Raw genomic sequence first — 72,089 nt, 5'->3', positions numbered from 1 at the left:
AAAGTAATCCATGTGTACTTAGATTTCTCATCAATAAAAGTCACAAAATATTTGTTATTATCTCTAGAAAGGCATGGTGAAGTCCACACATCCGAGTGCACTAAATCAAAACAATGCTCATAAATAGTTTTAGACTTGGGAAAAATAGATTTGCAATGTTTACCAAGAATACAAGACTCACACATTGAACTATCAAAAGAAACACTTGGTAACATTAAAGCAAGGGCACGAGAATGAGGATGGCCTAATCTAGCATGCCACACACTATCCAAATTAATAACAAAACAAGATTTAGTAGATAAACTTGGCGAGGTTTTCTCTAGGACATAGAGATCTCCACTCCCTTGTCCCTCTCCAAGAACTTTTCCAGTCTCAATATCCTGAAAATGAACACTATTAGGACCAAAGATTGCATAACAATTCAAATCATTAGTGGTTCTCTTAACCGATAGAAGATTAGATGTGAAGGTAGGCATAAAGAAAGCTTTTGTGGTTTTATCAAATAGTTTCAAGTCCCCTATTCCTTTCACTGGTATTTGTTCTCCATTTGCAATTATAACATTTCCTAAAGCCGGTTTTATATTGTCAATTAGACTAGGATTACTAATCATGTGGTGAGAAGCACCCGAGTCTATGACAAGAGATTTACTAGGCTTAGAGGTAAAGAAAGAGATACCAGACTCCTTGAGTGAGGCAATGGAACGGATGAGCGCCTCAAGGTCTGATTTCCTAACCACTTCTCCATAGGCTGCGGTCATGGCTGCCTCATCTCCTTGCTTTGACGGCCCGGCTCCCTTGTCGCTAACCGCTTCCTTTGAGAGGTTTGCTTTGAACTTGGCCGGTTTGAGATGAGGGTGGAGGACCCAGCACTTGTCTTTCAGGTGACCCCGCCTCTTGCAGTGGTCGCATATCCACACCTTCCTCTCCTCTTGCTTGTACACTCCTTTATTAGCCGTAGCAAGCTCCCCCTTACCGCTAAACAAGTCAAGAGAACCTTGCTCTCTTTGGATTTGTGAACAAATGTCTTCAAAAGAGGGAAGTTTCTCTGCCCTGAGGATGTGCTTCAAGAGATCGTTGAAGGATGGGTTTAAAGTAAGAAGGAGACCAAAGATCTTGTCTTGCTCCTTTCTTTCAGTCAACACACTCGGATCGAGTGTACTCGGCCGCAACATGTCAAGCTCGGACCATAAAGCTCGAAACTTGCCAAGATGTTTAGTGAACTCCACATCATCTTGGTTAAGCTCATTTATGGCCTTCTTGACCTCAAAGACCCGAGTCAAGTTGGAGATATTGCCATAGACACCTTTAAGTGTCTCCCACAACTCCTTGGCCGTCTCGCAATATGAGTAGGCCTCAAGGATTGGTGTGTCAAGAGAGTTTTGGAGAACAGATAGGACAACTTGGTCTTCTTGGAACCACTTGGCCTTCCTCTCGCTCTCTTCTTCTACTTCCTCCTCGGAAGCGCCTTCATCTTCTCCTTTGAGGTTTTGTTTTGGAGCATAGTCACTCTCGACATGACTCCAAAGACCACGACCTCCAAGGGCAGTTCTTGTGGTTCTAGTCCACAGCAAGTAGTTTGTTCCTTTGAGAACAACCGGCATGACAATGGGTTTGGCGTTTTCCATGGTTTAACCGCTATGGACCGATGGACAAAGCTTTTACCCGGAGAATAAAGAGAAATAGGACTGAGAATCGAGTGAACAAGAATGAAGAATGGAAGAATAGAAGAGATAGGTTATCAAGAACGACAACCTGGCTCTGATACCATGTTGAAATAAGCGGAAGACTTAGAGAGATTTGAGAGGTTTAGAATGAAGAAGAAGAGTTGGTGGCGAATAGTATGAAAGAGAGTGATAATAGATTAGAATTAGGTAGAATGTCACAAATACAACACATGACAAAGGTTTAAATAGGGGGGCAGCTAGGGCGACCACATGACCTAAAATAGAAACAAAAGGAATTGACAATTAGGAGAGAGAGGGGGTAGGTGATCGGTGATAGCGACTTGTCCTAGTCTTCCACTCTTGTCCACTTGCGCTTTCTCCCTAACGGCTACACAAGGGATTCTCGATCCTTCTCATGGGCTGAAGGTAAGCAGGCCTCCTCACTATCCTCACACATAGATGACTCGGCCTTAGTGCTTCACTCGGCCTTATTGCTTGCACGTACGGACGGTACGGACTGTACGGACGCCATAGGCTTATTCTTGATCAATATTCTTGGTTTTAGCCTGTTTTGGGACAAAATGGGTATAAGTGGGTTTGAAACTCTCCACATCTATCTCAAACTATCTCAAACACTTATCATTAGTTCGTTGCATTGGATTAAGACACATTTTAACCCCATAAACACTAACATATCTGTTCACAGCTTCTAAGCAATGTTTTATTGGTTTTAGCCTGTTTTGGGACAAAATGGGAATAAGTGGCTTTTAAACTCTCCACATCTATCTCAAAGTCTTATAATTAGTTAGTTGCATTGGATTAAGACACATTTTAACCCCAGAAACACTAACATAGCTGTTTACAGCTTCTAAGCAATGTTTTCTTGGTTTTAGCCTGTTTTGGGACAAAATGGGTATAAGTGGCTTTTAAACTTTCCACATCTATCTCAAACTCTTATAATTAGTTAGTTGCATTGGATTAAGACACATTTTAACCACATAAACACTAACATAGCTGTTTACAGCTTCTAAGCACTGTTTTCTTGGTTTTAGCCTGTTTTGGGACAAAATGGGTATAAGTGGGTTTGAAACTCTCCACATCTATCTCAAACTATCTCAAACACTTATCATTAGTTAGTTGCATTGGATTAAGACACATTTTAACCCCATACACACTAACATAGCTGTTCACAGCTTCTAAGCAATGTTTTCTTGGTTTTAGCCTGTTTTGGGACAAAATGGGTATAAGTGGCTTTTAAACTCTCCACATCTATCTTAAACTCTTATAATTAGTTAGTTGCATTGGATTAAGACACATTTTAACCCCATAAACACTAACATAGCTGTTTACAGCTTCTAAGCAATGTTTTCTTGGTTTTAGCCTGTTTTGGGACAAAATGGGTATAAGTGGGTTTGAAACTCTCCACATCTATCTCAAGCTATCTCAAACACTTATCATTAGTTAGTTGCATTGGATTAAGACACATTTTAACCCCATAAACACTAACATAGCTGTTCACAGCTTCTAAGCAATGTTTTCTTGGTTTTAGCCTGTTTTGGGACAAAATGGGAATAAGTGGCTTTAAACTCTCCACATCTATCTTAAACTCTTATAATTAGTTAGTTGCATTGGATTAAGACACATTTTAACCCCAGAAACACTAACATAGCTGTTTACAGCTTCTAAGCAATGTTTTCTTGGTTTTAGCCTGTTTTAGGACAAAATGGGTATAAGTGGCTTTTAAACTCTCCCAATCTATCTCAAACTCTTATAATTAGTTAGTTGCATTGGATTAAGACACATTTTAACCCCAGAAACACTAACATAGCTGTTTACAGCTTCTAAGCAATGTTTTCTTGCTGTTAGCCTGTTTTGGGAAAAAAATGGGTATAAGTGGCTTTTAAACTCTCCACATCTATCTGAAACTCTTATAATTAGTTAGTTGCATTGGATTAAGACACATTTTAACCCCATAAACACTAACATAGCTGTTTACAGCTTCTAAGCAATGTTTTCTTGGTTTTAGCCTGTTTTGGGACAAAATGGGTGTACGTGGCTTTTAAACTCTCCACATCTATCTCAAACTCTTATAATTAGTTAGTTGCATTGGATTAAGACACATTTTAACCCCAGAAACACTAACATAGCTGTTTACAGCTTCTAAGCAATGTTTTCTTGGTTTTAGCCTTTTTTGGGACAAAATGGGTATAAGTGGCTTTTAAACTCTCCACATCTATCTCAAACTCTTATAATTAGTTAGTTGCATTGGATTAAGACACATTTTAACCCCATAAACACTAACATAGCTGTTTACAGCTTCTAAGCAATGTTTTATTGCTTTTAGCCTGTTTTGGGACAAAATGGGTATAAGTGGCTTTTAAACTCTCCACATCTATCTCAAACTCTTATACTTAGTTAGTTGCATTGGATTAAGACACATTTTAACCCCATAAACACTAACATATCTGTTTACAGCTACTAAGCAATGTTTTCTTGCTGTTAGTATTAGAATGTACCAAGGAGGAGAGAGGAGAGGCCGGTAAGGCCGAGCCTTGGAAGAAGAGAAGAAAGGCCGGAAAGGCCATGTAAAGGCCGGTAAGGCCATGTCCGTGTCCGTGAGCGACCATGTACCGTGTCCGGTACCATGTACCGTGTCCGTGAACGGACCCATGTCCGGTGAGCGGCCAGTTAGGCCGTGAACACGATGAAGAGAAGGCCCGTCCGTACAGGCCCGTCCGTACAGGCCCGTCCGTACAGGCCCGTCCGTACGATGAAGAGAAGGCCCGTCCGTACGATGAAGAGAAGGCCCGTCCGTACAGTCTCGGCCCTTAGGCCTGCGCTCGGTCCAGTAGATAGAGAGGCCGAGTTTGAGAGGAGGAAAGCGAGGCCCTACAAGAGAGAGAGGCTTATGGGAAGATCACATGTGCCCTTGGTTGGTGAAGGAAGGAAAGGTCACTCTCACCAACACCAAATCGAGAATGTCACTTTCATCACTCTCTTCTTCTCTCCAACGGTCATATGGCATTTGTATCTCTATATTAAGCTTTGTATACACTCTCATATGAAACAAATCACAACATTATTCAATAAGAGAATCCGATTTCCCCTCTTTTACCTTGTGTTCTTGTTCTAGCTTCAATGTAGATAGTTTAGGGAATCGGTTAGAGGCTGCCCTTAAGGCAGCCTATTCTCTTCCCAAATCTCACCTAAAGTCTTCTTATTTACTCTTTCATATAGCCTAGATTACTGATTCTTAATCCTCCTCTCCTAAGTACACAAACTCTTAGTGTTGTGTTACTAGAACAAGGATAAGTCTCAAACTAGTGCTTCTCCTTGATAGGATCCGCTTACTCTCTAGTATTTGGGTTCTATCTAGCCTAGTTTATGAGGAGTTCATCACAAGTTGATGTTCTCTTCTTCCCCTTGAGAATGAGTTAGTTTGTTGTGGGTAAAGGGGGATTCATTCACCAAGTGTTTGTCTACCCTCTCTTGTGAGCTTTGTCTCATAAATCCTAACATGGTATCAGAGCAGGCTCTGTTCTTGGTGACTCAAACTCGTTCTCAAGTTGGTTCTCTTAGGAGTTAGCTTAATTAAAGTTTTAATCCTAGCCTAGGTGTTAAATCGCTTAGCTTAGTTTCTTTAAAACTTTAATTTTGCTTTTGTTGTTAAATCGATTCTCTAGCAGCTCAATGTTGAGTAAGCTTGGTCTTGGGTCTTTGTAGAGTTCATAGACCAAGTGTGTGAAAGAAATTGATTTTAAAACCTCATCCTTAGGCTTCACCGATTGGGTAAAAGCTTGGGTTTAAATTGAGGTGGTGATGAACCAAGGAGCAAATTGTTCTTGTTCTTGGTAAGGATTCACGTGTTTTTAGGCTTGTATAGAGCCACGAAATCCTTAGGATTTTTCCTAGGATTCTCTTAAGATTTAGTTAATTTTCCTTTAAAGGTTTAATTTTGCTTTTGTTAAATTTCCTTTAAAGTTTAATTACTAAATCACTTCTTCTTCTTCTCAAGGTTGAGAAAGCTTTGTTTCTGGTCATATGGTGTGTCCAGGTTCGAGTTTGAGGAAGAGAGAGACTATTTTAGCATGTAGAGCCCGCTTGGTCAAATAGATTCAAGTTGGTCCAAGATGCATTCTTTTAACCGTTGGACAATAGGCTGTTCCAAAGGCTTTTGTTGTTTCTTCTTTGCTTGGGACCACGAAAAACATCTTCTATATGTTATCTTCGTGGATCTAAAGCCTTAATCTCTTGAAGAACACTTGTTTAAGTGATTCTACAAGGAGTTTTGTTGTTAAACCTTTGGAGAAACTAATTTTCCATAAGGTCCATTGTGTTTCAGCCATTAAAGCACCAAAAGAGATTGTCTTCTTGGATGTTCTTGGCTGTCAAAGCTTCTTTCAACTCAAGAAAACAGAGTTAAACTCTGTCCATAAGAACTCTTGAGCAGATTCTCTATTCTACTCTCCATTCATCTTATACTACCGCCAATACTCTCCCTTATACTCTCACTTTCTATTCTCCATATATACTCTTATTAATTCTCTAAATTCTCTATTTAATTTCAGTAATATTCTCTATACTCTAATCTCTAACAATCTCTTGTTTAGAATCTGTTCCATTGATTTTTGGTTTCAGTTTCAGCATTGAAGATTGTGTGGAGCTCGCTCACTATCTCAAGGAGAAGAAGTGGCGAGGTTGAAGGCTACAAGATAGCCATGTAAGAGCGCAGCACAATGCCTGGAGTTAGAACCAAGGGCCACCAAGTCTTTGTTAAGCTGGTGGAAGGTGATGAATCAGTCCAAGAGCATGTGTGTTAGTGCCAAGTTGTTGATCGGATGTGCACAATGGTCTTTAGGAAAGGTGATGCACAAGGTTTCAACTGTTGATCGGATGTGCACAAGAACGGTGATGCACAAGGTTTCAACTGAGGTGATGAGGTTTCAGCCCATCATCAAGTAAAGGTTACGGGGGAGATCAACTATCAAGTGACTTCAGACCGTACCTCACAGATTCTGCTCGGCCACAAGCAAAAGTTTTTACTTAAAGCTCAGCCGAAGCGTCTCAAAGATCGACTCGGACGAAACCCTTCCACTGCAATTCAGCTTCCGCGTTCTTCAACAAAGTTCGAGACCATGGAGTCATCTTGCCAGTGGAAGTGGAATCATACCAATCCGAGCAGCCGTTCAAAAGTTATGTCCGATTCAGTGGGCATATGTCAGTCTGACGATAAAACTGGCCGGGTTTAAAAACCATGGTTAGAGAAGCGGTCTCAAGGAGGAATTCCAAACCACATCAGTGATCAACTCTCTCCTTCCTATCCATCAAAACACCATAAAGGCTGTGCTCTAAACTCTACTCTATTTAAATTTCTTAAATTCATTACCTTAGCTTCATTACTAGTCTTTACTCTTTAATATGTTCTCTTAAATTGTCACACTTTTAGAAATTTTCTTTGATATTCCTCATAGCAAACACTTATTCTTTTCTTCTTTATCACTTGTTTAAGGGTAAAGGAGACTATGAGAGCCTCAAAGGAATTCTAAAGGAACAAGGATGGAGATCATAAGGAATGTGCTAAAGGCAAGGTGGGCTAAGGAGTAGGAGCAGTTCAAATTATGAAGAGAAGGAAGCAAGTTCTTTCCAAACCAAGGTCAAGGGACATCATGGATAGTGAAGTCTATACTCTTTTTCCCTTAACAAAGTTTTATCCCAAGAGGTTTTCTTTGTTGAGGTTTTTAATGAGGTAGATGACACTAGTCCACCCTTGATCTTTGGTCCTCATGGTGTCCCACCGATCAAGCGTGCGGGGGAGTATTAGAATGTACCAAGGAGGAGAGAGGAGAGGCCGGTAAGGCCGAGCCTTGGAAGAAGAGAAGAAAGGCCGGAAAAGGCCATGTAAAGGCCGGTAAGGCCATGTCCGTGTCCGTGAGCGACCATGTACCGTGTCCGGTACCATGTACCGTGTCCGTGAACGGACCCATGTCCGGTGAGCGGCCAGTTAGGCCGTGAACACGATGAAGAGAAGGCCCGTCCGTACAGGCCCGTCCGTACAGGCCCGTCCGTACAGGCCCGTCCGTACGATGAAGAGAAGGCCCGTCCGTACGATGAAGAGAAGGCCCGTCCGTACAGTCTCGGCCCTTAGGCCTGCGCTCGGTCCAGTAGATAGAGAGGCCGAGTTTGAGAGGAGGAAAGCGAGGCCCTACAAGAGAGAGAGGCTTATGGGAAGATCACATGTGCCCTTGGTTGGTGAAGGAAGGAAAGGTCACTCTCACCAACACCAAATCGAGAATGTCACTTTCATCACTCTCTTCTTCTCTCCAACGGTCATATGGCATTTGTATCTCTATATTAAGCTTTGTATACACTCTCATATGAAACAAATCACAACATTATTCAATAAGAGAATCCGATTTCCCCTCTTTTACCTTGTGTTCTTGTTCTAGCTTCAATGTAGATAGTTTAGGGAATCGGTTAGAGGCTGCCCTTAAGGCAGCCTATTCTCTTCCCAAATCTCACCTAAAGTCTTCTTATTTACTCTTTCATATAGCCTAGATTACTGATTCTTAATCCTCCTCTCCTAAGTACACAAACTCTTAGTGTTGTGTTACTAGAACAAGGATAAGTCTCAAACTAGTGCTTCTCCTTGATAGGATCCGCTTACTCTCTAGTATTTGGGTTCTATCTAGCCTAGTTTATGAGGAGTTCATCACAAGTTGATGTTCTCTTCTTCCCCTTGAGAATGAGTTAGTTTGTTGTGGGTAAAGGGGGATTCATTCACCAAGTGTTTGTCTACCCTCTCTTGTGAGCTTTGTCTCATAAATCCTAACAGTTAGCCTGTTTTGGGACAAAATGGGTATAAGTGGCTTTTAAACTCTCCACATCTATCTCAAACTCTTATAATTAGTTAGTTGCATTGGATTAAGACACATTTTTAACCCCAGAAACACTAACATAGCTGTTTACAGCTTCTAAGCAATGTTTTCTTGGTTTTAGCCTGTTTTGGGACAAAATGGGAATAAGTGGCTTTTAAACTCTCCACATCTATCTCAAACTCTTATAATTAGTTAGTTGCATTGGATTAAGACACATTTTAACCCCAGAAACACTAACATAGCTGTTTACAGCTTCTAAGCAATGTTTTTAAACTCTCCACATCTTATAATTAGTTAGTTGCATTGGATTAAGACACATTTTAACCCCAGAAACACTAACATAGCTGTTTACAGCTTCTAAGCAATGTTTTCTTGGTTTTAGCCTGTTTTGAGATAAAATGGGTATAAGTGGCTTTTAAACTTTCCACATCTATCTCAAACTCTTATAATTAGTTAGTTGCATTGGATTAAGACACATTTTAACCACATAAACACTAACATAGCTGTTTACAGCTTCTAAGCATTTTTTTCTTGGTTTTAGGCTGTTTTGGGACAAAATGGGTATAAGTGGGTTTGAAACTCTCCACATCTATCTCAAACTATCTCAAACACTTATCATTAGTTCGTTGCATTGGATTAAGACACATTTTAACCCCATAAACACTAACATAGCTATTCACAGCTTCTAAGCAATGTTTTCTTGGTTTTAGCCTGTTTTGGGACAAAATGGGAATAAGTGGCTTTTAAACTCTCCACATCTATCTCAAAGTCTTATAATTAATTAGTTGCATTGGATTAAGACACATTTTAACCCCAGAAACACTAACATAGCTGTTTACAGCTTCTAAGCAATGTTTTTAAACTCTCCACATCTTATAATTAGTTAGTTGCATTGGATTAAGACACATTTTAACCCCAGAAACACTAACATAGCTGTTTACAGCTTCTAAGCAATGTTTTCTTGGTTTTGGCCTGTTTTGGGACAAAATGGGTATAAGTGGCTTTTAAACTTTCCACATCTATCTCAAACTCTTATAATTAGTTAGTTGCATTGGATTAAGACACATTTTAACCACATAAACACTAACATAGCTGTTTACAGCTTCTAAGCACTGTTTTCTTGGTTTTAGCCTGTTTTGGGACAAAATGGCTATAAGTGGGTTTGAAACTCTCCACATCTATCTCAAACTATCTCAAACACTTATCATTAGTTAGTTGCATTGGATTAAGACACATTTTAACCCCATAAACACTAACATAGCTGTTCACAGCTTCTAAGCAATGTTTTCTTGGTTTTAGCCTGTTTTGGGACAAAATGGGTATAAGTGGCTTTTAAACTCTCCACATCTATCTTAAACTCTTATAATTAGTTAGTTGCATTGGATTAAGACACATTTTAACCCCAGAAACACTAACATAGCTGTTTACAGCTTCTAAGCAATGTTTTTAAACTCTCCACATCTTATAATTAGTTAGTTGCTTTGGATTAAGACACATTTTAACCCCAGAAACACTAACATAGCTGTTTACAGCTTCTAAGCAATGTTTTCTTGGTTTTAGCCTGTTTTGAGACAAAATGGGTATAAGTGGCTTTTAAACTTTCCACATCTATCTCAAACTCTTATAATTAGTTAGTTGCATTGGATTAAGACACATTTTAACCACATAAACACTAACATAGCTGTTTACAGCTTCTAAGCACTGTTTTCTTGGTTTTAGCTTGTTTTGGGACAAAATGGGTATAAGTGGGTTTGAAACTCTCCACATCTATCTCAAACTATCTCAAACACTTATCATTAGTTAGTTGCATTGGATTAAGACACATTTTAACCCCATAAACACTAACATAGCTGTTCACAGCTTCTAAGCAATGTTTTCTTGGTTTTAGCCTGTTTTGGGACAAAATGGGTATAAGTGGCTTTTAAACTCTCCACATCTATCTTAAACTCTTATAATTAGTTAGTTGCATTGGATTAAGACACATTTTAACCCCATAAACACTAACATAGCTGTTTACAGCTTCTAAGCAATGTTTTCTTGGTTTTAGCCTGTTTTGGGACAAAATAGGTATAAGTGGATTTGAAACTCTCCACATCTATCTCAAACTATCTCAAACACTTATCATTAGTTAGTTGCATTGGATTAAGACACATTTTAACCCCATAAACACTAACATAGCTGTTCACAGCTTCTAAGCAATGTTTTCTTGGTTTTAGCCTGTTTTGGGACAAAATGGGAATAAGTGGCTTTTAAACTCTCCACATCTATCTCAAAGTCTTATAATTAGTTAGTTGCATTGGATTAAGACACATTTTAACCCCAGAAACACTAACATAGCTGTTTACAGCTTCTAAGCAATGTTTTCTTGGTTTTAGCCTGTTTTGGGACAAAATGGGTATAAGTGGCTTTTAAACTTTCCACATCTATCTCAAACTCTTATAATTAGTTAGTTGCATTGGATTAAGACACATTTTAACCACATAAACACTAACATAGCTGTTTACAGCTTCTAAGCACTGTTTTCTTGGTTTTAGCCTGTTTTGGGACAAAATGGCTATAAGTGGGTTTGAAACTCTCCACATCTATCTCAAACTATCTCAAACACTTATCATTAGTTAGTTGCATTGGATTAAGACACATTTTAACCCCATAAACACTAACATAGCTGTTCACAGCTTCTAAGCAATGTTTTCTTGGTTTTAGCCTGTTTTGGGACAAAATGGGTATAAGTGGCTTTTAAACTCTCCACATCTATCTTAAACTCTTATAATTAGTTAGTTGCATTGGATTAAGACACATTTTAACCCCAGAAACACTAACATAGCTGTTTACAGCTTCTAAGCAATGTTTTTAAACTCTCCACATCTTATAATTAGTTAGTTGCTTTGGATTAAGACACATTTTAACCCCAGAAACACTAACATAGCTGTTTACAGCTTCTAAGCAATGTTTTCTTGGTTTTAGCCTGTTTTGAGACAAAATGGGTATAAGTGGCTTTTAAACTTTCCACATCTATCTCAAACTCTTATAATTAGTTAGTTGCATTGGATTAAGACACATTTTAACCACATAAACACTAACATAGCTGTTTACAGCTTCTAAGCACTGTTTTCTTGGTTTTAGCCTGTTTTGGGACAAAATGGGTATAAGTGGGTTTGAAACTCTCCACATCTATCTCAAACTATCTCAAACACTTATCATTAGTTAGTTGCATTGGATTAAGACACATTTTAACCCCATAAACACTAACATAGCTGTTCACAGCTTCTAAGCAATGTTTTCTTGGTTTTAGCCTGTTTTGGGACAAAATGGGTATAAGTGGCTTTTAAACTCTCCACATCTATCTTAAACTCTTATAATTAGTTAGTTGCATTGGATTAAGACACATTTTAACCCCATAAACACTAACATAGCTGTTTACAGCTTCTAAGCAATGTTTTCTTGGTTTTAGCCTGTTTTGGGACAAAATAGGTATAAGTGGATTTGAAACTCTCCACATCTATCTCAAACTATCTCAAACACTTATCATTAGTTAGTTGCATTGGATTAAGACACATTTTAACCCCATAAACACTAACATAGCTGTTCACAGCTTCTAAGCAATGTTTTCTTGGTTTTAGCCTGTTTTGGGACAAAATGGGAATAAGTGGCTTTTAAACTCTCCACATCTAACTTAAACTCTTATAATTAGTTAGTTGCATTGGATTAAGACACATTTTAACCCCAGAAACACTAACATAGCTGTTTACAGCTTCTAAGCAATGTTTTCTTGGTTTTAGCCTGTTTTAGGACAAAATGGGTATAAGTGGCTTTTAAACTCTCCACATCTATCTCAAACTCTTATAATTAGTTAGTTGCATTGGATTAAGACACATTTTAACCCCAGAAACACTAACATAGCTGTTTACAGCTTCTAAGCAATGTTTTCTTGGTTTAGCCTGTTTTGGGACAAAATGGGTATAAGTGGCTTTTAAACTCTCCACATCTATCTGAAACTCTTATAATTAGTTAGTTGCATTGGATTAAGACACATTTTAACCCCATAAACACTAACATAGCTGTTTACAGCTTCTAAGCAATGTTTTCTTGGTTTTAGCCTGTTTTGGGACAAAATGGGTGTAAGTTGCTTTTAAACTCTCCACATCTATCTCAAACTCTTATAATTAGTTAGTTGTATTGGATTAAGACACATTTTAACCCCAGAAACACTAACATAGCTGTTTACAGCTTCTAAGCAATGTTTTCTTGGTTTTAGCCTTTTTTGGGACAAAATGGGTATAAGTGGCTTTTAAACTCTCCACATCTATCTCAAACTCTTATAATTAGTTAGTTGCATTGGATTAAGACACATTTTAACCCCATAAACACTAACATAGCTGTTTACAGCTTCTAAGCAATGTTTTATTGCTTTTAGCCTGTTTTGGGACAAAATGGGTATAAGTGGCTTTTAAACTCTCCACATCTATCTCAAACTCTTATACATAGTTAGTTGCATTGGATTAAGACACATTTTAACCCCATAAACACTAACATATCTGTTTACAGCTACTAAGCAATGTTTTCTTGCTGTTAGCCTGTTTTGGGACAAAATGGGTATAAGTGGCTTTTAAACTCTCCACATCTATCTCAAACTCTTATAATTAGTTAGTTGCATTGGATTAAGACACATTTTTAACCCCAGAAACACTAACATAGCTGTTTACAGCTTCTAAGCAATGTTTTTAAACTCTCCACATCTTATAATTAGTTAGTTGCATTGGATTAAGACACATTTTAACCCCAGAAACACTAACATAGCTGTTTACAGCTTCTAAGCAATGTTTTCTTGGTTTTAGCCTGTTTTGAGACAAAATGGGTATAAGTGGCTTTTAAACTTTCCACATCTATCTCAAACTCTTATAATTAGTTAGTTGCATTGGATTAAGACACATTTTAACCAAATAAACACTAACATAGCTGTTTACAGCTTCTAAGCACTGTTTTTCTTGGTTTTAGCCTGTTTTGGGACAAAATGGGTATAAGTGGGTTTGAAACTCTCCACATCTATCTCAAACTATCTCAAACACTTATCATTAGTTCGTTGCATTGGATTAAGACACATTTTAACCCCATAAACACTAACATAGCTGTTCACAGCTTCTAAGCAATGTTTTCTTGGTTTTAGCCTGTTTTGGGACAAAATGGGAATAAGTGGCTTTTAAACTCTCCACATCTATCTCAAAGTCTTATAATTAGTTAGTTGCATTGGATTAAGACACATTTTAACCCCAGAAACACTAACATAGCTGTTTACAGCTTCTAAGCAATGTTTTTAAACTCTCCACATCTTATAATTAGTTAGTTGCATTGGATTAAGACACATTTTAACCCCAGAAACACTAACATAGCTGTTTACAGCTTCTAAGCAATGTTTTCTTGGTTTTAGCCTGTTTTGGGACAAAATGGGTATAAGTGGCTTTTAAACTTTCCACATCTATCTCAAACTCTTATAATTAGTTAGTTGCATTGGATTAAGACACATTTTAACCACATAAACACTAACATAGCTGTTTACAGCTTCTAAGCACTGTTTTCTTGGTTTTAGCCTGTTTTGGGACAAAATGGGTATAAGTGGGTTTGAAACTCTCCACATCTATCTCAAACTATCTCAAACACTTATCATTAGTTCGTTGCATTGGATTAAGACACATTTTAACCCCATAAACACTAACATAGCTGTTCACAGCTTCTAAGCAATGTTTTCTTGGTTTTAGCCTGTTTTGGGACAAAATGGGAATAAGTGGCTTTTAAACTCTCCACATCTATCTCAAAGTCTTATAATTAGTTAGTTGCATTGGATTAAGACACATTTTAACCCCAGAAACACTAACATAGCTGTTTACAGCTTCTAAGCCATGTTTTTAAACTCTCCACATCTTATAATTAGTTAGTTGCATTGGATTAAGACACATTTTAACCCCAGAAACACTAACATAGCTGTTTACAGCTTCTAAGCAATGTTTTCTTGGTTTTAGCCTGTTTTAGGACAAAATGGGTATAAGTGGCTTTTAAACTCTCCACATCTATCTCAAACTCTTATAATTAGTTAGTTGCATTGGATTAAGACACATTTTAACCCCAGAAACACTAACATAGCTGTTTACAGCTTCTAAGCAATGTTTTCTTGCTGTTAGCCTGTTTTGGGAAAAAATGGGTATAAGTGGCTTTTAAACTCTCCACATCTATCTCAAACTCTTATAATTAGTTAGTTGCATTGGATTAAGACACATTTTAACCCCAGAAACACTAACATAGCTGTTTACAGCTTCTAAGCAATGTTTTCTTGGTTTAGCCTGTTTTGGGACAAAATGGGTATAAGTGGCTTTTAAACTCTCCACATCTATCTGAAACTCTTATAATTAGTTAGTTGCATTGGATTAAGACACATTTTAACCCCATAAACACTAACATAGCTGTTTACAGCTTCTAAGCAATGTTTTCTTGGTTTTAGCCTGTTTTGGGACAAAATGGGTGTAAGTGGCTTTTAAACTCTCCACATCTATCTCAAACTCTTATAATTAGTTAGTTGTATTGGATTAAGACACATTTTAACCCCAGAAACACTAACATAGCTGTTTACAGCTTCTAAGCAATGTTTTCTTGGTTTTAGCCTGTTTTGGGACAAAATGGGTGTAAGTTGCTTTTAAACTCTCCACATCTATCTCAAACTCTTATAATTAGTTAGTTGTATTGGATTAAGACACATTTTAACCCCAGAAACACTAACATAGCTGTTTACAGCTTCTAAGCAATGTTTTCTTGGTTTTAGCCTTTTTTGGGACAAAATGGGTATAAGTGGCTTTTAAACTCTCCACATCTATCTCAAACTCTTATAATTAGTTAGTTGCATTGGATTAAGACACATTTTAACCCCATAAACACTAACATAGCTGTTTACAGCTTCTAAGCAATGTTTTATTGCTTTTAGCCTGTTTTGGGACAAAATGGGTATAAGTGGCTTTTAAACTCTCCACATCTATCTCAAACTCTTATACATAGTTAGTTGCATTGGATTAAGACACATTTTAACCCCATAAACACTAACATATCTGTTTACAGCTACTAAGCAATGTTTTCTTGCTGTTAGCCTGTTTTGGGACAAAATGGGTATAAGTGGCTTTTAAACTCTCCACATCTATCTCAAACTCTTATAATTAGTTAGTTGCATTGGATTAAGACACATTTTTAACCCCAGAAACACTAACATAGCTGTTTACAGCTTCTAAGCAATGTTTTTAAACTCTCCACATCTTATAATTAGTTAGTTGCATTGGATTAAGACACATTTTAACCCCAGAAACACTAACATAGCTGTTTACAGCTTCTAAGCAATGTTTTCTTGGTTTTAGCCTGTTTTGAGACAAAATGGGTATAAGTGGCTTTTAAACTTTCCACATCTATCTCAAACTCTTATAATTAGTTAGTTGCATTGGATTAAGACACATTTTAACCAAATAAACACTAACATAGCTGTTTACAGCTTCTAAGCACTGTTTTTCTTGGTTTTAGCCTGTTTTGGGACAAAATGGGTATAAGTGGGTTTGAAACTCTCCACATCTATCTCAAACTATCTCAAACACTTATCATTAGTTCGTTGCATTGGATTAAGACACATTTTAACCCCATAAACACTAACATAGCTGTTCACAGCTTCTAAGCAATGTTTTCTTGGTTTTAGCCTGTTTTGGGACAAAATGGGAATAAGTGGCTTTTAAACTCTCCACATCTATCTCAAAGTCTTATAATTAGTTAGTTGCATTGGATTAAGACACATTTTAACCCCAGAAACACTAACATAGCTGTTTACAGCTTCTAAGCAATGTTTTTAAACTCTCCACATCTTATAATTAGTTAGTTGCATTGGATTAAGACACATTTTAACCCCAGAAACACTAACATAGCTGTTTACAGCTTCTAAGCAATGTTTTCTTGGTTTTAGCCTGTTTTGGGACAAAATGGGTATAAGTGGCTTTTAAACTTTCCACATCTATCTCAAACTCTTATAATTAGTTAGTTGCATTGGATTAAGACACATTTTAACCACATAAACACTAACATAGCTGTTTACAGCTTCTAAGCACTGTTTTCTTGGTTTTAGCCTGTTTTGGGACAAAATGGGTATAAGTGGGTTTGAAACTCTCCACATCTATCTCAAACTATCTCAAACACTTATCATTAGTTCGTTGCATTGGATTAAGACACATTTTAACCCCATAAACACTAACATAGCTGTTCACAGCTTCTAAGCAATGTTTTCTTGGTTTTAGCCTGTTTTGGGACAAAATGGGAATAAGTGGCTTTTAAACTCTCCACATCTATCTCAAAGTCTTATAATTAGTTAGTTGCATTGGATTAAGACACATTTTAACCCCAGAAACACTAACATAGCTGTTTACAGCTTCTAAGCCATGTTTTTAAACTCTCCACATCTTATAATTAGTTAGTTGCATTGGATTAAGACACATTTTAACCCCAGAAACACTAACATAGCTGTTTACAGCTTCTAAGCAATGTTTTCTTGGTTTTAGCCTGTTTTAGGACAAAATGGGTATAAGTGGCTTTTAAACTCTCCACATCTATCTCAAACTCTTATAATTAGTTAGTTGCATTGGATTAAGACACATTTTAACCCCAGAAACACTAACATAGCTGTTTACAGCTTCTAAGCAATGTTTTCTTGCTGTTAGCCTGTTTTGGGAAAAAATGGGTATAAGTGGCTTTTAAACTCTCCACATCTATCTCAAACTCTTATAATTAGTTAGTTGCATTGGATTAAGACACATTTTAACCCCAGAAACACTAACATAGCTGTTTACAGCTTCTAAGCAATGTTTTCTTGGTTTAGCCTGTTTTGGGACAAAATGGGTATAAGTGGCTTTTAAACTCTCCACATCTATCTGAAACTCTTATAATTAGTTAGTTGCATTGGATTAAGACACATTTTAACCCCATAAACACTAACATAGCTGTTTACAGCTTCTAAGCAATGTTTTCTTGGTTTTAGCCTGTTTTGGGACAAAATGGGTGTAAGTGGCTTTTAAACTCTCCACATCTATCTCAAACTCTTATAATTAGTTAGTTGTATTGGATTAAGACACATTTTAACCCCAGAAACACTAACATAGCTGTTTACAGCTTCTAAGCAATGTTTTCTTGGTTTTAGCCTGTTTTGGGACAAAATGGGTGTAAGTTGCTTTTAAACTCTCCACATCTATCTCAAACTCTTATAATTAGTTAGTTGTATTGGATTAAGACACATTTTAACCCCAGAAACACTAACATAGCTGTTTACAGCTTCTAAGCAATGTTTTCTTGGTTTTAGCCTTTTTTGGGACAAAATGGGTATAAGTGGCTTTTAAACTCTCCACATCTATCTCAAACTCTTATAATTAGTTAGTTGCATTGGATTAAGACACATTTTAACCCCATAAACACTAACATAGCTGTTTACAGCTTCTAAGCAATGTTTTATTGCTTTTAGCCTGTTTTGGGACAAAATGGGTATAAGTGGCTTTTAAACTCTCCACATCTATCTCAAACTCTTATACATAGTTAGTTGCATTGGATTAAGACACATTTTAACCCCATAAACACTAACATATCTGTTTACAGCTACTAAGCAATGTTTTCTTGCTGTTAGCCTGTTTTGGGACAAAATGGGTATAAGTGGCTTTTAAACTCTCCACATCTATCTCAAACTCTTATAATTAGTTAGTTGCATTGGATTAAGACACATTTTTAACCCCAGAAACACTAACATAGCTGTTTACAGCTTCTAAGCAATGTTTTTAAACTCTCCACATCTTATAATTAGTTAGTTGCATTGGATTAAGACACATTTTAACCCCAGAAACACTAACATAGCTGTTTACAGCTTCTAAGCAATGTTTTCTTGGTTTTAGCCTGTTTTGAGACAAAATGGGTATAAGTGGCTTTTAAACTTTCCACATCTATCTCAAACTCTTATAATTAGTTAGTTGCATTGGATTAAGACACATTTTAACCAAATAAACACTAACATAGCTGTTTACAGCTTCTAAGCACTGTTTTTCTTGGTTTTAGCCTGTTTTGGGACAAAATGGGTATAAGTGGGTTTGAAACTCTCCACATCTATCTCAAACTATCTCAAACACTTATCATTAGTTCGTTGCATTGGATTAAGACACATTTTAACCCCATAAACACTAACATAGCTGTTCACAGCTTCTAAGCAATGTTTTCTTGGTTTTAGCCTGTTTTGGGACAAAATGGGAATAAGTGGCTTTTAAACTCTCCACATCTATCTCAAAGTCTTATAATTAGTTAGTTGCATTGGATTAAGACACATTTTAACCCCAGAAACACTAACATAGCTGTTTACAGCTTCTAAGCTGTTGGTTTTGCAAGAGAGAAAGCTCTTGATAAGGAAGAACAAAACCCCAATGGTTAAGTCTCCTTAAACCCACAACAAACTAACTCGATCTCAAGGGAAAGAAGAGGTCATCAACTTGTGATGAACTCCCCATAAAATAGCTTGAAAGAACCCTAAGAAAAGAGTAAATAAGAAGAGTTTAGGGTGAGATTTAGGAAGAGAATCGGCTGCCTTAAGGGCAGCCTCTAACCGTTTATACTCTAAGCTCTCTACATTGGAACTAAGAACATAAACATAAGTAGAGAGGAGATAAACGAAATAATGATTCTCTTATTATTGAATTGTGTTGTGTTAGATTACATATGAGCTCTCATACAACTTAATATAGGGAAACAAATGCATATGACCGTTAGACACACAATGAGATTCCAATGGGAGCTGAAAGTGACATTCACGAGTTGGTGTATATTGAAAGGGACAGCTCCTTCCCTTTGGTTGACTCGCTATGCTTCCCAACCAAAGCCACACGTGATCCTTCCTTCCTTCCTTGCCTTGTGACCGTTTGATCCTTCTTCCTTCCTTTCATTGTGGCCATTAGATCCTTCTTTCCTTCCTTGTGAGATATTTCCTTCTTCTTGGGCTTCTTCTTCTTATAAGGCCTTTGTTCTTCTTATAATGCACTTATGGCCTTGCTGACCACTCTCCTTGCTCTCACGGCCCACATGGCCTTATTGGCCACTCTTATTGTGCTCACGGCCTTACTGGCCGCTCCCACACCACTCATGGCCTTATCGGCCACACTTCTTGTACTAGCAGCCTTACCGGCCACTCTCTTCTTCCTTGTGCAGCTCGGCCTCACCGGCCTCACTCTCTCTTCTCCTTCATATATACTAATAGTACGGACGGGCCTGTACGGACGGGCCTGTACGGACGGGCCTGTACGGACGGGCCTGTACGGACGGGCCTGCTCTTCAATGTGTTCACGGCCTAACTGGCCGCTCTCCGGACATGGGTCCGTTCACGGACACGGTACATGGTACCGGACACGGTACATGGTCGCTCACGGACACGGACATGGCCTTACCGGCCTTTACATGGCCTTTCCGGCCTTTCTTCTCTTCTTCCAAGGTTCGGCCTTACCGGCCTCTCCTCTCTCCTCCTTGGTACATTCTAATACTCCCCCGCACGCTTGATCGGTGGGACACCATGGGGACCAAAGATCAAGGGTGGACTAGTGTCATCTACCTCATTAAAAACCTCAACAAAGAAAACCTCTTGGGATAAAACTTTGTTAAGGGAAAAAGAGTATAGCCTTCACTATCCATGATGTCCCTTGATCTTGGTTTGTAAAGAACCAGCTCTCTTCTCTTCATGTTTTGAACCGCTACTCTTCCTTAGTCCACCTTGCCTTTAACACACTTCTTATGATCTCCATCTTTGCACCTTTAGAATTTCTTTGAGGCTCTCATAATCTTCTTTACCCTTCAAACAAGTGATAAAGAAGAAACAATAAGTGTATGTTATGAGGAATATCAAAGACAATTTTTCACATTTCTTTGAGGCTCTCATAGTCTATAATGTATGAGGAATATCAAAGTAAATTTCTTTGAGGCTCTCATAATTTAATGTATGAGGAATATCAAAGTAAATTTCTTTGAGGCTCTCATAAAACAATATGAGGAATATCAAAGACAATTTCAAAAGTGACAATTTAAGAGATCACATGAGAGAGTAAAGGCTAGTAATGGAGCTAATATAATAAATTTAAGAAAATAATTTAAATAGAGTAGAGTTTAGAGCACAGCCTTTTTATTTCGGTGTCTTTGATGGAGAAGAGGAAGAGAGTTTATCATTGTTGCGGTTTGAACTCTCTTCTTGAGACCGCTTCTTTAAAACGCGTCAGAATGATATATGCCCACTGATTCGGACATACCTTTCGAACGGCTGCTCGGATTGGTATGATTTCACTTCCACTGGCAAGATGACTCTATGGTCTAGACCTTTTGTGAAGAACGCGGAAGCTGAATCGCAGTGGAAGTCCTTCGTACGAATCGATCTTTGAAACGCATCGGCAAAACTTTTGCTTGTTGCAGAGAATTTGAAACCATAGACTGTGAGGTGCGGTGAAGCCACTTGAAAGTTGATCTCCCCCGCAACCCTTACTTGATGATGGGCTGAAACCTCATCATTTCACTTGAAACCTTGTGCATGACCTTCCTTGAAGTCTTGTGCACATCCGATCAATAACTTGGCACTAACACACATGCTTGTGAGCTGATTCATCACCTTCCACCAGCTTAACAAAGACTTGGTGGCCCTTGGTTCTAACTCCAGGCATTGTGCTGCGCCTCCTCATGGCTTTCTTGTAGCCTTCATCCTCGCCACTTCTTCTTGAGATAGCAAGCGAGCTCCACACAATCTTCAAGGTTGAAACTGAAACCAAATTCAATGGGACAGATTCTAAACAAGAGATTGTGAGTGATTAGAGAATAGAGTATAGAGTATCAAAGAGTATAAAGAGTATTAGTAACCAAAGAGTATAGTATCGAGTAACCGAGAATAGAGTATCGAGTAACCAAGAGTATTAGAGTATAAAGGAGAGTATGGGCGATAGTATAAGGTGAATGGAGAGTAGAATAGAGCTCAAGAGTTCCAATGGACAGAGTTATACTCTGTTTTCTTGAGTTTGCAGAAGCTTTGACAGCCAAGAGCATCCAAGAATCAACAAGCTTTTGGTGCTTTAATGGCTGAAACACATGGACCATATGGAAAATTAATTTCTCCAACGGTCAAGATATTGTGCTCATGGTAGAATCACCTAAACCTAGTGTTCTCCAAGAGCTTAAGACTTTAAGATTCACGAAACAACACATGAACAAGTGTTTTTCGCTGACTAGAATTGAACAAATCCCACAAGATATCATATTGAAGATGATTTTGTGGTCAGATTCAAATAAAAGCTAAAACCACCTTTGGAACACCCTTGTGTCCATCGGTTAAAAGACTGCACCTTGGACCAGCTTTAATCTATTTGACCAAGCGGACCATATATGCTAAAAACAAGACCTCTCTCTTCCTCAAGCTCGAATCTGGACACACCATACGGCCAGAAACAAAGCTTTCTCAACTTTGAGAAGAAAGAGAAGCGATTTAGCAACTAAACCTTTAAAGGAAAATTAACTAAAGCAAAATTAAACCTTTAAAGGAAACTCAATCCTAAGAGAATCCTAAGAATTTCGTGGCTCATACAAGCACACAAGAACCGTGAATCCTCACCATGAACAACACAATTTGCTCAATGGTTCATCACTTCCCACACATCCCAAATTAAACAAAGTTATTACCAAATCGGTAAAGCTTAAGGATGGGGCTTTTAAACTCGATTTCTCATCACTCACTTGGTCTACAAATTCTAACAAGACAAGAGACCAAGCTTACTCAATATTGAGCTGTTTTGAGAATCGATTTAACAATTAAACCAAAAAATAAACCTTTAAAGACTCCTAAGCTTAAGCGGATTACCTAGGACCTAAGACAAATCAAAAGACTGACTTTAGATCGAGTTTGAGTCACCAAGAACAGAACCGGCTCTGATACCATGTTGGTTTTGCAAGAGAGAAAGCTCTTGATAAGGAAGAACAAAACCCCAATGGTTAAGTCTCCTTAAACCCACAACAAACTAACTCGATCTCAAGGGAAAGAAGAGGTCATCAACTTGTGATGAACTCCCCATAAAATAGCTTGAAAGAACCCTAAGAAAAGAGTAAATAAGAAGAGTTTAGGGTGAGATTTAGGAAGAGAATCGGCTGCCTTAAGGGCAGCCTCTAACCGTTTATACTCTAAGCTCTCTACATTGGAACTAAGAACATAAACATAAGTAGAGAGGAGATAAACGAAATAATGATTCTCTTATTATTGAATTGTGTTGTGTTAGATTACATATGAGCTCTCATACAACTTAATATAGGGAAACAAATGCATATGACCGTTAGACACACAATGAGATTCCAATGGGAGCTGAAAGTGACATTCACGAGTTGGTGTATATTGAAAGGGACAGCTCCTTCCCTTTGGTTGACTCGCTATGCTTCCCAACCAAAGCCACACGTGATCCTTCCTTCCTTCCTTGCCTTGTGACCGTTTGATCCTTCTTCCTTCCTTTCATTGTGGCCATTAGATCCTTCTTTCCTTCCTTGTGAGATATTTCCTTCTTCTTGGGCTTCTTCTTCTTATAAGGCCTTTGTTCTTCTTATAATGCACTTATGGCCTTGCTGACCACTCTCCTTGCTCTCACGGCCCACATGGCCTTATTGGCCACTCTTATTGTGCTCACGGCCTTACTGGCCGCTCCCACACCACTCATGGCCTTACCGGCCACACTTCTTGTACTAGCAGCCTTACCGGCCACTCTCTTCTTCCTTGTGCAGCTCGGCCTCACCGGCCTCACTCTCTCTTCTCCTTCATATATACTAATAGTACGGACGGGCCTGTACGGACGGGCCTGTACGGACGGGCCTGTACGGACGGGCCTGTACGGACGGGCCTGCTCTTCAATGTGTTCACGGCCTAACTGGCCGCTCTCCGGACATGGGTCCGTTCACGGACACGGTACATGGTACCGGACACGGTACATGGTCGCTCACGGACACGGACATGGCCTTACCGGCCTTTACATGGCCTTTCCGGCCTTTCTTCTCTTCTTCCAAGGTTCGGCCTTACCGGCCTCTCCTCTCTCCTCCTTGGTACATTCTAATATAAGCAATGTTTTTAAACTCTCCACATCTTATAATTAGTTAGTTGCATTGGATTAAGACACATTTTAACCCCAGAAACACTAACATAGCTGTTTACAGCTTCTAAGCAATGTTTTCTTGGTTTTAGCCTGTTTTGGGACAAAATGGGTATAAGTGGCTTTTAAACTTTCCACATCTATCTCAAACTCTTATAATTAGTTAGTTGCATTGGATTAAGACACATTTTAACCACATAAACACTAACATAGCTGTTTACAGCTTCTAAGCACTGTTTTCTTGGTTTTAGCCTGTTTTGGGACAAAATGGGTATAAGTGGGTTTGAAACTCTCCACATCTATCTCAAACTATCTCAAACACTTATCATTAGTTCGTTGCATTGGATTAAGACACATTTTAACCCCATAAACACTAACATAGCTGTTCACAGCTTCTAAGCAATGTTTTCTTGGTTTTAGCCTGTTTTGGGACAAAATGGGAATAAGTGGCTTTTAAACTCTCCACATCTATCTCAAAGTCTTATAATTAGTTAATTGCATTGGATTAAGACACATTTTAACCCCAGAAACACTAACATAGCTGTTTACAGCTTCTAAGCCATGTTTTTAAACTCTCCACATCTTATAATTAGTTAGTTGCATTGGATTAAGACACATTTTAACCCCAGAAACACTAACATAGCTGTTTACAGCTTCTAAGCAATGTTTTCTTGGTTTTAGCCTGTTTTAGGACAAAATGGGTATAAGTGGCTTTTAAACTCTCCACATCTATCTCAAACTCTTATAATTAGTTAGTTGCATTGGATTAAGACACATTTTAACCCCAGAAACACTAACATAGCTGTTTACAGCTTCTAAGCAATGTTTTCTTGCTGTTAGCCTGTTTTGGGAAAAAATGGGTATAAGTGGCTTTTAAACTCTCCACATCTATCTCAAACTCTTATAATTAGTTAGTTGCATTGGATTAAGACACATTTTAACCCCAGAAACACTAACATAGCTGTTTACAGCTTCTAAGCAATGTTTTCTTGGTTTAGCCTGTTTTGGGACAAAATGGGTATAAGTGGCTTTTAAACTCTCCACATCTATCTGAAACTCTTATAATTAGTTAGTTGCATTGGATTAAGACACATTTTAACCCCATAAACACTAACATAGCTGTTTACAGCTTCTAAGCAATGTTTTCTTGGTTTTAGCCTGTTTTGGGACAAAATGGGTGTAAGTGGCTTTTAAACTCTCCACATCTATCTCAAACTCTTATAATTAGTTAGTTGTATTGGATTAAGACACATTTTAACCCCAGAAACACTAACATAGCTGTTTACAGCTTCTAAGCAATGTTTTCTTGGTTTTAGCCTTTTTTGGGACAAAATGGGTATAAGTGGCTTTTAAACTCTCCACATCTATCTCAAACTCTTATAATTAGTTAGTTGCATTGGATTAAGACACATTTTAACCCCATAAACACTAACATAGCTGTTTACAGCTTCTAAGCAATGTTTTATTGCTTTTAGCCTGTTTTGGGACAAAATGGGTATAAGTGGCTTTTAAACTCTCCACATCTATCTCAAACTCTTATACTTAGTTAGTTGCATTGGATTAAGACACATTTTAACCCCATAAACACTAACATATCTGTTTACAGCTACTAAGCAATGTTTTCTTGCTGTTAGCCTGTTTTGGGACAAAATGGGTATAAGTGGCTTTTAAACTCTCCACATCTATCTCAAACTCTTATAATTAGTTAGTTGCATTGGATTAAGACACATTTTTAACCCCAGAAACACTAACATAGCTGTTTACAGCTTCTAAGCAATGTTTTCTTGGTTTTAGCCTGTTTTGGGACAAAATGGGAATAAGTGGCTTTTAAACTCTCCACATCTATCTCAAACTCTTATAATTAGTTAGTTGCATTGGATTAAGACACATTTTAACCCCAGAAACACTAACATAGCTGTTTACAGCTTCTAAGCAATGTTTTTAAACTCTCCACATCTTATAATTAGTTAGTTGCATTGGATTAAGACACATTTTAACCCCAGAAACACTAACATAGCTGTTTACAGCTTCTAAGCAATGTTTTCTTGGTTTTAGCCTGTTTTGAGACAAAATGGGTATAAGTGGCTTTTAAACTTTCCACATCTATCTCAAACTCTTATAATTAGTTAGTTGCATTGGATTAAGACACATTTTAACCACATAAACACTAACATAGCTGTTTACAGCTTCTAAGCACTGTTTTCTTGGTTTTAGCCTGTTTTGGGACAAAATGGGTATAAGTGGGTTTGAAACTCTCCACATCTATCTCAAACTATCTCAAACACTTATCATTAGTTCGTTGCATTGGATTAAGACACATTTTAACCCCATAAACACTAACATAGCTGTTCACAGCTTCTAAGCAATGTTTTCTTGGTTTTAGCCTGTTTTGGGACAAAATGGGAATAAGTGGCTTTTAAACTCTCCACATCTATCTCAAAGTCTTATAATTAGTTAGTTGCATTGGATTAAGACACATTTTAACCCCAGAAACACTAACATAGCTGTTTACAGCTTCTAAGCAATGTTTTTAAACTCTCCACATCTTATAATTAGTTAGTTGCATTGGATTAAGACACATTTTAACCCCAGAAACACTAACATAGCTGTTTACAGCTTCTAAGCAATGTTTTCTTGGTTTTAGCCTGTTTTGGGACAAAATGGGTATAAGTGGCTTTTAAACTTTCCACATCTATCTCAAACTCTTATAATTAGTTAGTTGCATTGGATTAAGACACATTTTAACCACATAAACACTAACATAGCTGTTTACAGCTTCTAAGCACTATTTTCTTGGTTTTAGCCTGTTTTGGGACAAAATGGGTATAAGTGGGTTTGAAACTCTCCACATCTATCTCAAACTATCTCAAACACTTATCATTACTTAGTTGCATTGGATTAAGACACATTTTAACCCCATAAACACTAACATAGCTGTTCACAGCTTCTAAGCAATGTTTTCTTGGTTTTAGCCTGTTTTGGGACAAAATGGGTATAAGTGGCTTTTAAACTCTCCACATCTATCTTAAACTCTTATAATTAGTTAGTTGCATTGGATTAAGACACATTTTAACCCCATAAACACTAACATAGCTGTTTACAGCTTCTAAGCAATGTTTTCTTGGTTTTAGCCTGTTTTGGGACAAAATGGGTATAAGTGGGTTTGAAACTCTCCACATCTATCTCAAACTATCTCAAACACTTATCATTAGTTAGTTGCATTGGATCAAGACACATTTTAACCCCATAAACACTAACATAGCTGTTCACAGCTTCTAAGCAATGTTTTCTTGGTTTTAGCCTGTTTTGGGACAAAATGGGAATAAGTGGCTTTTAAACTCTCCACATCTATCTTAAACTCTTATAATTAGTTAGTTGCATTGGATTAAGACACATTTTAACCCCATAAACACTAACATAGCTGTTTACAGCTTCTAAGCAATGTTTTCTTGGTTTTAGCCTGTTTTGGGACAAAATGGGAATAAGTGGCTTTTAAACTCTCCACATCTATCTTAAACTCTTATAATTAGTTAATTGCATTGGATTAAGACACATTTTAACCCCAGAAACACTAACATAGCTGTTTACAGCTTCTAAGCCATGTTTTTAAACTCTCCACATCTTATAATTAGTTAGTTGCATTGGATTAAGACACATTTTAACCTCAGAAACACTAACATAGCTGTTTACAGCTTCTAAGCAATGTTTTCTTGGTTTTAGCCTGTTTTAGGACAAAATGGGTATAAGTGGCTTTTAAACTCTCCACATCTATCTCAAACTCTTATAATTAGTTAGTTGCATTGGATTAAGACACATTTTAACCCCAGAAACACTAACATAGCTGTTTACAGCTTCTAAGCAATGTTTTCTTGCTGTTAGCCTGTTTTGGGAAAAAATGGGTATAAGTGGCTTTTAAACTCTCCACATCTATCTCAAACTCTTATAATTAGTTAGTTGCATTGGATTAAGACACATTTTAACCCCAGAAACACTAACATAGCTGTTTACAGCTTCTAAGCAATGTTTTCTTGGTTTAGCCTGTTTTGGGACAAAATGGGTATAAGTGGCTTTTAAACTCTCCACATCTATCTGAAACTCTTATAATTAGTTAGTTGCATTGGATTAAGACACATTTTAACCCCATAAACACTAACATAGCTGTTTACAGCTTCTAAGCAATGTTTTCTTGGTTTTAGCCTGTTTTGGGACAAAATGGGTGTAAGTGGCTTTTAAACTCTCCACATCTATCTCAAACTCTTATAATTAGTTAGTTGCATTGGATTAAGACACATTTTAACCCCAGAAACACTAACATAGCTGTTTACAGCTTCTAAGCAATGTTTTCTTGGTTTTAGCCTTTTTTGGGACAAAATGGGTATAAGTGGCTTTTAAACTCTCCACATCTATCTCAAACTCTTATAATTAGTTAGTTGCATTGGATTAAGAAACATTTTAACCCCATAAACACTAACATAGCTGTTTACAGCTTCTAAGCAATGTTTTATTGCTTTTAGCCTGTTTTGGGACAAAATGGGTATAAGTGGCTTTTAAACTCTCCACATCTATCTCAAACTCTTATACTTAGTTAGTTGCATTGGATTAAGACACATTTTAACCCCATAAACACTAACATATCTGTTTACAGCTACTAAGCAATGTTTTCTTGCTGTTAGCCTGTTTTGGGACAAAATGGGTATAAGTGGCTTTTAAACTCTCCACATCTATCTCAAACTCTTATAATTAGTTAGTTGCTTTGGATTAAGACACATTTTTAACCCTAGAAACACTAACATAGCTGTTTACAGCTTCTAAGCAATGTTTTCTTGGTTTTAGCCTGTTTTGGGACAAAATGGGAATAAGTGGCTTTTAAACTCTCCACATCTATCTCAAACTCTTATAATTAGTTAGTTGCATTGGATTAAGACACATTTTAACCCCAGAAACACTAACATAGCTGTTTACAGCTTCTAAGCAATGTTTTCTTGGTTTTAGCCTGTTTTGGGACAAAATGGGTATAAGTGGCTTTTAAACTTTCCACATCTATCTCAAACTCTTATAATTAGTTAGTTGCATTAGATTAAGACACATTTAACCACATAAACACTAACATAGCTGTTTACAGCTTCTAAGCACTGTTTTCTTGGTTTTAGCCTGTTTTGGGACAAAATGGGTATAAGTGGGTTTGAAACTCTCCACATCTATCTCAAACTATCTCAAACACTTATCATTAGTTCGTTGCATTGGATTAAGACACATTTTAACCCCATAAACACTAACATAGCTGTTCACAGCTTCTAAGCAATGTTTTCTTGGTTTTAGCCTGTTTTGGGACAAAATGGGAATAAGTGGCTTTTAAACTCTCCACATCTATCTCAAAGTCTTATAATTAGTTAGTTGCATTGGATTAAGACACATTTTAACCCCAGAAACACTAACATAGCTGTTTACAGCTTCTAAGCAATGTTTTTAAACTCTCCACATCTTATAATTAGTTAGTTGCATGGGATTAAGACACATTTTAACCCCAGAAACACTAACATAGCTGTTTACAGCTTCTAAGCAATATTTTCTTGGTTTTAGCCTGTTTTGGGAAAAAATGGGTATAAGTGGCTTTTAAACTCTCCACATCTATCTCAAACTCTTATAATTAGTTAGTTGCATTGGATTAAGACACATTTTAACCCCAGAAACACTAACATAGCTGTTTACAGCTTCTAAGCAATGTTTTCTTGGTTTAGCCTGTTTTGGGACAAAATGGGTATAAGTGGCTTTTAAACTCTCCACATCTATCTGAAACTCTTATAATTAGTTAGTTGCATTGGATTAAGACACATTTTAACCCCATAAACACTAACATAGCTGTTTACAGCTTCTAAGCAATGTTTTCTTGGTTTTAGCCTGTTTTGGGACAAAATGGGTGTAAGTGGCTTTTAAACTCTCCACATCTATCTCAAACTCTTATAATTAGTTAGTTGTATTGGATTAAGACACATTTTAACCCCAGAAACACTAACATAGCTGTTTACAGCTTCTAAGCAATGTTTTCTTGGTTTTAGCCTTTTTTGGGACAAAATGGGTATAAGTGGCTTTTAAACTCTCCACATCTATCTCAAACTCTTATAATTAGTTAGTTGCATTGGATTAAGACACATTTTAACCCCATAAACACTAATATAGCTGTTTACAGCTTCTAAGCAATGTTTTATTGCTTTTAGCCTGTTTTGGGACAAAATGGGTATAAGTGGCTTTTAAACTCTCCACATCTATCTCAAACTCTTATACTTAGTTAGTTGCATTGGATTAAGACACTTTTTAACCCCATAAACACTAACATATCTGTTTACAGCTACTAAGCAATGTTTTCTTGCTGTTAGCCTGTTTTGGGACAAAATGGGTATAAGTGGCTTTTAAACTCTCCACATCTATCTCAAACTCTTATAATTAGTTAGTTGCATTGGATTAAGACACATTTTTAACCCCAGAAACACTAACATAGCTGTTTACAGCTTCTAAGCAATGTTTTCTTGGTTTTAGCCTGTTTTGGGACAAAATGGGAATAAGTGGCTTTTAAACTCTCCACATCTATCTCAAACTCCTATAATTAGTTAGTTGCATTGGATTAAGACACATTTTAACCCCAGAAACACTAACATAGCTGTTTACAGCTTCTAAGCAATGTTTTTAAACTCTCCACATCTTATAATTAGTTAGTTGCATTGGATTAAGACACATTTTAACCCCAGAAACACTAACATAGCTGTTTACAGCTTCTAAGCAATGTTTTCTTGGTTTTAGCCTGTTTTGAGACAAAATGGGTATAAGTGGCTTTTAAACTTTCCACATCTATCTCAAACTCTTATAATTAGTTAGTTGCATTGGATTAAGACACATTTTAACCACATAAACACTAACATAGCTGTTTACAGCTTCTAAGCACTGTTTTCTTGGTTTTAGCCTGTTTTGGGACAAAATGGGTATAAGTGGGTTTGAAACTCTCCACATCTATCTCAAACTATCTCAAACACTTATCATTAGTTCGTTGCATTAGATTAAGACACATTTTAACCCCATAAACACTAACATAGCTATTCACAGCTTCTAAGCAATGTTTTCTTGGTTTTAGCCTGTTTTGGGACAAAATGGGAATAAGTGGCTTTTAAACTCTCCACATCTATCTTAAACTCTTATAATTAGTTAGTTGCATTGGATTAAGACACATTTTAACCCCATAAACACTAACATAGCTGTTTACAGCTTCTAAGCAATGTTTTCTTGGTTTTAGCCTGTTTTGGGACAAAATGGGTATAAGTGGGTTTGAAACTCTCCACATCTATCTCAAACTATCTCAAACACTTATCATTAGTTAGTTGCATTGGATTAAGACACATTTTAACCCCATAAACACTAACATAGCTGTTCACAGCTTCTAAGCAATGTTTTCTTGGTTTTAGCCTGTTTAGGGACAAAATGGGAATAAGTGGCTTTTAAACTCTCCACATCTATCTTAAACTCTTATAATTAGTTAGTTGCATTGGATTAAGACACATTTTAACCCCATAAACACTAACATAGCTGTTTACAGCTTCTAAGCAATGTTTTCTTGGTTTTAGCCTGTTTTGGGACAAAATGGGAAAAAGTGGCTTTTAAACTCTCCACATCTATCTTAAACTCTTATAATTAGTTAGTTGCATTGGATTAAGACACATTTTAACCCCATAAACACTAACATAGCTGTTTACAGCTTCTAAGCAATGTTTTCTTGGTTTTAGCCTGTTTTGGGACAAAATGGGAATAAGTGGCTTTTAAACTCTCCACATCTATCTTAAACTCTTATAATTAGTTAGTTGCATTGGATTAAGACACATTTTAACCCCAGAAACACTAACATAGCTGTTTACAGCTTCTAAGCCATGTTTTTAAACTCTCCACATCTTATAATTAGTTAGTTGCATTGGATTAAGACACATTTTAACCCCAGAAACACTAACATAGCTGTTTACAGCTTCTAAGCAATGTTTTCTTGGTTTTAGCCTGTTTTAGGACAAAATGGGTATAAGTGGCTTTTAAACTCTCCACATCTATCTCAAACTCTTATAATTAGTTAGTTGCATTGGATTAAGACACATTTTAACCCCAGAAACACTAACATAGCTGTTTACAGCTTCTAAGCAATGTTTTCTTGCTGTTAGCTTGTTTTGGGAAAAAATGGGTATAAGTGGCTTTTAAACTCTCCACATCTATCTCAAACTCTTATAATTAGTTAGTTGCATTGGATTAAGACACATTTTAACCCCATAAACACTAACATAGCTGTTACAGCTTCTAAGCAATGTTTTCTTGGTTTAGCCTGTTTTGGGACAAAATGGGTATAAGTTGCTTTTAAACTCTCCACATCTATCTGAAACTCTTATAATTAGTTAGTTGCATTGGATTAAGACACATTTTAACCCCATAAACACTAACATAGCTGTTTACAGCTTCTAAGCAATGTTTTTCTTGGTTTTAGCCTGTTTTGGGACAAAATGGGTGTAAGTGGCTTTTAAACTCTCCACATCTATCTCAAACTCTTATAATTAGTTAGTTGCATTGGATTAAGACACATTTTAACCCCAGAAACACTAACATAGCTGTTTACAGCTTCTAAGCAATGTTTTCTTGGTTTTAGCCTTTTTTGGGACAAAATGGGTATAAGTGGCTTTTAAACTCTCCACATCTATCTAAAACTCTTATAATTAGTTAGTTGCATTGGATTAAGACACATTTTAACCCCATAAACACTAACATAGCTGTTTACAGCTTCTAAGCAATGTTTTATTGCTTTTAGCCTGTTTTGGGACTTAATGGGTATAAGTGGCTTTTAAACTCTCCACATCTATCTCAAACTCTTATACTTAGTTAGTTGCATTGGATTAAGACACATTTTAACCCCATAAACACTAACATATCTGTTTACAGCTACTAAGCAATGTTTTCTTGCTGTTAGCCTGTTTTGGGACAAAATGGGTATAAGTGGCTTTTAAACTCTCCACATCTATCTCAAACTCTTATAATTAGTTAGTTGCATTGGATTAAGACACATTTTTAACCCCAGAAACACTAACATAGCTGTTTACAGCTTCTAAGCAATGTTTTCTTGGTTTTAGCCTGTTTTGGGACAAAATGGGAATAAGTGGCTTTTAAACTCTCCACATCTATCTCAAACTCTTATAATTAGTTAGTTGCATTGGATTAAGACACATTTTAACCCCAGAAACACTAACATAGCTATTTACAGCTTCTAAGCAATGTTTTTAAACTCTCCACATCTTATAATTAGTTAGTTGCATTGGATTAAGACACATTTTAACCCCAGAAACACTAACATAGCTGTTTACAGCTTCTAAGCAATGTTTTCTTGGTTTTAGTCTGTTTTGAGACAAAATGGGTATAAGTGGCTTTTAAACTCTCCACATCTATCTGAAACTCTTATAATTAGTTAGTTGCATTGGATTAAGACACATTTTAACCACATAAACACTAACATAGCTGTTTACAGCTTCTAAGCACTGTTTTCTTGGTTTTAGCCTGTTTTGGGACAAAATGGGTATAAGTGGGTTTGAAACTCTCCACATCTATCTCAAACTATCTCAAACACTTATCATTAGTTCGTTGCATTAGATTAAGACACATTTTAACCCCATAAACACTAACATAGCTGTTCACAGCTTCTAAGCAATGTTTTCTTGGTTTTAGCCTGTTTTGGGACAAAATGGGAATAAGTGGCTTTTAAACTCTCCACATCTATCTTAAACTCTTATAATTAGTTAGTTGCATTGGATTAAGACACATTTTAACCCCATAAACACTAACATAGCTGTTTACAGCTTCTAAGCAATGTTTTCTTGGTTTTAGCCTGTTTTGGGACAAAATGGGTATAAGTGGGTTTGAAACTCTCCACATCTATCTCAAACTATCTCAAACACTTATCATTAGTTAGTTGCATTGGATTAAGACACATTTTAACCCCATAAACACTAACATAGCTGTTCACAGCTTCTAAGCAATGTTTTCTTGGTTTTAGCCTGTTTTGGGACAAAATGGGAATAAGTGGCTTTTAAACTCTCCACATCTATCTTAAACTCTTATAATTAGTTAGTTGCATTGGATTAAGACACATTTTAACCCCATAAACACTAACATAGCTGTTTACAGCTTCTAAGCAATGTTTTCTTGGTTTTAGCCTGTTTTGGGACAAAATGGGAAAAAGTGGCTTTTAAACTCTCCACATCTATCTTAAACTCTTATAATTAGTTAGTTGCATTGGATTAAGACACATTTTAACCCCATAAACACTAACATAGCTGTTTACAGCTTCTAAGCAATGTTTTCTTGGTTTTAGCCTGTTTTGGGACAAAATGGGAACAAGTGGCTTTTAAACTCTCCACATCTATCTTAAACTCTTATAATTAGTTAGTTGCATTGGATTAAGACACATTTTAACCCCAGAAACACTAACATAGCTGTTTACAGCTTCTAAGCCATGTTTTTAAACTCTCCACATCTTATAATTAGTTAGTTGCATTGGATTAAGACACATTTTAACCCCAGAAACACTAACATAGCTGTTTACAGCTTCTAAGCAATGTTTTCTTGGTTTTAGCCTGTTTTAGGACAAAATGGGTATAAGTGGCTTTTAAACTCTCCACATCTATCTCAAACTCTTATAATTAGTTAGTTGCATTGGATTAAGACACATTTTAACCCCAGAAACACTAACATAGCTGTTTACAGCTTCTAAGCAATGTTTTCTTGCTGTTAGCCTGTTTTGGGAAAAAATGGGTATAAGTGGCTTTTAAACTCTCCACATCTATCTCAAACTCTTATAATTAGTTAGTTGCATTGGATTAAGACACATTTTAACCCCATAAACACTAACATAGCTGTTACAGCTTCTAAGCAATGTTTTCTTGGTTTAGCCTGTTTTGGGACAAAATGGGTATAAGTTGCTTTTAAACTCTCCACATCTATCTGAAACTCTTATAATTAGTTAGTTGCATTGGATTAAGACACATTTTAACCCCATAAACACTAACATAGCTGTTTACAGCTTCTAAGCAATGTTTTTCTTGGTTTTAGCCTGTTTTGGGACAAAATGGGTGTAAGTGGCTTTTAAACTCTCCACATCTATCTCAAACTCTTATAATTAGTTAGTTGCATTAGATTAAGACACATTTTAACCCCATAAACACTAACATAGCTGTTCACAGCTTCTAAGCAATGTTTTCTTGGTTTTAGCCTGTTTTGGGACAAAATGGGAATAAGTGGCTTTTAAACTCTCCACATCTATCTTAAACTCTTATAATTAGTTAGTTGCATTGGATTAAGACACATTTTAACCCCATAAACACTAACATAGCTGTTTACAGCTTCTAAGCAATGTTTTCTTGGTTTTAGCCTGTTTTGGGACAAAATGGGTATAAGTGGGTTTGAAACTCTCCACATCTATCTCAAACTATCTCAAACACTTATCATTAGTTAGTTGCATTGGATTAAGACACATTTTAACCCCATAAACACTAACATAGCTGTTCACAGCTTCTAAGCAATGTTTTCTTGGTTTTAGCCTGTTTTGGGACAAAATGGGAATAAGTGGCTTTTAAACTCTCCACATCTATCTTAAACTCTTATAATTAGTTAGTTGCATTGGATTAAGACACATTTTAACCCCATAAACACTAACATAGCTGTTTACAGCTTCTAAGCAATGTTTTCTTGGTTTTAGCCTGTTTTGGGACAAAATGGGAAAAAGTGGCTTTTAAACTCTCCACATCTATCTTAAACTCTTATAATTAGTTAGTTGCATTGGATTAAGACACATTTTAACCCCATAAACACTAACATAGCTGTTTACAGCTTCTAAGCAATGTTTTCTTGGTTTTAGCCTGTTTTGGGACAAAATGGGAACAAGTGGCTTTTAAACTCTCCACATCTATCTTAAACTCTTATAATTAGTTAGTTGCATTGGATTAAGACACATTTTAACCCCAGAAACACTAACATAGCTGTTTACAGCTTCTAAGCCATGTTTTTAAACTCTCCACATCTTATAATTAGTTAGTTGCATTGGATTAAGACACATTTTAACCCCAGAAACACTAACATAGCTGTTTACAGCTTCTAAGCAATGTTTTCTTGGTTTTATCCTGTTTTAGGACAAAATGGGTATAAGTGGCTTTTAAACTCTCCACATCTATCTCAAACTCTTATAATTAGTTAGTTGCATTGGATTAAGACACATTTTAACCCCAGAAACACTAACATAGCTGTTTACAGCTTCTAAGCAATGTTTTCTTGCTGTTAGCCTGTTTTGGGAAAAAATGGGTATAAGTGGCTTTTAAACTCTCCACATCTATCTCAAACTCTTATAATTAGTTAGTTGCATTGGATTAAGACACATTTTAACCCCATAAACACTAACATAGCTGTTACAGCTTCTAAGCAATGTTTTCTTGGTTTAGCCTGTTTTGGGACAAAATGGGTATAAGTTGCTTTTAAACTCTCCACATCTATCTGAAACTCTTATAATTAGTTAGTTGCATTGGATTAAGACACATTTTAACCCCATAAACACTAACATAGCTGTTTACAGCTTCTAAGCAATGTTTTTCTTGGTTTTAGCCTGTTTTGGGACAAAATGGGTGTAAGTGGCTTTTAAACTCTCCACATCTATCTCAAACTCTTATAATTAGTTAGTTGCATTGGATTAAGACACATTTTAACCCCAGAAACACTAACATAGCTGTTTACAGCTTCTAAGCAATGTTTTCTTGGTTTTAGCCTTTTTTGGGACAAAATGGGTATAAGTGGCTTTTAAACTCTCCACATCTATCTCAAACTCTTATAATTAGTTAGTTGCATTGGATTAAGACACATTTTAACCCCATAAACACTAACATAGCTGTTTACAGCTTCTAAGCAATGTTTTATTGCTTTTAGCCTGTTTTGGGACTTAATGGGTATAAGTGGCTTTTAAACTCTCCACATCTATCTCAAACTCTTATACTTAGTTAGTTGCATTGGATTAAGACACATTTTAACCCCATAAACACTAACATATCTGTTTACAGCTACTAAGCAATGTTTTCTTGCTGTTAGCCTGTTTTGGGACAAAATGGGTATAAGTGGCTTTTAAACTCTCCACATCTATCTCAAACTCTTATAATTAGTTAGTTGCTTTGGATTAAGACACATTTTTAACCCCAGAAACACTAACATAGCTGTTTACAGCTTCTAAGCAATGTTTTCTTGGTTTTAGCCTGTTTTGGGACAAAATGGGAATAAGTGGCTTTTAAACTCTCCACATCTATCTCAAACTCTTATAATTAGTTAGTTGCATTGGATTAAGACACATTTTAACCCCAGAAACACTAACATAGCTGTTTACAGCTTCTAAGCAATGTTTTCTTGGTTTTAGCCTGTTTTGGGACAAAATGGGTATAAGTGGCTTTTAAACTTTCCACATCTATCTCAAACTCTTATAATTAGTTAGTTGCATTGGATTAAGACACATTTTAACCACATAAACACTAACATAGCTGTTTACAGCTTCTAAGCACTGTTTTCTTGGTTTTAGCCTGTTTTGGGACAAAATGGGTATAAGTGGGTTTGAAACTCTCCACATCTATCTCAAACTATCTCAAACACTTATCATTAGTTCGTTGCATTGGATTAAGACACATTTTAACCCCATAAACACTAACATAGCTGTTCACAGCTTCTAAGCAATGTTTTCTTGGTTTTAGCCTGTTTAGGGACAAAATGGGAATAAGTGGCTTTTAAACTCTCCACATCTATCTCAAAGTCTTATAATTAGTTAGTTGCATTGGATTAAGACACATTTTAACCCCAGAAACACTAACATAGCTGTTTACAGCTTCTAAGCAATGTTTTTAAACTCTCCACATCTTATAATTAGTTAGTTGCATTGGATTAAGACACAATTTAACCCTAGAAACACTAACATAGCTGTTTACAGCTTCTAAGCAATATTTTCTTGGTTTTAGCCTGTTTTGGGACAAAATGGGTATAAGTGGCTTTTAAACTTTCCACATCTATCTCAAACTCTTATAATTAGTTAGTTGCATTGGATTAAGACACATTTTAACCACATAAACACTAACATAGCTGTTTACAGCTTCTAAGCACTGTTTTCTTGGTTTTAGCCTGTTTTGGGACAAAATGGGTATAAGTGAGTTTGAAACTCTCCACATCTATCTCAAACTATCTCAAACACTTATCATTAGTTAGTTGCATTGGATTAAGACACATTTTAACCCCATAAACACTAACATAGCTGTTCACAGCTTCTAAGCAATGTTTTCTTGGTTTTAGCCTGTTTTGGGACAAAATGGGTATAAGTGGCTTTTAAACTCTCCACATCTATCTCAAACTCTTATAATTAGTTAGTTGCATTGGATTAAGACACATTTTAACCCCAGAAACACTAACATAGCTGTTTACAGCTTCTAAGCAATGTTTTCTTGGTTTTAGCCTGTTTTGGGACAAAATGGGTATAAGTGGCTTTTAAACTCTCCACATCTATCTGAAACTCTTATAATTAGTTAGTTGCATTGGATTAAGACACATTTTAACCCCATAAACACTAACATAGCTGTTTACAGCTTCTAAGCAATGTTTTTCTTGGTTTTAGCCTGTTTTGGGACAAAATGGGTGTAAGTGGCTTTTAAACTCTCCACATCTATCTCAAACTCTTATAATTAGTTAGTTGCATTGGATTAAGACACATTTTAACCCCAGAAACACTAACATAGCTGTTTACAGCTTCTAAGCAATGTTTTCTTGGTTTTAGCCTTTTTTGGGACAAAATGGGTATAAGTGGCTTTTAAACTCTCCACATCTATCTCAAACTCTTATAATTAGTTAGTTGCATTGGATTAAGACACATTTTAACCCCATAAACACTAACATAGCTGTTTACAGCTTCTAAGCAATGTTTTATTGCTTTTAGCCTGTTTTGGGACAAAATGGGTATAAGTGGCTTTTAAACTCTCCACATCTATCTCAAACTCTTATACTTAGTTAGTTGCATTGGATTAAGACACATTTTAACCCCATAAACACTAACATATCTGTTTACAGTTACTAAGCAATGTTTTCTTGCTGTTAGCCTGTTTTGGGACAAAATGGGAATAAGTGGCTTTTAAACTCTCCACATCTATCTCAAAGTCTTATAATTAGTTAGTTGCATTGGATTAAGACACATTTTAACCCCAGAAACACTAACATAGCTGTTTACAGCTTCTAAGCAATGTTTTTAAACTCTCCACATCTTATAATTAGTTAGTTGCATTGGATTAAGACACAATTTAACCCTAGAAACACTAACATAGCTGTTTACAGCTTCTAAGCAATATTTTCTTGGTTTTAGCCTGTTTTGGGACAAAATGGGTATAAGTGGCTTTTAAACTTTCCACATCTATCTCAAACTCTTATAATTAGTTAGTTGCATTGGATTAAGACACATTTTAACCACATAAACACTAACATAGCTGTTTACAGCTTCTAAGCACTGTTTTCTTGGTTTTAGCCTGTTTTGGGACAAAATGGGTATAAGTGAGTTTGAAACTCTCCACATCTATCTCAAACTATCTCAAACACTTATCATTAGTTAGTTGCATTGGATTAAGACACATTTTAACCCCATAAACACTAACATAGCTGTTCACAGCTTCTAAGCAATGTTTTCTTGGTTTTAGCCTGTTTTGGGACAAAATGGGTATAAGTGGCTTTTAAACTCTCCACATCTATCTCAAACTCTTATAATTAGTTAGTTGCATTGGATTAAGACACATTTTAACCCCAGAAACACTAACATAGCTGTTTACAGCTTCTAAGCAATGTTTTCTTGGTTTTAGCCTGTTTTGGGACAAAATGGGTATAAGTGGCTTTTAAACTCTCCACATCTATCTCAAACTCTTATAATTAGTTAGTTGCATTGGATTAAGACACATTTTAACCCCATAAACATCAACATAGCTGTTTACAGCTTCTAAGCAATGTTTTATTGCTTTTAGCCTGTTTTGGGACAAAATGGGTATAAGTGGCTTTTAAACTCTCCACATCTATCTCAAACTCTTATACTTAGTTAGTTGCATTGGATTAAGACACATTTTAACCCCATATCTGAAATGGGACACCACCGTCCGTACGGCCGTACGGACGTCCGTACTGTTATCAAAGTGGGCCGTCCGTACAACCATCGAGAATATCAGGTCCAGCCCATCAGTGAGAGCCTCCAACGGTCACAAGCCTTCGAGATCCTTCCTCCTTCATAACCGTTGACAAGCTGTGCAAGTGGAAGGGAAAGGAAGATCACATGTTGTGATTAAGGAGGTGTCACTATCTCCATTTGTAAATGTGTATAGCATCTTAGAGGAATATTCTTGTATGTATGACTATAATAAGGATGTAACTAGGTTACTAATAAAGTAAGAAGAGAAAATATCTCTTTCTCCAATTCTCTCCATGCGCCTACTCTCTTCCCTTCTCTATCCGATCTCTATTCTTAGTTACTCTCAAATCTCTCTAATTTAAAACTTACATGGTATCAGAGCAGATTGTTCCTGTTCTTTGACTTCATCTCCATCACAATCTTCCGCATTCTCTCTATCTTGTGCTTTCAAATCTCTTTGTTCCCAAAATTTCTTTTAACCGTTGGGTAAACACCTAAACCACCGAATTCATCATGGAAAACACCAAAACTATGATTGTTCCGGTTACTCTCAAGGGAGAGAACTACTTACTGTGGGCTAGAACCACGAAGACAGCCCTATGCGGCCGAGGACTTTGGTCCCATGTTGAAGCGAGTGAGGCTCCAAGTGGCGAGGCCACCAAAGACGACAAGGATCTTGTCGCAGACGAAAGGAACAAGTGGTTTCAAGAAGACCAAGGAGTCCTAGCCATTATTCAAAACTCCCTAGATGCCCCCATCCTTGAAGCTTACTCCTATTGCGAAACTGCAAAGGACTTATGGGACACTCTTAAGAATGTCTTTGGAAATGTTACTAACGTGAACCGGATCTTCGAGATTAAGAGAACCATCAACAATCTCAACCAGGAAGACATGGAGTTCACTAAACACTTTGGAAAGTTTAGGTCACTTTGGGCTGAACTAGAGATGCTCCGGCCGGCGACCGTAGATCCAGCCATCTTGAACGAAAGGCGTGAACAAGATAAAGTGTTCGGCTTACTCTTAACGTTGAACCCCTCCTACAACGACCTTATCAAGCATATCCTACGATCTGACAAGCTTCCTAGCCTAGACGACGTATGTAACCAAATTCAAAAGGAACATGGTTCCATGGGGCTATTCGGAGGCAAAGGGGAGTTAATAACTGTCAACAAGGTGGAAATGGCATCGGCTAACCGAGGATACTACAAGCCGGACGACAAGAATCCACCAGTATGTGAACATTGTAAGAAAGTGGGTCACTTCAAGAGCCGCTGCTGGATCCTTCACCCACACCTTCGCCGTGGAGGACCAAACCGTGGAGGACCACCAAGAGCCCATCAAGCCGCTGTAATGGGAGAAACACCAACCGAACCATCCCAACAAGCTACTGCACTCACGGCGTCCTCCGAGCTGGTGAGGAAGTCCGACCTTGATGCGCTCATCAAAGCCCTCAAGGAGGCCTCCGGTAAATCTTTTCTCGCCCTAAACAAAACTAAACCTCTTATTGTTGATTCCGGTGCATCTCATCACATGATTAGTGATTCTAGATTAATAAGTGATATTACACCGGCAAATGGTAATGTTGTTATAGCTAATGGCGAGAAGGTACCGGTTAAAGGTGTAGGAAATTTGAAATTGTTTGACAAAGTAACCAAGGCTTTTTATATGCCAACTTTCACATCAAATTTACTATCCGTTAAGAGAGCTACCACTGATTTGAATTGTTATGCAATATTTAGTCCTAACAAGGTTCATTTTCAGGATATTGAAACAAGTAAAGTTCTTGGACAAGGAGGTTCTAAGGATGATCTCTATGTGCTTGAGGACTTGAATCTATCTTCTACTTCTGCATCTTGTTTTAAATCGGTTGTTGTTAAACCTAATGACTCTATTCTTCATGCTAGATTAGGACATCCTCACACTAGAGCCTTAACCTTGATGTTTCCTAGTATTTCTTTTAAAAATGATGAATGTGAGGCTTGTATCCTTGGTAAACATTGCAAAGCTGTTTTTCCTAAATCTATTACTATGTATGAAAACTGTTTTGATTTAGTCCATTCTGATGTTTGGACATCTCCTTGCCTTTCTAGAGAAAATCAAAAGTATTTTGTTATTTTTATTGATGAAAAATCGAAATATACTTGGTTGACCTTACTCCCTTCTAAGGATAGAGTTCTTGAGGCCTTTACTAATTTCCAAAATTATGTTACTAACCACTATCATGCAAAGATTAAAATTTTGAGATCAGATAATGGTGGAGAGTACACAAGTCATGCCTTTAAACAACATCTAGCCAAACATGGAATTCTTCACCAAACTAGTTGCCCATACACACCACAACAAAATGGAGTGGCTGAGAGGAAGAATAGGCATCTCATGGAGGTTGCAAGGTCTATGATGTTCCATACAACGGTTCCAAAGCGCTTTTGGGGTGATGCTGTCCTTGCGGCCTGTTACCTTATTAATCGCACACCAACGAAGATCCTTAATGACATATCCCCATTTGAGGTATTAAACAAGGCTAAACCTACATTTGACCATCTAAGGGTGTTTGGTTGTGTTTGTTATGTGTTGCGACCAGGTGAACTACGAGACAAACTCGATGCCAAGAGTGTTAAGAGCATGTTTATCGGCTACTCCACAACACAAAAGGGCTATAAGTGCTATGATCCGGCGACAAGGAGAGTTCTCATATCTCGTGATGTCAAGTTTGTGGAGACAAAAGGATTCTATGACGAGCCCAACTGGGATGAACTACGTAACCTATCAACCACCCCATCGGATCGAACGCGGAACCTACGTGTCATCCTTGAGCGGCTAGGCATTGAAAACGATCGGGCCGCCAATGATCCTGCCGAGCCAACTGAACCTTCTGTCCCATCTACTGATCCTGTTCCTGTCGAGCCAAATGCACCAGAAACATCTATGGAAGATCATGGTACCGCGGACTCCGGACACGGACACGGACACGGACACGGACACGGACACGGACATGGACATGGACACGGACACGGACACGGACACGGACATGGACACGGACACGGACACGGACACGGACACGGTACCACGGACACGGACACGGACACGGACACGGACACAGTACCATTCACGGAACCGGAAGTTCCAGTCAGTGCTGAGTCCGAGGCTGGGCCTATCGTTCCTCTCCGACGAAGTCAGCGCATCAAGTTTCACCCCAACAACTGGACGAACACTCGAGTGTACTACAACAACATGGCCGTCGCGCACCCAATTCAGGCCGTATGTTCACTTGCTCATCTCCCGATTGATCATCAAGTCTTTCTTGGCCACATTGATGCGAACTGGATTCCCCAGACCTATGCTGAGGCCAAGGACCACAAGGAATGGCAAGATGCGATCAACGCTGAAAACACGGCCATGGTCCAAAACCGTACGTGGGATGAAGCCGATTTGCCCAACGGCAAGAAGGCCGTTACCTCGCGTTATATCTTCACCATCAAATACAAGAGCAATGGTGAGATCGAACGCTACAAAGCCCGGCTTGTTGCACGAGGATTCACACAAACGTATGGGGAGGACTATCTTGATACGTTTGCTCCGGTGGCCAAGCTTCACACCGTTCGAGTCGTTCTCTCTCTTGCCACCAACCTCGATTGGGAACTTTGGCAAATGGATGTTAAGAACGCCTTCTTGCAAGGAGAGCTTGAAGACGAAGTGTATATGCGGCCACCACCGGGCTTAGAAGACACCATTAGTCCGGGCAAGGTGTTAAAACTCAACAAAGCAATCTATGGCCTAAAACAGTCTCCAAGAGCATGGTACCACAAGCTAAGCACCACTCTCCTTGACAAAGGATTCCGAAAATCCGAGGCTGATCATACTCTATTCACGCTAACAAGCACAAAAGGTATAATAGTCATTCTAGTGTATGTTGATGATATCATCATCACTGGAAGTGACTCGGTAGGTATTCAAACCACTAAAACCTTTTTGAAATCAGTTTTTGATATTAAAGACCTTGGAGAGTTGAAATATTTTCTTGGGATAGAAGTTTACAGATCGGATAAAGGTCTATTCTTGTCACAAAGGAAATATGCACTTGACTTGTTGAGTGAAACAGGAAAATTAGGTTCAAAAGCGGTGTCTACACCCCTTGAAGAGAACTACAAGGCCGGAGGACAGGGGGAGCTTGATACAGCTCCGTTCAAGGACGTTAGCCTATACCGGCGCCTAGTAGGTAAGCTTATCTACTTAACGATCACACGACCTGATATTTGTTTTGCTGTGAACCAGGCCAGCCAGCATATGAAGAACCCAACGATCCATCATTGGAACATGGTGACACGAATCCTCAAGTACATCAAAGGCTCACCGGGACAAGGCATTTGGATGGGACGCAATAAGAACACCGAACTAGTGGGCTATTGCGATGCTGACTATGCCGGAGATCGAGAGGACCGCCGCTCAACTACAGGCTACTGCACGTTCCTTGGTGGTAACTTGGTCACTTGGAAGAGCAAGAAGCAAAAGGTCGTATCACTTTCAAGTGCGGAGTCCGAGTATAGAGCTATGAGGAAACTAACAACGGAACTGATGTGGTTAAAGGCACTCCTCAAGGATCTTGGAATTGAATCACCGAAACCAATCACTATGCATTGTGATAATGAAGCCGCCATCCATATCGCCACCAATTCAGTGTTTCATGAGAGAACCAAGCATATTGAAGTCGATTGTCATAAAGTTAGAGAGCAAATCAAGCTTGGGGTTGTCCTACCATGTCATACCGAAAGCAAAGAACAACTGGCTGACATCCTCACCAAAGCAGCAAGCCCACAAGTGTGTGAATACATTCACTCGAAGCTTGGCCTCATAGACCTTACTCGGCCATGAGATCCTAAATCGACACCTACACTCTTTTTCCCTTGTGTATAGTTTTTCCCAAGTGGTTTTCTATACTAAGGTTTTTAATGAGGTGGGTGCCCATTTAGTCAAGCTTGATCCATGGCCTTAGTCAAGCTTGAGGGGGAGTCTGAAATGGGACACCACCGTCCGTACGGCCGTACGGACGTCCGTACTGTTATCAAAGTGGGCCGTCCGTACAACCATCGAGAATATCAGGTCCAGCCCATCAGTGAGAGCCTCCAACGGTCACAAGCCTTCGAGATCCTTCCTCCTTCATAACCGTTGACAAGCTGTGCAAGTGGAAGGGAAAGGAAGATCACATGTTGTGATTAAGGAGGTGTCACTATCTCCATTTGTAAATGTGTATAGCATCTTAGAGGAATATTCTTGTATGTATGACTATAATAAGGATGTAACTAGGTTACTAATAAAGTAAGAAGAGAAAATATCTCTTTCTCCAATTCTCTCCATGCGCCTACTCTCTTCCCTTCTCTATCCGATCTCTATTCTTAGTTACTCTCAAATCTCTCTAATTTAAAACTTACACCATAAACACTAACATATCTGTTTACAGCTACTAAGCAATGTTTTCTTGCTGTTAGCCTGTTTTGGGACAAAATGGGTATAAGTGGCTTTTAAACTCTCCACATCTATCTCAAACTCTTATAATTAGTTAGTTGCTTTGGATTAAGACACATTTTTAACCCCAGAAACACTAACATAGCTGTTTACAGCTTCTAAGCAATGTTTTCTTGGTTTTAGCCTGTTTTGGGACAAAATGGGAATAAGTGGCTTTTAAACTCTCCACATCTATCTCAAACTCTTATAATTAGTTAGTTGCATTGGATTAAGACACATTTTAATCCCAGAAACACTAACATAGCTGTTTACAGCTTCTAAGCAATGTTTTCTTGGTTTTAGCCTGTTTTGGGACAAAATGGGTATAAGTGGCTTTTAAACTTTCCACATCTATCTCAAACTCTTATAATTAGTTAGTTGCATTGGATTAAGACACATTTTAACCACATAAACACTAACATAGCTGTTTACAGCTTCTAAGCACTGTTTTCTTGGTTTTAGCCTGTTTTGGGACAAAATGGGTATAAGTGGGTTTGAAACTCTCCACATCTATCTCAAACTATCTCAAACACTTATCATTAGTTCGTTGCATTGGATCAAGACACATTTTAACCCCATAAACACTAACATAGCTGTTCACAGCTTCTAAGCAATGTTTTCTTGGTTTTAGCCTGTTTTGGGACAAAATGGGAATAAGTGGCTTTTAAACTCTCCACATCTATCTCAAAGTCTTATAATTAGTTAGTTGCATTGGATTAAGACACATTTTAACCCCAGAATTACTAACATAGCTGTTTACAGCTTCTAAGCAATGTTTTTAAACTCTCCACATCTTATAATTAGTTAGTTGCATTGGATTAAGACACATTTTAACCCCAGAAACACTAACATAGCTGTTTACAGCTTCTAAGCAATGTTTTCTTGGTTTTAGCCTGTTTTGGGACAAAATGGGTATAAGTGGCTTTTAAACTTTCCACATCTATCTCAAACTCTTATAATTAGTTAGTTGCATTGGATTAAGACACATTTTAACCACATAAACACTAACATAGCTGTTTACAGCTTCTAAGCACTGTTTTCTTGGTTTTAGCCTGTTTTGGGACAAAATGGGTATAAGTGGGTTTGAAACTCTCCACATCTATCTCAAACTATCTCAAACACTTATCATTAGTTAGTTGCATTGGATTAAGACACATTTTAACCCCATAAACACTAACATAGCTGTTCACAGCTTCTAAGCAATGTTTTCTTGGTTTTAGCCTGTTTTGGGACAAAATGGGAATAAGTGGCTTTTAAACTCTCCACATCTATCTTAAACTCTTATAATTAGTTAGTTGCATTGGATTAAGACACATTTTAACCCCATAAACACTAACATAGCTGTTTACAGCTTCTAAGCAATGTTTTCTTGGTTTTAGCCTGTTTTGGGACAAAATGGGTATAAGTGGGTTTGAAACTCTCCACATCTATCTCAAACTATCTCAAACACTTATCATTAGTTAGTTGCATTGGATTAAGACACATTTTAACCCCATAAACACTAACATAGCTGTTTACAGCTTCTAAGCAATGTTTTCTTGGTTTTAGCCTGTTTTGGGACAAAATGGGAATAAGTGGCTTTTAAACTCTCCACATCTATCTTAAACTCTTATAATTAGTTAGTTGCATTGGATTAAGACACATTTTAACCCCATAAACACTAACATAGCTGTTTACAGCTTCTAAGCAATGTTTTCTTGGTTTTAGCCTGTTTTGGGACAAAATGGGAATAAGTGGCTTTTAAACTCTCCACATCTATCTTAAACTCTTATAATTAGTTAGTTGCATTGGATTAAGACACATTTTAACCCCAGAAACACTAACATAGCTGTTTACAGCTTCTAAGCCATGTTTTTAAACTCTCCACATCTTATAATTAGTTAGTTGCATTGGATTAAGACACATTTTAACCCCAGAAACACTAACATAGCTGTTTACAGCTTCTAAGCAATGTTTTCTTGGTTTTAGCCTGTTTTAGGACAAAATGGGTATAAGTGGCTTTTAAACTCTCCACATCTATCTCAAACTCTTATAATTAGTTAGTTGCATTGGATTAAGACACATTTTAACCCCAGAAACACTAACATAGCTGTTTACAGCTTCTAAGCAATGTTTTCTTGCTGTTAGCCTGTTTTGGGAAAAAATGGGTATAGGTGGCTTTTAAACTCTCCACATCTATCTCAAACTCTTATAATTAGTTAGTTGCATTGGATTAAGACACATTTTAACCCCAGAAACACCAACATAGCTGTTTACAGCTTCTAAGCAATGTTTTCTTGGTTTAGCCTGTTTTGGGAAAAAATGGGTATAAGTGGCTTTTAAACTCTCCACATCTATCTGAAACTCTTATAATTAGTTAGTTGCATTGGATTAAGACACATTTTAACCCCATAAACACTAACATAGCTGTTTACAGCTTCTAAGCAATGTTTTCTTGGTTTTAGCCTGTTTTGGGACAAAATGGGTGTAAGTGGCTTTTAAACTCTCCACATCTATCTCAAACTCTTATAATTAGTTAGTTGCATTGGATTAAGACACATTTTAACCACATAAACACTAACATAGCTGTTTACAGCTTCTAAGCACTGTTTTCTTGGTTTTAGCCTGTTTTGGGACAAAATGGGTATAAGTGAGTTTGAAACTCTCCACATCTATCTCAAACTATCTCAAACACTTATCATTAGTTAGTTGCATTGGATTAAGACACATTTTAACCCCATAAACACTAACATAGCTGTTCACAGCTTCTAAGCAATGTTTTCTTGGTTTTAGCCTGTTTTGGGACAAAATGGGTATAAGTGGCTTTTAAACTCTCCACATCTATCTCAAACTCTTATAATTAGTTAGTTGCATTGGATTAAGACACATTTTAACCCCAGAAACACTAACATAGCTGTTTACAGCTTCTAAGCAATGTTTTCTTGGTTTTAGCCTTTTTTGGGACAAAATGGGTATAAGTGGCTTTTAAACTCTCCACATCTATCTCAAACTCTTATAATTAGTTAGTTGCATTGGATTAAGACACATTTTAACCCCATAAACACTAACATAGCTGTTTACAGCTTCTAAGCAATGTTTTATTGCTTTTAGCCTGTTTTGGGACAAAATGGGTATAAGTGGCTTTTAAACTCTCCACATCTATCTCAAACTCTTATACTTAGTTAGTTGCATTGGATTAAGACACATTTTAACCCCATAAACACTAACATATCTGTTTACAGCTACTAAGCAATGTTTTCTTGCTGTTAGCCTGTTTTGGGACAAAATATGAGTTTGGCACACCACCTTGGCCACCACCGTCCGTACAACCGTACGGACGTCCGTACGATCGACAACCTATGGGCTGACCAAGCCATCTCGTATCTCATAAGCCCAATCCACTAAGGAGAGCTCCCAACGATCTCCCTTCATCGAGATCCTTCTATTATAGCCGTTAGGCAACTTGCAAGTGGGAAGTCAAAGGTTTAGTCACATGTAGGAATAAGGAGATGTCGCTATCTCTCATTAATGTGCACATAGAACCCTAGGAAAGAATATCCTCTTTGTATAGCTCTATATATGGTTTGTAAGTATGTTCTAATTAAAGTAAGAAAAGAGTTTATTCTCTTTCTCCAACACTCTCTCTCTCAATCGTTCACTCTCCTCACTCTTTACACGATTTCACTCTCTTCCATAATCTCTTGATTACTCTACTCTCAAACTTACATGGTATCAGAGCAGATTTGATTCTGTTCTTGCCTCAAATCTCCATCACTCCCTTCCGCATTCTCTTTCTTGTTCTTGAAATTTCTTGTTCTTGAATCTTCTTTCTTTAACCGTTGGACAATAGCTTTAACCAACGGTCTCTTCATCTTTTTCCATGGAAACTACCAAAACTCTCATTGTTCCAGTTACTCTCAAGGGAGAGAATTACTTACTGTGGGCTAGAACCACAAAGACAGCCCTATGCGGCCGAGGACTTTGGTCCCATGTTGAGACGAGCGAAGCTCCTAGTGGCGAGACCACCAAAGACGGCAAGGATCTTGTCGATGAGAAGAACAAGTGGTTTCAAGAAGATCAGGGAGTCCTAGCTATCATTCAAAACTCCCTAGATGCACCTATACTTGAAGCTTACTCTTATTGCGAGACAGCAAAAGACTTGTGGGACACTCTCAAGAATGTTTTTGGGAATGTTACAAATGTAAACCGAATTTTTGAGATTAAGAGGGCCATCAACAACCTCAACCAAGAAGACATGGAGTTCACCAAGCACTTTGGGAAGTTTAGGTCCCTTTGGGCTGAACTAGAGATGCTCCGGCCGGCGACTATAGATCCGGCCATTCTGAATGAGAGGCGTGAACAAGATAAGGTGTTCGGCCTTCTCTTGACCTTGAACCCCTCCTACAATGACCTTATCAAGCATATTCTACGGTCGGACAAGCTCCCTAGCCTTGATGATGTCTGTAACCAAATTCAAAAGGAGCATGGCTCCATGGGATTGTTTGGCGGCAAGGGAGAACTTGTGACCGCTAACAAAGCTGAGACGGCATCAGCAAACAAGGGCTACTACAAGCCGGAGGACAAGAACAACCCGCCATTTTGTGAGCATTGTAAGAAGCTTGGTCACTTCAAGAGCCGCTGCTGGATTCTACACCCTCATCTAGCACCACCGCCGGGTACCATCCGAGGTGGACGACCAAACCGCGGAGGACCACCGAGAGCTCATCAAGCAGTAGCCATGGGGGGGTCATCAATCTCTGAGCAACCTCAACAAGTGACCAGTGGAACTGCTCTTGCTGCAGCATCGTCCGAGCTGGTAAGGCGGTCCGACCTTGATGCGCTCATCAAAGCCATCAAAGAGGCCACCGGTAAGGCGTTTCTTGCCTCAAACAAAATTAAACCCCTCATAGTTGATTCTGGTGCATCCCATCACATGATTAGTGATTCTAGGCTAATTAGTGATATTAAACCTGCTAATGGTAATGTGATAATAGCAAATGGTGAGAAAGTACCAGTTAAAGGCATTGGGAACTTGAAACTATTTGATAAGGAGACTAAGGCATTTTATATGCCAAACTTTACTTCTAACTTGCTATCAGTTAAGAGAGCCACTACTGATTTAAATTGTTATGCTATATTTGGTCCTCACAATGTTCATTTTCAGGATATTGAGACAAGTAAGGTTCTTGGTCAAGGAGGATCCAAGGATGACCTCTATGTGCTTGAGGACTTGAACTTATCTTCTAATGTATCTTGTTTTAATTCAGTTATTATGAAACCTAGTGATTCTATTTTACATGCTAGGCTAGGACACCCTCACACAAGAGCTTTATCCTTAATATTTCCTAATGTTTCTTTTCAAAATGATGAGTGTGAGGCTTGTATTCTTGGTAAACATTGCAAGGCTGTTTTTCCTAAATCTATTACTATTTATGAAAAATGTTTTGATTTAATTCATTCTGATGTTTGGACATCTCCTTGCTTATCTAGAGATAATCAAAAATATTTTGTGACTTTTATTGATGAAAAATCAAAATATACTTGGATAACTTTGCTTCCCTCTAAGGATAGAGTTCTTGAGGCCTTTACTAATTTTCAAAATTATGTCACTAACCACTTTCATGCCAAGATTAAAATTTTGAGATCAGATAATGGTGGAGAGTACACAAGCCATGCCTTTAAGCAATATCTAGCCAAACATGGAATTCTTCACCAAACTAGTTGTCCTTACACACCACAACAAAATGGAGTGGCTGAGAGGAAGAATAGGCATCTGATGGAGGTAGCAAGGTCTATGATGTTTCACACAAGGGTTCCAAAGAGGTTTTGGGGAGATGCTGTGCTAGCCGCTTGTTATCTTATTAACCGCACACCAACAAAAATTCTAAAGGATGTGTCTCCATTTGAGGTATTAACTAATGACAAACCTACATTTGATCACTTACGAGTGTTTGGTTGTGTGTGCTATGTTTTGCGACCAGGTGAGCTAAGAGACAAGCTTGATGCAAAGAGTACAAAGGCTATGTTTCTTGGCTATTCTACTACACAAAAGGGGTATAAGTGCTATGAACCTACAACAAGGAGAATTCTAGTATCTCGTGATGTCAAGTTCATGGAGACACACGGCTTTTATGACGAGAAGAATTGGGATGAGCTCCGTAATCTCTCCGACTCTCCATCTGATCGGACGCGCAACCTCCGAGTAATTCTTGAGCGGCTAGGTCTTGAAAATGATAGGATCTCTACCGAGTCAGCCAGACCAACATCACCAGAACAATCTGAGCCATTCACTGAGCCTGATCCTGATATACATGCCGATGACCATACTGAGCAGCCTGAGGAGTCACCCGCGGACATCACGGCCGAAACAACCGAGGAGTCGGCCGAACAGCTTGAGGAAATCATAACTCCGGGACGGGCCAACTCCGAAGCTGGGGCTGTAGTTCCTCTTAGGCGCAGCCAACGTATCAAGTATCCTCCTAGTCATTGGAAGAACACCCGTGTGTACTACAACAACATGGCCGTTGCTCATCCGATTCAGGCCGTGTGCACCTTAGCTCATTTTCCGATAGAGCATCAAGTGTTTCTTGGCCATATTGATGAGCATTGGATCCCCAAGACCTATGATGAGGCTAAGCAGCACAAGGTATGGAGAGATGCGGTGGACGCCGAGAATACGGCCATGGTGCAAAATCACACATGGGACGAGGCTGACTTACCCAAGGGCAAGAAGGCTGTCACATCTCGGTATATCTTCACAATCAAATATAAGAGCAATGGGGAGATAGAACGGTATAAGGCACGCCTAGTAGCCCGGGGATTCACGCAAACGTATGGGGAGGACTATCTTGATACGTTTGCTCCGGTGGCCAAACTTCACACTGTTCGAGTGGTTCTCTCTCTTGCCACAAATCTTGATTGGGAGCTATGGCAAATGGATGTGAAGAACGCCTTCCTACAAGGCGAGCTCGAAGATGAAGTGTATATGCGGCCACCACCGGGCCTAGAAGACACCATTGGTCCGGGGAAGGTTCTCAAGCTCAACAAAGCCATCTATGGACTAAAGCAGTCGCCAAGGGCGTGGTACCACAAGCTGAGCACAATCCTCCTTGACAAAGGCTTTCGCAAATCCGAGGCTGATCACACACTATTTACCTCACCAAGCACCAAAGGTATAGTAGTCATCCTAGTGTATGTTGATGATATCATCATCACTGGGAGTGACTCGGTAGGTATTCAAAACACTAAAACCTTCTTGAAATCAGTCTTTGATATTAAGGACCTTGGAGAGTTGAAATATTTTCTTGGGATAGAAATATGTAGATCAAAGGAAGGTTTATTTCTATCACAAAGAAAATATGCTCTTGACTTGTTAAATGAGACAGGAAAATTAGGTTCAAAGGCAGTGGCATCACCTCTTGAAGAGAACTACAAGGCCGGAGGACAGGGGGAGCTTGAGCAGGCACCATACAAGGACGTTGGTCGCTACCGGCGCCTAGTAGGTAAGTTAATCTATTTAACTATAACACGGCCTGATATTTGCTTTGCTGTGAACCAGGTGAGCCAGCACATGAACAATCCAACTGTCCATCATTGGAACATGGTCGACCGAATCCTTAAATACATCAAGGGCTCACCGGGACAAGGCATTTGGATGGGCCGCAACAAGAACACCGAGTTGGTAGGATATTGCGACGCTGACTATGCTGGAGACCGTGGAGACCGTCGCTCCACAACTGGCTATTGCACATTCCTTGGAGGCAACCTGATCACATGGAAGAGCAAGAAACAAAAGGTCGTATCGCTTTCAAGTGCCGAATCCGAGTATAGGGCCATGCGCAAACTCACAACTGAACTAATGTGGCTCAAAGCACTCCTCAAGGATTTAGGAGTGGAAATCACAAGTCCTATCACCATGCATTGTGACAATGAAGCTGCCATTCACATAGCAACCAATTCAGTGTTTCATGAGAGGACCAAACATATTGAGGTGGACTGTCATAAGGTGCGAGAGCAAATCAAGCTTGGAGTTGTCCTACCATGTCACACCGAGAGCAAGGAACAACTCGCTGACATCCTCACCAAAGCTGCAAGTCCCCAAGTGTGCGAATATATTCACTCGAAGCTCGGCCTTATAGACCTCACTCGGCCATGAGTCTTTCACAAGGCACCTACACTCTTTTTCCCTTATGTATAGTTTTCCCATGAGGTTTTCTATACTAAGGTTTTTTTAATGAGGTGGGTGCCTCGACTGTCAAGCTTGCCTGATCATCTAAGTCAAGCTTGAGGGGGAGTATGAGTTTGGCACACCACCTTGGCCACCACCGTCCGTACAACCGTACGGACGTCCGTACGATCGACAACCTATGGGCTGACCAAGCCATCTCGTATCTCATAAGCCCAATCCACTAAGGAGAGCTCCCAACGATCTCCCTTCATCGAGATCCTTCTATTATAGCCGTTAGGCAACTTGCAAGTGGGAAGTCAAAGGTTTAGTCACATGTAGGAATAAGGAGATGTCGCTATCTCTCATTAATGTGCACATAGAACCCTAGGAAAGAATATCCTCTTTGTATAGCTCTATATATGGTTTGTAAGTATGTTCTAATTAAAGTAAGAAAAGAGTTTATTCTCTTTCTCCAACACTCTCTCTCTCAATCGTTCACTCTCCTCACTCTTTACACGATTTCACTCTCTTCCATAATCTCTTGATTACTCTACTCTCAAACTTACACAAAATGGGTATAAGTGGCTTTTAAACTCTCCACATCTATCTCAAACTCTTATAATTAGTTAGTTGCTTTGGATTAAGACACATTTTTAACCCCAGAAACACTAACATAGCTGTTTACAGCTTCTAAGCAATGTTTTCTTGGTTTTAGCCTGTTTTGGGACAAAATGGGAATAAGTGGCTTTTAAACTCTCCACATCTATCTCAAACTCTTATAATTAGTTAGTTGCATTGGATTAAGACACATTTTAACCCCAGAAACACTAACATAGCTGTTTACAGCTTCTAAGCAATGTTTTCTTGGTTTTAGCCTGTTTTGGGACAAAATGGGTATAAGTGGCTTTTAAACTTTCCACATCTATCTCAAACTCTTATAATTAGTTAGTTGCATTGGATTAAGACACATTTTAACCACATAAACACTAACATAGCTGTTTACAGCTTCTAAGCACTGTTTTCTTGGTTTTAGCCTGTTTTGGGACAAAATGGGTATAAGTGGGTTTGAAACTCTCCACATCTATCTCAAACTATCTCAAACACTTATCATTAGTTCGTTGCATTGGATCAAGACACATTTTAACCCCATAAACACTAACATAGCTGTTCACAGCTTCTAAGCAATGTTTTCTTGGTTTTAGCCTGTTTTGGGACAAAATGGGAATAAGTGGCTTTTAAACTCTCCACATCTATCTCAAAGTCTTATAATTAGTTAGTTGCATTGGATTAAGACACATTTTAACCCCAGAAACACTAACATAGCTGTTTACAGCTTCTAAGCAATATTTTCTTGGTTTTAGCCTGTTTTGGGACAAAATGGGTATAAGTGGCTTTTAAACTTTCCACATCTATCTCAAACTCTTACAATTAGTTAGTTGCATTGGATTAAGACACATTTTAACCACATAAACACTAACATAGCTGTTTACAGCTTCTAAGCACTGTTTTCTTGGTTTTAGCCTGTTTTGGGACAAAATGGGTATAAGTGAGTTTGAAACTCTCCACATCTATCTCAAACTATCTCAAACACTTATCATTAGTTAGTTGCATTGGATTAAGACACATTTTAACCCCATAAACACTAACATAGCTGTTCACAGCTTCTAAGCAATGTTTTCTTGGTTTTAGCCTGTTTTGGGACAAAATGGGTATAAGTGGCTTTTAAACTCTCCACATCTATCTCAAACTCTTATAATTAGTTAGTTGCATTGGATTAAGACACATTTTAACCCCAGAAACACTAACATAGCTGTTTACAGCTTCTAAGCAATGTTTTCTTGGTTTTAGCCTTTTTTGGGACAAAATGGGTATAAGTGGCTTTTAAACTCTCCACATCTATCTCAAACTCTTATAATTAGTTAGTTGCATTGGATTAAGACACATTTTAACCCCATAAACACTAACATAGCTGTTTACAGCTTCTAAGCAATGTTTTATTGCTTTTAGCCTGTTTTGGGACAAAATGGGTATAAGTTGTTGAAATAAGCGGAAGACTTAGAGAGATTTGAGAGGTTTAGAATGAAGAAGAAGAGTTGGTGGCGAATAGTATGAAAGAGAGTGATAATAGATTAGAATTAGGTAGAATGTCACAAATACAACACATGACAAAGGTTTAAATAGGGGGGCAGCTAGGGCGACCACATGACCTAAAATAGAAACAAAAGGAATTGACAATTAGGAGAGAGAGGGGGTAGGTGATCGGTGATAGCGACTTGTCCTAGTCTTCCACTCTTGTCCACTTGCGCTTTCTCCCTAACGGCTACACAAGGGATTCTCGATCCTTCTCATGGGCTGAAGGTAAGCAGGCCTCCTCACTATCCTCACACATAGATGACTCGGCCTTAGTGCTTCACTCGGCCTTATTGCTTGCACGTACGGACGGTACGGACTGTACGGACGCCATAGGCTTATTCTTGATCAATACTCCCCCTCAAGCTTAGCCTGATGAAATGGCTAAGCTTGGAACCCGTGAAGCAGCACCTCATTAAAAACCTTGACTTAGAAAACCTCATGGGACAAAACTAAGCCAAGGGAAAAAGAGTGTGCTGTCCACGGATTAGGAAAGTTGATCACGGCCGTGTGATGTCTACAAGTCCAAGTTTGCTATGAATATAATCACAAACCTTGGGACTTGCAGATTTGGTGAAGATGTCGGCTAGCTGGTCTTGACTCCTTGTGTGGCATGGTAGAACCGCTCCCTCTTCGATCCTCTCCCTAACCTTGTGGCAGTCGCTCTCAATGTGCTTGGTCCGTTCATGGAAGACTGAGTTAGTGGCTATGTGGATCGCTGCCTCATTGTCACAATGCATTGTCATCGGCTGTCTTGTTTCAATGCCGAGATCCTTAAGTAGACCTTTCAACCATGTCATCTCATTAGTTAGCTTCCTCATAGCTCGGTACTCAGCCTCGGCACTTGAACATGACACCACCTTTTGCTTCTTAGACCTCCATGTAACTAGGTTTCCTCCAACAAAGGTGCAATATCCAGTAGTTGACCGCCTATCCAATGTGTCTCCATTATAGTCCGCATCACAATAACCCACGATCTCAGTGTTGCCGTTTTTACCCATCCAAATGCCTTGACCAGGGCTGCCCTTGAGATAGCTCAAAATCCTCTCCACTTGACTCCATTGATACTTGCTTGGAGCTTGCATGTGCTGACTCACCTGATTCACAGCATAAGAGATATCAGGTCGTGTGATAGTTAAATAGATCAACTTACCTACAAGCCGTCGGTAGCGTGTGACGTCCGGGAACGGCTCGTCCAATGGTTCGCGTGGTTTGCCTTCCTTCGCCCGAATGCTCTCCCCCTTTCGCTTGAGCTGGTAATCTTCATCCAGTGGTGTAGTAGCTGGAACCGTACCAAGTTTGCCTGTCTCAGCAAGCAAGTCAAGAGCATACTTGCGTTGTGAGAGGAAGATACCCTCCGGGGAACGGCAGATTTCGATGCCGAGGAAGTATTTGAGCTCTCCGAGGTCCTTAATGTCAAAGGCAGACTTGAGAGAGTCTTTAATGGCAACAATACCGGCCTTGTCATCGCCAGTCACGATGATGTCATCGACATAAACCAGCACCACAACCAGGCCAAGTGATGTCTTGAGAGTGAAAAGAGTGTGGTCAGCCTCCGATCGTCTAAAGCCATTCGCCTTAAGAGTGGAGCTGAGCTTATGGTACCAGGCGCGTGGTGACTGTTTGAGGCCATAGATGGCCTTGCGTAACCGTAAGACCTTCCCGGGAGCAACAATATCCTCAAGGCCAGGCGGAGGAGTCATGTACACTTCTTCATCTAGCTCGCCTTGGAGGAACGCGTTCTTCACATCCATTTGCCATAAGTCCCAAGAAAGGTTCACGGCCACCGATAGCACTACTCGCACGGTATGCAATTTGGCCACGGGAGCAAACGTTGCCGTGTAGTCATCTCCATAGGTTTGAGTGAACCCTCGGGCCACCAGCCGTGCCTTATGCCTTTCAATCTCTCCCGTGCTCAAGAACTTGATGGTGAATACCCACTTTGAACTTACGGCCTTCTTCCCTTTGGGGAGGTCAGCCTCATCCCATGTGTGATTTCTGATCATTGCACCAGCTTCATCCTCCACAGCATCTACCCATACCTTATGTTCTTTGGCCTCCTCGTACGTTTGGGGAACCCAGTGTTCATCAACTTGGCCGAAGAAGGCTTGGTGCTCGGTCGGAAGCAGCTCGAGCGAACATACGGCTTGGATAGGATGTGCGACGGCTTGACTGTTGTAGTAGACCCTCTTATCTTTCCATGTAGAGGGGTGAGACCGGACACGCGTGCTTCGTCGTGGAGCTGGTTGAGCTGGCGGCACTGATTGGCTGGACTGAGTGACATCTTCGATGACCGGTTCAGCATCAGGTCGTGTCTCGGTCAGGCTTGAGTTTGGCTCGGGCATCTCATGTGCCTCGGTCATGCTGTGGTTTGGCTCGGGCATCTCATGGTCCGGGGATATCATCTCGGGCATAGCACCTTCCGGCTCGAGCGTATGGTCAATGGAGCTCGGGTTGGGTTCTGGCTGAGGAAGGGCTGTGGCCGTAGGCGGATTTCCGAGATGGTCAAGGAGAAACTTAAGGCTGGAGGCTCTATCATTTGGTGATGATGAAAGATCCTTCAAGCTGTTCCAGTCTTTGTTATCAAAATAACCCACATTTTCCAAGAACCGAACATCTCTTGATACATACAGCCGGCTTGTCTTTGGGTCAAAACACTTGTATCCCTTTTGAGTAGTGGAGTAGCCGATGAACATACACCTTATGCTTTTGGGATCGAGCTTACTCCGCTGTTCTCCTGGCACAAGTACAAAAGAAACACACCCAAAGACCCGTAAGTGCTCTAGAGATGGTTTAAATCCATTCAATACCTCAAATGGCGATAGGTCATTAAGGACTTTGGTTGGTGTCCGATTGATCAAGTAGCATGCTGTCATCACAGCATCACCCCAATATCGCCTTGTAACGTGTGAATGGAACATCATCGACCGTGCCACCTCCATTAGATGTCGGTTCTTCCTCTCGGCCACACCATTTTGTTGGGGCGTATAGGGACAACTCGTTTGGTGTAGTATGCCGTGTTTTGCTAGGTGTTCTCTGAATTTGTGACTTGTATACTCTCCACCATTGTCTGATCTAAGTACCTTAATTTTAGCATTGAAATGATTAGTAACATAATTTTGAAAGTTTATAAAAGCATCAAACACTCTATCCTTTGAAGGCAACAAAGTAATCCATGTGTACTTAGATTTCTCATCAATAAAAGTCACAAAATATTTGTTATTATCTCTAGAAAGGCATGGTGAAGTCCACACATCCGAGTGCACTAAATCAAAACAATGCTCATAAATAGTTTTAGACTTGGGAAAAATAGATTTGCAATGTTTACCAAGAATACAAGACTCACACATTGAACTATCAAAAGAAACACTTGGTAACATTAAAGCAAGGGCACGAGAATGAGGATGGCCTAATCTAGCATGCCACACACTATCCAAATTAATAACAAAACAAGATTTAGTAGATAAACTTGGCGAGGTTTTCTCTAGGACATAGAGATCTCCACTCCCTTGTCCCTCTCCAAGAACTTTTCCAGTCTCAATATCCTGAAAATGAACACTATTAGGACCAAAGATTGCATAACAATTCAAATCATTAGTGGTTCTCTTAACCGATAGAAGATTAGATGTGAAGGTAGGCATAAAGAAAGCTTTTGTGGTTTTATCAAATAGTTTCAAGTCCCCTATTCCTTTCACTGGTATTTGTTCTCCATTTGCAATTATAACATTTCCTAAAGCCGGTTTTATATTGTCAATTAGACTAGGATTACTAATCATGTGGTGAGAAGCACCCGAGTCTATGACAAGAGATTTACTAGGCTTAGAGGTAAAGAAAGAGATACCAGACTCCTTGAGTGAGGCAATGGAACGGATGAGCGCCTCAAGGTCTGATTTCCTAACCACTTCTCCATAGGCTGCGGTCATGGCTGCCTCATCTCCTTGCTTTGACGGCCCGGCTCCCTTGTCGCTAACCGCTTCCTTTGAGAGGTTTGCTTTGAACTTGGCCGGTTTGAGATGAGGGTGGAGGACCCAGCACTTGTCTTTCAGGTGACCCCGCCTCTTGCAGTGGTCGCATATCCACACCTTCCTCTCCTCTTGCTTGTACACTCCTTTATTAGCCGTAGCAAGCTCCCCCTTACCGCTAAACAAGTCAAGAGAACCTTGCTCTCTTTGGATTTGTGAACAAATGTCTTCAAAAGAGGGAAGTTTCTCTGCCCTGAGGATGTGCTTCAAGAGATCGTTGAAGGATGGGTTTAAAGTAAGAAGGAGACCAAAGATCTTGTCTTGCTCCTTTCTTTCAGTCAACACACTCGGATCGAGTGTACTCGGCCGCAACATGTCAAGCTCGGACCATAAAGCTCGAAACTTGCCAAGATGTTTAGTGAACTCCACATCATCTTGGTTAAGCTCATTTATGGCCTTCTTGACCTCAAAGACCCGAGTCAAGTTGGAGATATTGCCATAGACACCTTTAAGTGTCTCCCACAACTCCTTGGCCGTCTCGCAATATGAGTAGGCCTCAAGGATTGGTGTGTCAAGAGAGTTTTGGAGAACAGATAGGACAACTTGGTCTTCTTGGAACCACTTGGCCTTCCTCTCGCTCTCTTCTTCTACTTCCTCCTCGGAAGCGCCTTCATCTTCTCCTTTGAGGTTTTGTTTTGGAGCATAGTCACTCTCGACATGACTCCAAAGACCACGACCTCCAAGGGCAGTTCTTGTGGTTCTAGTCCACAGCAAGTAGTTTGTTCCTTTGAGAACAACCGGCATGACAATGGGTTTGGCGTTTTCCATGGTTTAACCGCTATGGACCGATGGACAAAGCTTTTACCCGGAGAATAAAGAGAAATAGGACTGAGAATCGAGTGAACAAGAATGAAGAATGGAAGAATAGAAGAGATAGGTTATCAAGAACGACAACCTGGCTCTGATACCATGTTGAAATAAGCGGAAGACTTAGAGAGATTTGAGAGGTTTAGAATGAAGAAGAAGAGTTGGTGGCGAATAGTATGAAAGAGAGTGATAATAGATTAGAATTAGGTAGAATGTCACAAATACAACACATGACAAAGGTTTAAATAGGGGGGCAGCTAGGGCGACCACATGACCTAAAATAGAAACAAAAGGAATTGACAATTAGGAGAGAGAGGGGGTAGGTGATCGGTGATAGCGACTTGTCCTAGTCTTCCACTCTTGTCCACTTGCGCTTTCTCCCTAACGGCTACACAAGGGATTCTCGATCCTTCTCATGGGCTGAAGGTAAGCAGGCCTCCTCACTATCCTCACACATAGATGACTCGGCCTTAGTGCTTCACTCGGCCTTATTGCTTGCACGTACGGACGGTACGGACTGTACGGACGCCATAGGCTTATTCTTGATCAATATAAGTGGCTTTTAAACTCTCCACATCTATCTCAAACTCTTATACTTAGTTAGTTGCATTGGATTAAGACACATTTTAACCCCATAAACACTAACATATCTGTTTACAGCTACTAAGCAATGTTTTCTTGCTGTTAGCCTGTTTTGGGACAAAATGGGTATAAGTTATTAGAATATAAGGAAGAGAAGAGAGGAGAGGCCGGTAAGGCCGAGCCATAGAAGAAGAAGAGAACTGGCCGCTAAGGCCGTGTGCACCAAGAGGAGTGGCCGTAAGGCCATGAGTGGTGTGTGAGCGGCCAGTTAGGCCGTGAACACAATAAGAGAAGCCATGTGGGCTGTGTGAGCAAGGAAAGAGGTTAATAAGGCCATAAGTGCAATGAGAAGAGCAAAGGCCTTATAAGAAGAAGAAGCCCAAGAGAAAGTCTCACAAAGGAAAGAAGGAAGGAATAAGGCCGAGTATGAGTGATGAGAAGAAGGAAGACTCGGCCCACCATGTGATCAAGAAGCTGCCAAAGGGAAGAAGATGCCAAAGGAAGAAGGAAGGAAGTCGCTTTCAAGGAAGAAGGCTCCAACGGTCAAAAGGAAGGGAAGAAGAGAAGAATCACGTGTGCAAAGAAGGGAAGGATGTCACTATCACCTTCACCTCCCTCTCTCTAACGGTCATAAGCATTGTATTCCCTATATTAAGTTGTAATTCACTTCAATGTAAGATATCACATTCTATTCAATAACAAAAGAGAAACCGTTTCCCATCTTCTCCTCTCTACACAAGTGTTTATGTTCTTATTTGCAATGTAGAGAGCTTAGGGATTTCGGTTAGAGGCTGCCCTTAAGGCAGCCTATTCTCTTTCTAAATCCACCTAAACTCTTCTTTATTTACTCTCTTTACTAAGCCTAGATTACTGATTCTAATCCTCCTTCTCCTAAGTACACAAACTATAAGTGTTGTGATACTAGAAGGGGATAGTCTCAAACTAGTGCTTCTCCTTGATAGGATCCGCTTACTCACTAGTATTTGGGTTCTATCTAGCTGTTCTATGGGGAGTTCATCACAAGTTGATGTTCTCTCCTCCCCCTTGAGAATGAGTTAGTTTGTTGTGGGTAAAGGGGGATTCATTCACCAAGTGTTTGTCTACCCTCTCTTGTGAGCTTTGTCTCATAAATCCTAACATAAGTGGCTTTTAAACTCTCCACATCTATCTCAAACTCTTATAATTAGTTAGTTGCTTTGGATTAAGACACATTTTTAACCCCAGAAACACTAACATAGCTGTTTACAGCTTCTAAGCAATGTTTTCTTGGTTTTAGCCTGTTTTGGGACAAAATGGGAATAAGTGGCTTTTAAACTCTCCACATCTATCTCAAACTCTTATAATTAGTTAGTTGCATTGGATTAAGACACATTTTAACCCCAGAAACACTAACATAGCTGTTTACAGCTTCTAAGCAATGTTTTCTTGGTTTTAGCCTGTTTTGGGACAAAATGGGTATAAGTGGCTTTTAAACTTTCCACATCTATCTCAAACTCTTATAATTAGTTAGTTGCATTGGATTAAGACACATTTTAACCACATAAACACTAACATAGCTGTTTACAGCTTCTAAGCACTGTTTTCTTGGTTTTAGCCTGTTTTGGGACAAAATGGGTATAAGTGGGTTTGAAACTCTCCACATCTATCTCAAACTATCTCAAACACTTATCATTAGTTCGTTGCATTGGATCAAGACACATTTTAACCCCATAAACACTAACATAGCTGTTCACAGCTTCTAAGCAATGTTTTCTTGGTTTTAGCCTGTTTTGGGACAAAATGGGAATAAGTGGCTTTTAAACTCTCCACATCTATCTCAAAGTCTTATAATTAGTTAGTTGCATAGGATTAAGACACATTTTAACCCCAGAAACACTAACATAGCTGTTTACAGCTTCTAAGCAATGTTTTTAAACTCTTCACATCTTATAATTAGTTAGTTGCATTGGATTAAGACACATTTTAACCCCAGAAACACTAACATAGCTGTTTACAGCTTCTAAGCAATATTTTCTTGGTTTTAGCCTGTTTTGGGACAAAATGGATATAAGTGGCTTTTAAACTTTCCACATCTATCTCAAACTCTTATAATTAGTTAGTTGAATTGGATTAAGACACATTTTAACCACATAAACACTAACATAGCTGTTTACAGCTTCTAAGCACTGTTTTCTTGGTTTTAGCCTGTTTTGGGACAAAATGGGTATAAGTGAGTTTGAAACTCTCCACATCTATCTCAAACTATCTCAAACACTTATCATTAGTTAGTTGCATTGGATTAAGACACATTTTAACCCCATAAACACTAACATAGCTGTTCACAGCTTCTAAGCAATGTTTTCTTGGTTTTAGCCTGTTTTGGGACAAAATGGGTATAAGTGGCTTTTAAACTCTCCACATCTATCTTAAACTCTTATAATTAGTTAGTTGCATTGGATTAAGACACCTTTTAACCCCATAAACACTAACATAGCTGTTTACAGCTTCTAAGCAATGTTTTCTTGGTTTTAGCCTGTTTTGGGACAAAATGGGTATAAGTGGGTTTGAAACTCTCCACATCTATCTCAAACTATCACAAACACTTATCATTAGTTCGTTGCATTGGATTAAGACACATTTTAACCCCATAAACACTAACATAGCTGTTCACAGCTTCTAAGCAATGTTTTCTTGGTTTTAGCCTGTTTTGGGACAAAATGGGAATAAGTGGCTTTTAAACTCTCCACATCTATCTCAAAGTCTTATAATTAGTTAGTTGCATTGGATTAAGACACATTTTAACCCCAGAAACACTAACATAGCTGTTTACAGCTTCTAAGCAATGTTTTGAAACTCTCCACATCTTATAATTAGTTAGTTGCATTGGATTAAGAAACATTTTAACTCCAGAAACACTAACATAGCTGTTTACAGCTTCTAAGCAATGTTTTCTTGGTTTTAGCCTGTTTTGGGACAAAATGGGTATAAGTGGCTTTTAAACTTTCCACATCTATCTCAAACTCTTATAATTAGTTAGTTGCATTGGATTAAGACACATTTTAACCACATAAACACTAACATAGCTGTTTACAGCTTCTAAGCACTGTTTTCTTGGTTTTAGCCTGTTTTGGGACAAAATGGGTATAAGTGGGTTTGAAACTCTCCACATCTATCTCAAACTGTCTCAAACACTTATCATTAGTTAGTTGCATTGGATTAAGACACATTTTAACCCCATAAACACTAACATAGCTGTTCACAGCTTCTAAGCAATGTTTTCTTGGTTTTAGCCTGTTTTGGGACAAAATGGGAATAAGTGGCTTTTAAACTCTCCACATCTATCTTAAACTCTTATAATTAGTTAGTTGCATTGGATTAAGACACATTTTAACCCCATAAACACTAACATAGCTGTTTACAGCTTCTAAGCAATGTTTTCTTGGTTTTAGCCTGTTTTGGGACAAAATGGGTATAAGTGGGTTTGAAACTCTCCACATCTATCTCAAACTGTCTCAAACACTTATCATTAGTTAGTTGCATTGGATTAAGACACAATTTAACCCCATAAACACTAACATAGCTGTTCACAGCTTCTAAGCAATGTTTTCTTGGTTTTAGCCTGTTTTGGGACAAAATGGGAATAAGTGGCTTTTAAACTCTCCACATCTATCTTAAACTCTTATAATTAGTTAGTTGCATTGGATTAAAACACATTTTAACCCCATAAACACTAACATAGCTGTTTACAGCTTCTAAGCAATGTTTTCTTGGTTTTAGCCTGTTTTGGGACAAAATGGGAATAAGTGGCTTTTAAACTCTCCACATCTATCTTAAACTCTTATAATTAGTTAGTTGCATTGGATTAAGACACATTTTAACCCCATAAACACTAACATAGCTGTTTACAGCTTCTAAGCAATGTTTTCTTGGTTTTAGCCTGTTTTGGGACAAAATGGGAATAAGTGGCTTTTAAACTCTCCACATCTATCTTAAACTCTTATAATTAGTTAGTTGCATTGGATTAAGACACATTTTAACCCCAGAAACACTAACATAGCTGTTTACAGCTTCTAAGCCATGTTTTTAAACTCTCCACATCTTATAATTAGTTAGTTGCATTGGATTAAGACACATTTTAACCCCAGAAACACTAACATAGCTGTTTACAGCTTCTAAGCAATGTTTTCTTGGTTTTAGCCTGTTTTAGGACAAAATGGATATAAGTGGCTTTTAAACTCTCCACATCTATCTCAAACTCTTATAATTAGTTAGTTGCATTGGATTAAGACACATTTTAACCCCAGAAACACTAACATAGCTGTTTACAGCTTCTAAGCAATGTTTTCTTGCTGTTAGCCTGTTTTGGGAAAAAATGGGTATAGGTGGCTTTTAAACTCTCCACATCTATCTCAAACTCTTATAATTAGTTAGTTGCATTGGATTAAGACACATTTTAACCCCAGAAACACTAACATAGCTGTTTACAGCTTCTAAGCAATGTTTTCTTGGTTTAGCCTGTTTTGGGAAAAAATGGGTATAAGTGGCTTTTAAACTCTCCACATCTATCTGAAACTCTTATAATTAGTTAGTTGCATTGGATTAAGACACATTTTAACCCCATAAACACTAACATAGCTGTTTACAGCTTCTAAGCACTGTTTTCTTGGTTTTAGCCTGTTTTGGGACAAAATGGGTATAAGTGGGTTTGAAACTCTCCACATCTATCTCAAACTATCTCAAACACTTATCATTAGTTCGTTGCATTGGATCAAGACACATTTTAACCCCATAAACACTAACATAGCTGTTCACAGCTTCTAAGCAATGTTTTCTTGGTTTTAGCCTGTTTTGGGACAAAATGGGAATAAGTGGCTTTTAAACTCTCCACATCTATCTCAAAGTCTTATAATTAGTTAGTTGCATAGGATTAAGACACATTTTAACCCCAGAAACACTAACATAGCTGTTTACAGCTTCTAAGCAATGTTTTTAAACTCTTCACATCTTATAATTAGTTAGTTGCATTGGATTAAGACACATTTTAACCCCAGAAACACTAACATAGCTGTTTACAGCTTCTAAGCAATATTTTCTTGGTTTTAGCCTGTTTTGGGACAAAATGGATATAAGTGGCTTTTAAACTTTCCACATCTATCTCAAACTCTTATAATTAGTTAGTTGAATTGGATTAAGACACATTTTAACCACATAAACACTAACATAGCTGTTTACAGCTTCTAAGCACTGTTTTCTTGGTTTTAGCCTGTTTTGGGACAAAATGGGTATAAGTGAGTTTGAAACTCTCCACATCTATCTCAAACTATCTCAAACACTTATCATTAGTTAGTTGCATTGGATTAAGACACATTTTAACCCCATAAACACTAACATAGCTGTTCACAGCTTCTAAGCAATGTTTTCTTGGTTTTAGCCTGTTTTGGGACAAAATGGGTATAAGTGGCTTTTAAACTCTCCACATCTATCTTAAACTCTTATAATTAGTTAGTTGCATTGGATTAAGACACCTTTTAACCCCATAAACACTAACATAGCTGTTTACTGTTGAAATAAGCGGAAGACTTAGAGATTTGAGAGGTTTAGAATGAAGAAGAAGAGTTGGTGGCGAATAGTATGAGAGAGAGTGATAATAGATTAGAATTAGGTAGAATATCTCAAATACAACACATGACAAGAGTTTAAATAGGGAGGCAGCTAGGGCGACCACATGACCTAGAGTAGAAACAAGAGAAATCGACAATTAGGAGAGAGAGAGGGGGTAGGTGATCGGTGATAGCGACTTGTCCTAGTCTTCCACTCTTGTCCACTTGCGCTTTCTCCCTAACGGCTACACAAGGGATTCTCGATCCTTCTCATGGGCCGGAGGTGAGCAGGCCTCCTCACTATCCTCACACATAGATGACTCGGCCTTAGTGCTTCACTCGGCCTCATTGCTTGCACGTACGGACGGTACGGACTGTACGGACGCCATAGGCTTATTCTTGATCAATACTCCCCCTCAAGCTTAGCCTGATGAAATGGCTAAGCTTGGAACCCGTGAAGCAGCACCTCATTAAAAACCTTGACTTAGAAAACCTCATGGGACAAAACTAAGCCAAGGGAAAAAGAGTGTGCTGTCCACGGATTAGGAAAGTTGATCACGGCCGTGTGATGTCTACAAGTCCAAGTTTGCTATGAATATAATCACAAACCTTGGGACTTGCAGATTTGGTGAAGATGTCGGCTAGCTGGTCTTGACTCCTTGTGTGGCATGGTAGAACCGCTCCCTCTTCGATCCTCTCCCTAACCTTGTGGCAGTCGCTCTCAATGTGCTTGGTCCGTTCATGGAAGACTGAGTTAGTGGCTATGTGGATCGCTGCCTCATTGTCACAATGCATTGTCATCGGCTGTCTTGTTTCAATGCCGAGATCCTTAAGTAGACCTTTCAACCATGTCATCTCATTAGTTAGCTTCCTCATAGCTCGGTACTCAGCCTCGGCACTTGAACATGACACCACCTTTTGCTTCTTAGACCTCCATGTAACTAGGTTTCCTCCAACAAAGGTGCAATATCCAGTAGTTGACCGCCTATCCAATGTGTCTCCATTATAGTCCGCATCACAATAACCCACGATCTCAGTGTTGCCGTTTTTACCCATCCAAATGCCTTGACCAGGGCTGCCCTTGAGATAGCTCAAGATCCTCTCCACTTGACTCCATTGATACTTGCTTGGAGCTTGCATGTGCTGACTCACCTGATTCACAGCATAAGAGATATCAGGTCGTGTGATAGTTAAATAGATCAACTTACCTACAAGCCGTCGGTAGCGTGTGACGTCCGGGAACGGCTCGTCCAATGGTTCGCATGGTTTGCCTTCCTTCCGGTAGCGTGTGATAGTTAAATAGATCAACTTACCTACAAGCCGTCGGTAGCGTGTGACGTCCGGGAACGGCTCGTCCAATGGTTCGCATGGTTTGCCTTCCTTCGCCCGAATGCTCTCCCCCTTTCGCTTGAGCTGGTAATCTTCATCCAGTGGTGTAGTAGCTGGAACCGTACCAAGTTTGCCTGTCTCAGCAAGCAGGTCCAGAGCATATTTGCGTTGTGAGAGGAAGATACCCTCCGGGGAACGGCAGATTTCGATGCCGAGGAAGTATTTGAGCTCTCCGAGGTCCTTAATGTCAAAGGCAGACTTGAGAGAGTCTTTAATGGCAACAATACCGGCCTTGTCATCGCCAGTCACGATGATGTCATCGACATAAACCAGCACCACAACCAGGCCAAGTGATGTCTTGAGAGTGAAAAGAGTGTGATCAGCCTCCGATCGTCTAAAGCCATTCGCCTTAAGAGTGGAGCTGAGCTTATGGTACCAGGCGCGTGGTGACTGTTTGAGGCCATAGATGGCCTTGCGTAACCGTAAGACTTTCCCGGGAGCAACAATGTCCTCAAGACCAGGCGGAGGAGTCATGTACACTTCTTCATCTAGCTCGCCTTGGAGGAACGCGTTCTTCACATCCATTTGCCATAAGTCCCAAGAAAGGTTCACGGCCAACGATAGCACTACTCGCACGGTATGCAATTTGGCCACGGGAGCAAACGTTGCCATGTAGTCATCTCCATAGGTTTGAGTGAACCCTCGGGCCACCAGCCGTGCCTTATGCCTTTCAATCTCTCCCGTGCTCAAGAACTTGATGGTGAATACCCACTTTGAACTTACGGCCTTCTTCCCTTTGGGGAGGTCAGCCTCATCCCATGTGTGATTTCTGATCATTGCACCAGCTTCATCCTCCACAGCATCTACCCATACCTTATGTTCTTTGGCCTCCTCGTACGTTTGGGGAACCCAGTGTTCATCAACTTGGCCGAAGAAGGCTTGGTGCTCGGTCGGAAGCAGCTCGAGCGAACATACGGCTTGGATAGGATGTGCGACGGCTTGACTGTTGTAGTAGACCCTCTTATCTTTCCATGTAGAGGGGTGAGACCGGACACGCGTGCTTCGTCGTGGAGCTGGTTGAGCTGGCGGCACTGATTGGCTGGACTGAGTGACATCTTCGATGACCGGTTCAGCATCAGGTCGTGTCTCGGTCAGGCTTGAGTTTGGCTCGGGCATCTCATGTGCCTCGGTCATGCTCTGGTTTGACTCGGGCATCTCATGGTCCGGGGATATCATCTCGGGCATAGCACCTTCCGGCTCGAGCGTATGGTCAATGGAGCTCGGGTTGGGTTCTGGCTGAGGAAGGACTGTGGCCGTAGGCGGATTTCCGAGATGGTCAAGGAGAAACTTAAGGCTGGAGGATCTATCATTTGGTGATGATGAAAGATCCTTCAAGCTGTTCCAGTCTTTGTTATCAAAATAACCCACATTTTCCAAGAACCGAACATCTCTTGATACATACAGCCGGCTTGTCTTTGGGTCAAAACACTTGTATCCCTTTTGAGTAGTGGAGTAGCCGATGAACATACACCTTATGCTTTTGGGATCGAGCTTACTCCGCTGTTCTCCTGGCACAAGTACAAAAGAAACACACCCAAAGACCCGTAAGTGCTCTAGAGATGGTTTAAATCCATTCAATACCTCAAATGGCGATAGGTCATTAAGGACTTTGGTTGGTGTCCGATTGATCAGGTAGCATGCGGTCATCACAGCATCACCCCAATATCGCCTTGTAACGTGTGAATGGAACATCATCGACCGTGCCACCTCCATTAGATGTCGGTTCTTCCTCTCGGCCACACCATTTTGTTGGGGCGTATAGGGACAACTTGTTTGGTGTAGTATGCCGTGTTTTGCTAGGTGTTCTCTGAATTTGTGACTTGTATACTCTCCACCATTGTCTGATCTAAGTACCTTAATTTTAGCATTGAAATGATTAGTAACATAATTTTGAAAGTTTATAAAAGCATCAAACACTCTATCCTTTGAAGGCAACAAAGTAATCCATGTGTACTTAGATTTTTCATCAATAAAAGTCACAAAATATTTGTTATTATCTCTAGAAAGGCATGGTGAAGTCCACACATCCGAGTGCACTAAATCAAAACAATGCTCATAAATAGTTTTAGACTTGGGAAAAATAGATTTGCAATGTTTACCAAGAATACAAGACTCACACATTGAACTATCAAAAGAAACACTTGGTAACATTAAAGCAAGGGCACGAGAATGAGGATGGCCTAATCTAGCATGCCACACACTATCCAAATTAACAACAAAACAAGATTTAGTAGATAAACTTGGCGAGGTTTTCTCTAGGACATAGAGATCTCCACTCCCTTGTCCCTCTCCAAGAACTTTTCCAGTCTCAATATCCTGAAAATGAACACTATTAGGACCAAAGATTGCATAACAATTCAAATCATTAGTGGTTCTCTTAACCGATAGAAGATTAGATGTGAAGGTAGGCATAAAGAAAGCTTTTGTGGTTTTATCAAATAGTTTCAAGTCCCCTATTCCTTTCACTGGTATTTGTTCTCCATTTGCAATTATAACATTTCCTAAAGCCGGTTTTATATTGTCAATTAGACTAGGATTACTAATCATGTGGTGAGAAGCACCCGAGTCTATGACAAGAGATTTACTAGGCTTAGAGGTAAAGAAAGAGATACCAGACTCCTTGAGTGAGGCAATGGAACGGATGAGCGCCTCAAGGTCTGATTTCCTAACCACTTCTCCATAGGCTGCGGTCATGGCTGCCTCATCTCCTTGCTTTGACGGCCCGGCTCCCTTGTCGCTAACCGCTTCCTTTGAAAGGTTTGCTTTGAACTTGGCCGGTTTGAGATGAGGGTGGAGGACCCAGCACTTGTCTTTCAGGTGACCCCGCCTCTTGCAGTGGTCGCATATCCACACCTTCCTCTCCTCTTGCTTGTACACTCCTTTATTAGCCGTAGCAAGCTCCCCCTTACCGCTAAACAAGTCAAGAGAACCTTGCTCTCTTTGGATTTGTGAACAAATGTCTTCAAAAGAGGGAAGTTTCTCTGCCCTGAGGATGTGCTTCAAGAGATCGTTGAAGGATGGGTTTAAAGTAAGAAGGAGACCAAAGATCTTGTCTTGCTCCTTTCTTTCAGTCAACACACTCGGATCGAGTGTACTCGGCCGCAACATGTCAAGCTCGGACCATAAAGCTCGAAACTTGCCAAGATGTTTAGTGAACTCCACATCATCTTGGTTAAGCTCATTTATGGCCTTCTTGACCTCAAAGACCCGAGTCAAGTTGGAGATATTGCCATAGACACCTTTAAGTGTCTCCCACAACTCCTTGGCCGTCTCGCAATATGAGTAGGCCTCAAGGATTGGTGTGTCAAGAGAGTTTTGGAGAACAGATAGGACAACTTGGTCTTCTTGGAACCACTTGGCCTTCCTCTCGCTCTCTTCTTCTACTTCCTCCTCGGAAGCGCCTTCATCTTCTCCTTTTAGGTTTTGTTTTGGAGCATAGTTACTCTCGACATGACTCCAAAGACCACGACCTCCAAGGGCAGTTCTTGTGGTTCTAGTCCACAGCAAGTAGTTTGTTCCTTTGAGAACAACCGGCATGACAATGGGTTTGGCGTTTTCCATGGTTTAACCGCTATGGACCGATGGACAAAGCTTTTACCCGGAGAATAAAGAGAAATAGGACTGAGAATCGAGTGAACAAGAATGAAGAATGGAAGAATAGAAGAGATAGGTTATCAAGAACGACAACCTGGCTCTGATACCATGTTGAAATAAGCGGAAGACTTAGAGATTTGAGAGGTTTAGAATGAAGAAGAAGAGTTGGTGGCGAATAGTATGAGAGAGAGTGATAATAGATTAGAATTAGGTAGAATATCTCAAATACAACACATGACAAGAGTTTAAATAGGGAGGCAGCTAGGGCGACCACATGACCTAGAGTAGAAACAAGAGAAATCGACAATTAGGAGAGAGAGAGGGGGTAGGTGATCGGTGATAGCGACTTGTCCTAGTCTTCCACTCTTGTCCACTTGCGCTTTCTCCCTAAC

The sequence above is a fragment of the Camelina sativa genome, chromosome 9 (assembly GCF_030686135.1).
Source record: "Camelina sativa cultivar CO46 ecotype springtype chromosome 9, ASM3068613v1".
NCBI classification, from domain to species: Eukaryota; Viridiplantae; Streptophyta; class Magnoliopsida; order Brassicales; family Brassicaceae; genus Camelina; species Camelina sativa.
Note: the sequence above shows the minus strand (reverse complement) of the source record.